The following is a 72,089-nucleotide window of genomic DNA, read 5'->3' on the forward strand; positions in this document are numbered from 1 at the left end:
TCTCCTGTCCTGCGTCCTGAACTACGTGGCGCGGGTGCGGCCTGTGAAGAAAAGTTGTAAACTTCATGAAGGGCGCCAACGCGCCTTCTCTTTTCTCGCGAACTTGAAACGGAATCATCCTGAAGTGTGATCATGTGGATGGTTCTGTCATACTCGCGACCTCTTGATGGCTGACGGCGATCTTGACGGGAGCGGTCTCTGGAACGTCCTCTGCTGTGAGGACGACTTTGGGACCGCGGATCGCTACGTCTGGGTGGGGATCTGCTTCGTATTCTGCGGGCCATGAGCTTGTGGCACAGGTCGCCGTCGGGTATATTGGTGTATTGCTTGATGTGTCCGCCGGCGAGGTCCCGCAGAATAATGCTTGAGCCCCCAAAGACACGCCGGTCTCATGAGCACCTAAGCGCGATGAAACGCCGCAGTTAGGGCTGGTCGTATGACCGTCTGGTCGCCTTATCTCCGGTCGGTAGAAGGCAGCTCGCTTGATCTTCTCTAGTATGTAACTAGGAGATCTGGTGAGTACGGCGAATTCTCGGTCATTGCTTGGTTTGGGTTTGGAGGGTTGCCCTTGTTGTTGAGGTCACTTTTTAGAGGATGATGTTACCTCGTAAACCTCTCCTTTTTCCGTTTCTTTTTCTTCTTGGTTCTGAATTTTCAAACCTTCTTGCAACTTGATGTACCTATCAACTCGGCGTCATTTCGACCGGCCGCTTCGGGCCGTTCTTTCAGAGCGATCCGTAAGTGCAAGATTGTGTGGTGCGGAAGGCGTTTGTGAAAGCCACCGCAAAGCAAATGATTCTTTGAGGCGGCTTTCCATGTCTAAAAGTTCGTTTTGAACCGGCTTTAAGAAGGCCAGAGGTTTCCTCCTTACCAAGAGCGAGCCTGAAAGAGTGAATTGAGATCGCCCTTCTTACGCGTCTATTATGGACGTATTGGCCGCCGAACAGTCGGTGAGCCGTTCAAGCTTTTATTGAGTCCGCCTTCTAGGGAAGAAGAACCGCCGAGTGGGCCATCTTTTAGACTAGAAACTTGACCGCAATGAAGGTGGTCGAACTCTGGTGCACTGTAGAGTGCTAAGCTTTGAACATATCGGGCTATATGCTGGCCTGGGCATGTGCGGCCGTCGTACATTGGGAACCGTGGTTGGACAAAGTCTGGAGGAGAGACTTTGTGAAGTAGTTCAGCAGCAAATGGAGATGCGCGGTAGGTTTTCAGCATCTTTTGCACTATCTGGGTGGAATCTTTCTTTACCGCATTTTTGTCGAGCCTTTGGCTCAAATTCGTTGATCTCGTTGGACCGACGTTGATGACGCCGTCCTCTGTGATGACACCTAGTGGGTTACGTGTATCCACTTGCGTAACGTAGTGTGACGTTTTTTTGCCCGAGCTCGGCTATTTGCTCGTTCACTGTCCCTAGTTGTCATGCTAAAATGTGGAGTTGAGCTTCGAGGCTTGCCATGCTTCGTGGGCTTGAGAGTTTTGGCTACGGATTTGTTTGGAAATGGTTTGGTTTCTCAAGTAATCGAGACCACAGACGGCACCAATGTAAATGTGTGATTTGGTTTTCCCTTACAAACAGTCACTGGGGGACTGGAATAGGTTATTGGATGAGACCGAGTTCAACTTGAGAGCGAACTGCCTATGTATCTTACTCTGGGTTGTATGGGGGAGAGTAGAATCAGGTCTGACATAGTTCATAGGAGAGGTATTTATAGAGATTGAGAGTGTATCCTTGCTCACCACGTGTAAAGGATGTCCCAAATGAGGGGTGGAGATTAGGATAGCACGTGAGAACTGTCCTCATAGGTCTGCTGTAATGATGTGGAGTGGCAGTCTGTACAAGTAGCTTGCGGCCGTGACCAGTGGCTGACGGCCAAGATATGTGCAAGTACACCTTTAGTCATGATTGCTTATGGATAGGGGATCTGGTCACTTCCTAGCGAAGTTAAGCGCGGATATGCGATCACCGCCCCCAGTAGGCGTTCTACTAGCTCATGGATGCGACCTGTATCCATAGGTCGATGTGTCATTCCCGCCATGCTAGGCGCGTGCTGGATAGAGAATATCACTCCCCTACACTGTACAATGCTGGCTTCAATGAACTCTTTAAGAACTGCTGAGGAGACGTTAATGAGAACGCAGCCTAGGGTATTTACAGCAGAATAGTGGGATTCTAATGGGCTCACAATTTTTCTGTTAGGCGGGAAATAGCTCAAGAACTTCTCACGACACTTCTGATAAATGTGAAAGGTGAAAGTAAGATACTCCTATTTGAAATACTTTTCATTAGGTCTGATCGGATCCCGTATTGATTACTCACCTGTCATACTAAGTTACTAACAAATGTGGTTTCTAGAGTCGATGTTGGGATGGTAAAACATTAACTTGCTAAAATTGTCTGTATATGTGTCTGTTGTTAGTATTGAAGGAACAAAAAAAAAGAAAAAGACAAATAGACTCTGGTCTTCGACATAATTCCATAACGCTAGCAGCCAAAAACCTTGGCTGTTGACATGGTTCATGTGAAAAATAATTGATCCGATCCAGTTTTGCTTGATGGGGGGAACACTTTTAAGTAAGATACGAAAGACTAAAAGTGGTTCCTCTCCTATATATCTATCTCTCCCTAGGTTTCCCAAAGATCTTTGGAATAAGTAGGACATAGTTCAGATTTATTGTCGTCACATATTCTTAGTTCTTAAAATGTGAAAAGTTTCACTGGGTGTTTAAGCGAAGAAGGTTTAAATGAAATTGATCTTGTCTCCTGAGTTACAGAAGGAACAATCGCCGTTACGCTATATGATTTATCGCTTTCTTCTGCTTTATATTGGACTAGCGTGGGATATAAGTATTTTTTACAGGTTTGCGCTGGTCAGTCTCTGGCTCTTGGACTGTTGTCTGCCTTCTCAACTGTGGTCCTCAGTCTTTTGTCATTTACTTCTCTCAAGCGTAAGTAAGCTATGAGGTTTAGGACCTGATGTTTTGGGTCATTTTGCAGAAATGGAGCAAAGGAGGAAGTGAATAAATAACTTTAAAACCAGTTCAGGACAAAAGTCCCCAATTATGAATAGTTCAGGACAATAGCTGTTTGGTAACACATTCTCCTCAGTACATATTTGGTGCTAATATATTTGTTAGTGTGTTTTCTATAATGGATCCATAAGCTCAAAATGGTTAGAGCACTCTTTGTTGAGAGGTTGATGGTTCAAATCCATTTGGATCCAAAGAAATCTGATGAGCTATTCACAAATATAATAGATTCTGTTGAACACCATAGACTGTAGTTGTTTCTGCGGTTATAATATGGATAGCTTACAGCTAAAAACTGCTTATGTTTGTGCTACACAGACGTCTTTTACTGCCGAACAATAACAAGCACATGCTTGAGCATTATTGTTGCAACCCATTTCACAATTTTTTTTATTTTTATAATTCTCGACTACTTGGTTAGATGCTGAAGGCGAACAATACACCTAATCTGACTTCATCAGCTAGACCCATTTGGGTTGCCTACATCCTTATCGAGGGATCAAGCTGCACCATAGTTCTCTCCTCTCTCCACTCTTTTCTATCTCACTCTTGGATTTTCCTCCTCTCTAGATGTCATCTCCTCTAGTTGTCTCCCTATTCTCCTCTCGTTGTCTCCTCATTCTGGCTCCTCTTATCTAGGTTTCTCCTCCTCTTTCTCCTCCTCCCTGGATGTTGTCACCCTACTCTTCTTCTCAAGATCTCTCCTCCTATTCCTCCTCCTCTCTGGCTGTCGTCTCCTTTAGCCGGCATCTCCTCTAACCGTCGTCTCCTTTGGCCGCCGTTCCTATGGTCGTCGTCTCCTCCCTTCTCTGCTCTAGATATCTCCTCCTCTCTTCCTCCTCATCTCGGGACATCATCTCCCTACTCTCCTCTACGGCTCGCTGTCTTCTCTTCTTCTCTGCTATAGATATCTCCTCCTCTCTTCCTCCTCATCTCGGGACATCATCTCACTACCCTCCTCCTCCACTTTTGTCTTATCCTCGCCCGTCGTCTCCTCGACCTTCGTCTTTTTCCTTCTACACGCTATAGATATCTCCCTCCTCCTTTTCTTTTTTTCATCTCGGGACATCATCTCCTACTCCTCCTCCCGCTGTCGCGTCTCCCCTTCTCCTCTTCTCTAGATCTCCCCTCCTATTCCTCATCCTCTCTGGCTGTCGTCTCATCTAGCTGTCGTCTCTCCTTTGGCCGGCGTCTCCTCTGACCGTCGTCTCCTTTGGCCGCCATTCCTATGGCCGTCGTCTCCTCCCTTCTCTGCTCTAGATACCTCCTCCTCTCTTCCTCCTTATCTCGAGACATCATCTCCCTACTCCTCCTCTATGGCCGTCGTCTTCTCCCTTCTCTGCTATAGATATCTCCTCCTCTCTTCCTCCTTATCTCGAGACATCATCTCCCTACTCCTCCCTCTGGCTGTCGTATCCTCGGGCCGTCGTCCTCGGCGTCGTCTTTCTCACTTTCTGCTATAGATATCTCCTCCCTCTCTTCCTCCTTATCTCGAGACATCATCTCCCTACTCCTCCTCTCGCGGCGTGGTATCCTCGGGCCGTCGTCTCTCCTTTTGGCCGTCGTCTCCTCGGCCGTCGTCTTCTCCCTTCTCTCGCTATAGATATCTCTTCCTCTCTTCCTCCTTATCTCGGACATCATCTCCTCCTCCTCTCTCTCGTGGTATCTCGGACGTCGTCTCCTTTGGCCGTCTCCCTCGGCGGCGTCTTTCCCCTTCTCTGCTAGAGATATCTCCTCCTCTCTTCCTCCTTATCTCGAGGACATCATCTCCCTACTCTCTCTCTCGGCCGCCAGATCTCATCCTCGGTGCCGTCCTCTCTGCTATCGTCTCCTCGGCCTGCGTCTTCTCCCTTCTCCGCTATAGATATCTCTTCCTCTCTTCCTCTCTTCCTCCTTATCTCGAGACATCATCTCCTATTCCTCCTCCTGCGGCGTTATATCCTCTGATGTCTCCCTTTGGCCGTCTCCTCTCGCCCGTCGTCTTCTCCTTCTCTACTATATAGATATCTCCTCCTCTCTTCTTCCTCATCTCGGGACATCATCTCTCTCCTCCTCCTCCTCCGACATCATCTCCCCCTCTCCTCTTCTCTAGATCTTCCTCCTCTTCCTCCTCCTCTCTCGGCGGCTCATCTCCATGTCTCCCACTTCTCTAGATCTTCCCTCATCTTCCTCCCTCGACCGGCGTCTCTCTTCTCCTCTTCTCTAGATCTCCCCTCCTCCTTCCTCCTCCCGATTTGGCGTCTCCATGCTCCCCTTCTCAGAATTTCCTCCCCTTCCTCCTCCTCCTCTCGGCCCGGCGTCTCCATACTCCCCCTTCTCTAGATTTCCCCTCCCTTCCTCCTCCTCTCGGCCGATGTCTCCATACTCCTCTTCTCTAGATTTCCCTCCTCTTCCGCCTCCTCTCCGGCCCGGCGATCTCCTCGGCCGTCGTCTCCACCCTACTCTAGTTGTCTCTCCTCCTCCTCCTCCCTCAACCTTTCTCTTTTCTCTCTCGGTGCCTCTTTCCTCCATTTCTTCTTTTCTCCTTCCCTTCACTTTTTTTCTCCTCTTCTCAAGTCCTCCCTCTCCTCCTTTTTATATCTCCTCTTTAGGTTTACTCTCATGGGTCTTGGGCCTATTCTCTGGAGCCCAATACCTACAAAAGCCCATCTTATGAAAATGGCTATTACATTTTGCCCCTACCGGGTTGGTGATGGCGTGGGGACGAAAGTCTCGAACTTCATTGTCTCTCCCTACGAACTCTAGATATCCATGATTATCTTGAGGCTATCTGCCGATCTTCTTCTCCCTCGGGATGTTCATATCCATGGCCGCGCTCTTGGATCCATGTACGTAAGGTACTTAGTCCCTGCCTACGCTATTAGATCTTCTTATAGAATTCACTACCATTCCTCGAAGTGTCTCTTTCCCATGGCACTCTCTTCACCATCAATTATCATGTCCGTGAAGTGTCTCGATCCATCGGTTAGTTCATATACCTCATTGCGTATCCGCGAAGGGTCTCATCCTTAGCTCTCACTCTTCAACTCGATACAATGCCCATGATGTGTCTTAACCCTTTAACCACCTTCGGCACTTTTCCACATAGAACTCCCCATGTGGGTGGGGCGCCTCACCCGACCACCGCTCTCTCCTTACCGGGAACTCACTACCATGCCGAGGTGTCACCCACATCAGCCACCATCTCTCCTTTAGATGCTTCCACCACTATGTCCACGGGTGTCATTGACCACAAGCTCTCATTCAGCGTCTACATTCTATGTCCGAAGTATTCACCTTAACCGCCCATCTCTCTTTTATAAAACTCACCCCTTATGTCCGGCGGGTGTTTTATTGACCATAAGCTTTCCTTCACATAACTCACTACTATGTCCGCGGAGTGTCTCGCCTCAGCCACCATGCATCTCTCCCTCGGGCTTCGCCACTTATGTCAGCGGGTGTCTCGGCCCGCCGTAAACTCTCCTTCGGGGCTTCATGCGGCGGGTGTGGCAGAAATTCGGCCGACCACCATGCATCTCTCTCCGGGCTTCGCCACTATGTCCATGAGTGTCTCACCCTTCATAGAACTCAACATTGTATCCGCCAAGGGTCTCTTTCCCTTTGCACTTACTTTGGAGACACGATATCTCTTCCCAAGGGCCTCATCCCTATTTCTCTTTCCGAACTTCGATAGTATTATTCCTTCTAGATATGTTGCTTGCTCCCAATTGCAATTTGGAACTCCGGCTCGCGGAGGGCTTATCCCCCTGCTGTCTCTGCTCTAGAATGGAGTCTGATGAGGGGCAACTCAGCTTGCCCCCATGTTTGATTCGGATCTCATCTCTGCGGAGGGCTCATCCCCCCCGTCTATCGCTCACAGGTGGAGTCGATGAGGGCCTTCAGCTTGCCCCCCATGTTTGATCCGGATCTCTCATCTGGAAGGCTCATTCCCCCCCGTCCTACGCTTTCCGGGTGAGATCGATGAGAACAACTTCGGCTTGCCCCATGTTTGGTCGGATCTCATCTCCGTGGAGGCTCATCCCCATTTGTCTCGCTTTGGGGAGTGGAGTCGATGAGGGGGCAACTCCGCTTGCCCCGAGCTTGACTTCGGATCTCATGTCCATATATCCCTATCACGCTTTCGAGGGCGGACCGCGAGGAATTAAGGGGACTGCCGCTTACCCACTGTATTTGTTTGGACACGGGGGTCGCCGGATCCTATCGGGCTCGAGACACGCCCGATGCGGGGCGGCTTCGGCTTCCTTCCCATTTGTTTGGACCACGAGGGTCCACGGATCCTATCTCGCATTTCGAGGCCCGGACCGGACAGGGGGCGCCTGCCGCCTCCCACCCGCCATTTGTTTGGACATGAGGTCCGGATCCTATCCATTTCGAAACCCGAACATGATGGGGCGGCTCGATTTGCACTGCCCGGCATTTTGGACACGAGGGTCCACGGAGGGCTCATCCACCCCACATTTCACTTTCGGGTAGTCGCGAACTATATCGGGGATAGCTCGTCTTGTCCCCACGCATTTATTTGTTGCGACCCATTTCACAATTTTTTTTATTTTTATAATTTCGACTACTTGGTTGATGAGGCCCGAACAATACACCTAATCGACTTCATCCATTTGAACCCATTGGGTTGGAGTTATGTACCCCTTATCAAGGGATCCAAGGCGCACCGTGGTTCTCTCCTCTCTCCACTCTTTCTATCTCACTCTTGGATTCTCCTCCTCTCTAGATGTCATCTCCTCTAGTTGTCTCCCTATTCTCCTCTCGTTGTCTCCTCATTCTGCCTCCTCTTATCTAGGTTTCTCCTCCTCCACGGATGTCGTCACCACCTACTCTTCTTCTCAAGATCTCTCCTCCTATTCCTCTCCTTCCTCGGGTGTCTCCTTTTGGCGTGGCTCTCTCTAACAACGTCGTCTCCTTTGGGCGCCGTTCCTATGGCCGTCGTCTCCTCCCCTTTTTGCTCTAAATATCTCCTCCTCTCTTCCTCCTCATCTCGGGACATCATCTCCCACCTCTCCTCCTCTCGTCGTGATCCTCCGGCCGCCGTCTTCTCCACTTCCTCTTATAGATATCTCCTCCTCTCTTCCTCCTCATCTCGGGACATCATCTCACTCCTCCTCCACAGCTCTGCCGTTTTATCCTCCGGCCGTCGTCTCCTCGACTTTCGTCTTTTTCCTTCTCTCATATAGATATCTCCTCCTCTCTTCTTTCTCATCTCGGGACATCATCTCCTACTCCTCCTCCCTCTCCGGCTGTTTGCCTCCCCTTCTTCTCTTCTCTAGATCTCCTCCTATTCCTCATCCTCTCCGACTGTCGTCTCATCTCTTGTCTCTTTTTGGTTTTGCTCCTCCTCGTGGTCGTCTCTTTTGGCCGCCATTCCTATGGCCGTCATCCTCCTTCTCTGCTCTAGATACCTCCTCCTTCTTCCTCCTTATCTCGAGACATCATCTCCACTCCTCTCCTCTATGGCCGTCGTCTTCTCCCTTCTCTGCTATAGATATCTCCTCCTCTCTTCTTCCTTATCTCGAGACATCATCTCCCTACTCCTCTTCCGGCGTCTATCCTTCGGGCCGTCGTCTCCTTTGGCCATCGTCTCCTGCGGCGTCGTCTTCTCCCCTTCTCTTATAGATATCTCCTCCTCTCTTCCTCCCTTATCTCGGGACATCATCTCCCTACTCCTCCTCCTCGTCGTGAGATCCTCGGGCCGTCGTCTTTTTTCGTCATCATCTCCTGCGGTCGCTGTTTCTCCCTACTCCGCTGGAGATATCTCCTCCTCTCTTCCTCCTTATCTCGAGACATCATCTCCCTACTCCTTCTCTCGGCGCGGATCCAGATATCCTCGGGCCGCGTCTCCTTTTGGTCGTCTGCCTCCTCCGGGCCGTCGTCTTCCCCTTCTCTCTGCTATAGATATCTCCTCCTCTCTTCCTCCTTATCTCAAGACATCATCTCCCTACTCCTCCTCCTCTCCGTTGTATCCTCGGGCCGTCTCGTGCCTCCTTTGGCCGTCGTCTTCTCCCTTCTCTACTATTGATATCTCGTATCTCTTCTTCTTTCATCATAGGGACATCATCTCACTACTCCTCCTCCTCTATGGGCCGCTGTCTCCCCGCTTCTTCTTTTCTAGATCTTTCCTCCTCTTCCTCCTCCTCTCTCGGCGCCGACGCCTCCATACTCCCCTTCTCTAGATCTCCCTCATCTTCCTCCTCCTCTCGATGGCGACGCCTCTTCTTTTCTCTAGATCTCCCCTCCTCTTTCTCCTCCTCTCTGGCTGACGTCTCCATACTCCCTTTCTCTAGATTTCCCCTCCTCTTCCTCCTCCTCTCTGGCCGACGTCTCCATACTCCCCTTCTCTAGATTTCCCCTCCTCTTCCTTCTCCCTCTCCGGCCGTCTCCATACCCCCCTTCTCTAGATTTCCTCCGGCTTCCTCTCGGCGTCGTCTCCACCTACCGGTTGTTGTCTCCTCCCTCCTCCCTCTTCCTCCCCTCAACCTTTCTCTTTTTCTCTATCTGGTGCCTCTTTCCTCCATTTCTTCTTTTCTCCTTCCCTTCACTTTTTCTCCTCTTCTCAAGTCCTCCTCTCCTCACTTTTATATCTCCTCTTTAAGTTTACCTCATGGGGCCTAGTAGGGTCTTGAGCCTATTCTCTGGGCCCAATACCTACAAAGGCCCATCTTATGAAAATGGTTATTACAATTATCAAGAAAGAAACCATTCTCTGGCATTGAGTTATAGGTATCCTACTCTTCCTCCTTTTGTCTCATACATATGCCAGTAGAAGATTTCTATACGACTTTTACATTTATCTAGTTTCTGGTCACAGATGTTTATCTAGACGTTCAAGCCATATGGCAGCTGCTATTTATTCATCGCCCACGTAAATACTGACTTCCACATGTAATTTGCTGCTTGTGACTTTATAGTGGACGACCTTTTAAATTAAAACCAAGAGTTGCTGGAAATTATTGAAATATATTATCATGACTGGTCTTTCTTCTTCAAGATAATTGGATCTGCAAGGAGGCTTTAAGATTATTAATGTGGAATGGTTTGGCCCGGTTTTAAGTTCTAACTTTGTAGTAGTTATTATTGTGATTATTGGTTTATTACTGAATTAGTATTATTTTTATTTTGAGTTTTCATAAGGAATTCAATGTTCATAGAATTCAGGTTGCCTTGATGGTAACAGAACAGAAATAGCTCTATTTTAGAGAGAGAAAAAGGGGTGGGAGTGTGAGTCTGGGTGATCACACATCCATTGCTAGTTTCTGGGTGATGGAATTGCAAAATCAACCTCCTATGGCTTTCTGTCGAAGACAACGGCATCCTCTTAGCAGAGTCGTTCAGCCATTTTTAATACTATGTTACTTGAGCATTTTAAGCAGGTGTTGAGATTATTTGACTGGGGTAAAGTACTCTTAAATGGAGTAGTGCAAAACGATTCACTCAGAATACTTCTAGAGATGGTGAGTCGTCAAGATGAAATCCTGATGAAAACTTAAAAAGATGCCTGATGCTATTTAAAGGCCTTGCTTGACATGATTGCTAGCTGACATGCTGCAAAACAGGTAATTGCTTTGACCAAAATCCGGATGTGAAAAAGATCAAAGCCATCATTACATAAATGATGTTGTTGAGTTTGCTATGTATTGCAACCTAATAATTATATATTTTAAATAAATCGAGTCTATGTCCTAACTCTAGGTTACAAACCTTGGTGTTTAAGATGTTAGGAGTGGGAAATTCTGGACAGGGAAAAGGCTTGTGGCAAAGGGGTCAGAAAGTTGAGCTGATGCAGGTAGGTAGCGAAGAATAGTAAATTGCTATGTTGTTAAAGTGGTGTCTGTAAGGCAATGTCTTGAAGATTAAGTGGCATGCAGGTTCGGGTTTTATATTTAGTTATTTTTTGTATTTATTTGTTGAATGAACAGACAGATTGGACGCACAGGTAATGGTACTTGGATAAGGCATACTCACAAGACGTGCCTTACTGTCTATATTTTCTTTCAATTACTCTACAAGACAACCGAAAATAATTGATATTCGTTTTCTCTGTAATATCCAGGAAAGATATTCCTAATTTGTCAAGTAGGATTGATGATGCTCTCATCTATTTCAGAGGGCAGAAGTGTAAGCAACTAGAGTTTCATGTCGCCAGTCCTTGGACCGAGCAGATAGTTTGAGAAATCAACCTCCAATGTCTTTCTGTCAAAAGTTAACGTCAGTTCTTCAATCCCATCTAGTAGTTATGCAATCTCAAAGAATGCCAAAGAGGTGGCAAAGTCATTGATGGATGTTCAAGGGGCGATAAGCTAGGTATCAAGTTGGTGAAGGTACTCGTTTGACGGGTAATGTTCTCTCAAAAGGAGAAGTTCCAAACATTCACGTAGCCAGAGAGAGCTGATTATGCAGCTAAACAGAAGAATTTAGAGGATATGTCCATTAATTTACAAGCCAAGCAAGATGGCATAATTGAGGCTAAATCTATACTGGAAGCTGAAGAAGAAGCTCTTCGTATGTTAAGGTAAGCCCCTGTGTCTGTGTGTGGTAATAATAAACTCTCTAATGTGTCTGTATGTGTGGGTGTCAGAAAGTTTTTAACCCCATCAATAGCAACCAATTGTGTTTTGGGATTTTCAGCTCCAAACGTATTTTGTTTGTCTTGTCTGGTGACTTCTGCTCTACGCAGGTCATGGATTGAGGACGAGTCAAGGCGAAGCCAAGCACGTGCACAGGTTCTTGAGAAGGTAGGACGGAGGTGGAGATGGATTGAGGAAGCATAGTTGTGACTTCATTTGAGATTGGGCAGTTGGGCACATATATCTTGCGACGTACACGGTTTTAAACATGATTGGAACTTCTTGTGGTTAATCACTCTGATGAGGTTAGGGTTGTGGAAAAGAGCATGGTTATGACTTCTGAACTGTATTTCATTTCTATTTATGAAACAGGCGTGGAATTGTAAATTTAAAGAATTACTACTTTTCTATGTATCATAATAGACAGCGTGTTTTACTCTAGTTTTATTCATTGTAGTCAACAGTAGAACTGCTATGCTATCTCCCCTCAGGGATGCGAGAATTTTCTTGGTTCAAGATTTCGTTTTGATAGGATGCTCTTTGGTTCTTGGATGTGAATTTCCAGACGCAATCTCATCTTCATCCTCAATCTCAATTTTATGAAAATAAATAATTAGATCATAACTAAAAGGATGTTCCAAAAGACCAAAACCCTCCAGGGTCGGGGCTTCTCAATTCCAGTGCAGAAAATAAATAGATCGCAGCTAAAAGGGTGCAGAAAAATGTACTGTTTGAGCGACTAAATTAGGTCTGGCCCGGACTAAATTTGGCCCGGCCCGAAACCATTAACAACACAGCTACAAAGTAGTCAAGGCGCGCGTCTAGGCGCGCTTAAAGCGAGGCGCACTTTTAGTGCCTCGCCTTGACCAAGGCGCGAGAGGTAACATAAGGCGTGCGCTTTTTGCTTTTGTCGAAAGCATGGTAGCGCTTTTATCAACTTTTACAATTTTTTCGTTTTTTTTTACAATTTTTGCTATACGTGACATATTTACACTCGATCCAATTGTTGTATGATATAAGAAAATGTACAAATTTAGTAAGTTTCATTGTAGAGTACACTTTAAATTTAATTTTGACTAGTTTTTGTTAAGTTGTATGGATTGAGAGAAGACATAAAGATGGATTAAATTTTAAATGAAGTTTTACGGGATTCTAAAATTGAATCACGTGTTCTATTTTATGAAGAACTCATTTGACTCAATTCTATCAGTTCATTATTTTAGTTTATTGAAGTTGAGCTAGATTGTATTGAGAGATACGAGTTTTATTTTGCTCTTTACTTATTGCTTAAGATTTTTCTTTTAAATGACTACAATGGTTTTATGTTTACAATCACATAAAATTAATTTTAAAGTTTGGCTAAGCAAATCAGTGATAATTCATGTCATATTTAATATTTATTTTATTTTTTATTTGATATATCTATTTTTTTATTACTACGCGCCTCACTTTAATCAGGCGCGCGCCACGCCTCGCGCCTTGCGCCTAAGGCACAAGAGGGTGTTACGCCTTAGATGCGCTTTAACGCCTTTGCTACACTGGCTACAACAAGTTCTCAAAATCCATATACCAAACAAAAAGTTCTCAGTAAACAACCAGAAATCAACATAACATCAAAAAACATACAGCCACAACAATTTCTCAGAATACAAACCAGGCAGCCCTACTGAATGTTAAAAAACCAAGGTTGAGCCAACTCCAACCAGATTTTGAAGCAGGATCACCGCCAGGACCCAGGGACGGAGCCAGGATTTTAAACCAGGGGGTGCGAGATTATGTGCAGGTATCCAAAAAAAAAAAAAAAAAAAGTATGCAAATAAAGGAATAGGCAAGAGAGAGAGAGTTTAGTTTCACAGTAGGCCTGTTGTTATGAAGTAGGAAATACCTGAAGCAGTAATCCCTAGCTCCAAGTGCAAGTACTGGGGCCGGAGGGATGGATTCTTACCTAGCAACCTATTCTGCTAGCAACACCTGTTCTGAAAGTGCGAACCCTAACTGACTCTCTTGAACCTAACATTCCCATTCCAAGAAAGGAAGAAGAGATCAGGCCAGAAAGTATTTTAATTCAGAAAATTAAAGTGCGTTGACTACTAAGAATTTAATATTGACTGACAAAATTAACTATTTAAGCACTTAAGCCATTAATTGATACTACTATGTCTATAAATATGTACATAATCTAGTCCACGAGTCTACAACAATTCAACAAATTGTTAACTTCCTATAATACTATAAGTCTATATAATCATACTATTATGTGGATAAAACTATAAAAAATTAACATTGAAAGTAAAAAATTACTTTGTTTTGTTTTGTTATATATTTGTTTTTTGTTTTTTTAAGTGTAAATTTTATTGATAATAATAACGAGTTTTACAAATAATTATGACAAACGTTATGTCTATATATATCTACATAATCTAGTTCACAAGTCTACAACAATTCAACAAATTGTTAACTTCCTATAATACTATAAGTCTATATAACCCTACTATCATGTGGAAAAAACTATAAAAGATTAACATTGAAAGTAAAAAATTACCTTATTTTGTTTTGTTTTTTGTTTTTTTGTTTTTTTAAGTGAAAATTTTATTGATAATGATAACGAGTTTTACAAATAATTAGGACGAGCGTGCAACAAGTTGCGTCACAAGTCCTTTATGAATTTGTTTTTTGTTTTTTGTTTGGGTTGAGGTTTGACGCTTGTTTAAGAATTGAGAGTGAAAGAAATGAGGGAGAACTTATGGGTTTGTTATGGGTGATTAGAATTATACAAACTGACCAGTTGGGCTTTGGACCTTTGGCTATTTGTTTTAGTTTTATTAACCCATCAAACCTTCAAATACACATTTGTCTCTCTTTAATGGTTTTGGACTCAAAATAAATGAAAAATGATAATTTTGTAAGGGCAAAAAGAGAAGTAAAAAAAAACTATATTCTCACTATAGGTAGTGGAAGTTTGCTAAAAAATTGGGGAGTGCGAGTCCTTATAGTTTGAAGATTTTTCTAGGCAATTAGTTATGTGGTAGTAGAACTTTTCTAATCTCAGGGGGTGTGACTGCCTCCACACGCACCCCCCTATATCCATCTATGGGAGCACCAGCAGGATCATCGCCATTAAGAGCAGCAAGATCATCGCCATTAAGAGCAACAACATGATCATTGCCATTAAGAGCAGCAGGATCATCGTCATTAGGAGCACCAGCAAGATCATTGCCATTAGGAGCAGGGAGCGGGATCATCGCCACTAGGATTGAGATCATTGCCATTAGTAGCGGGATCAATGCCATTAGAAGCGAGATCATTGTAGGAGCATTGCCATTAGGAGCGGGAGCAAGAGCAACGCCATTAGGTGCGAGAGGATTGCCATTAAGATCATCGCCATTAGGAGCACCAGGATCATTGCCATTAGGAGCACCAACAGGATCATATATTTTAGTAAGTTGTTTATTGATCTCATTAGTGTATTTGATCTTAGCTTAAATGAGCTAGTTTATTCCATAAGTCATGAATGTAGTAAATTTTTTGGTTAATTTTGATAACTTTGCTTTGATTAATAATATGATTGTTAATATCTATCACGGTCCTTTTAGATTTCTTTTCTACATGAATTATGGGTTCGGTTCCTGACGCCAGTCCAATAGAGTGTACTTTCTCCTAATTTGTCCTTGCATTTTAAGATTTTTTTTGTTCTTTCAGTCAGTTCATGTTTTCTTAATTTAATGTATTGCAGTTTAAATGGGTTTGTGTCGAGAATTATCACTACATATGGTATGCTGACATTAGAACCCGTTCAGTTACATTTCGAAAATATAGTCGTAGATAAGTTCAGTGTTCCTATTTTTTTTTATGTGTTTGTCTTATACTTTTGGGGATTTAATGTATTCTGTTTACAATATATTCTTCCTGGTGTGGCTCCAGAGAGAATGCTCGAGACGTTGTCGCGGTCCTTGTCTGAGTTGCCCAATGTAACTGGAAATCCTAGACCTGTGATACCCTATCACAATGGCAATGGTCGCGATCTTAATGCTCCCGCTCCTAATAGCGTTGCATGAGTTATGAACAATTATTATTCATACATCAATATATTGTATGAGGTACGTTTACCTATTTGGGTATGAACAATTATTGTTCACACATCAACATAAGGTATGAACACTTATTGTTTATAGTAAAACGATAGAAAAAATAAAATCGAAAATATTTCAAATCCGGGCCATTTGTTGTTAAGGATTATTTTCACTCAAAAATCAGTCGACAATGGGCCTTGGACCAATTTCTTGTAAGAGCATTTGCAATGCGCGGTGATAGTTCCCCTTATTCACCACCACCTCATCACTTATTCACCTGCTTTTCACCAACCCGGTGAAAAACAAGGTGAAGCTGTGCAATGCAAAGGTGATAAAAAATATCTCGGACGGGATGTTAGATTCCGTCTGGAAGTTTTTGATACGAGACGGAATGTAACATCCCGTCTGGTATTTTATAAAACATCTCGTCTGATGGCTCAATATGAACAGACGCGAACATGCTCCATTTTCACTTTCTTTCCAGCCAAAATTGCGATTTTCTAGCCTCCATTAACAACCTTTTGACACAAAGTTCCATTCATAATGACTTCTCCACCCCCAATGCATCCCCACCAACCTCACCACATGAAGAGCATTCCCGATGGTTTGGAAATGTTAAAATTTCCAAAAAAAATGGGCAAAAAGGATCATCGTTGAGAACGCGTAATGTGGGCGAGGAGGACGAAATTGAACTTGGGTTCAATTTTCTACCGCGTTGTGAAATCGAGGAACACCCACCATTAGCGTCAACATCGGTCCGACACGTAGCAAATCGAGTGGCGGAGTCTCAAGTAAGTTTTTGATTTTTTTTTATGTTAATTATTATTATTTATGTTAGTTTATATCAAGTTTGTTGTTGTGTAATTAGTTTGAATTTGTTGCATTGTTTTAAAAAAAAATTAGTTGTAATTATATCGTATTGCGTGTTGGTTGAATGTAGGAAATACACCTATGGAAAGTGCGTTGTGCACTTTCAAATGTTATGTCGTGGTGGCGTTGTATGAAATAAAAACGGATCCTAATTTTGTCACGGTTCTGGACATTATATATCCGCCATACCATTTGGGAACTTTTGAATTCTAATTTGGGACAAAATGATCGCGTTGTTGTTTGGGATAGTTGGCGGTGGTAGCAAACTACCCACACATTCCATTTCCCATGGGGTGAGCTTGGGATTACCCTCTTGATTTCACAATGCTCACGGGTATCCCAATTGGTTATGGAGATGTCGTTTCCTTTTGATGAAACTTTAGAAGCGGTTTTACTACGCGATGAGTTTCTTTAAAGGTTTTGATTTGGTTGAAGATGATGAGCAAGGCGGTTTTTGAGATTATCAATTTGGCGGTTTTAAGGGAGGAGCTATAAATATGAGTTGGTTTACTTGAGATATTTGAATAGACTCAAGTAGAAGCCGAAAGATTATCATATTGGTGAGGAGTCGATCTACGAGTATGAACGTGCCTTCCTCTTCTACTTTGTTGGTCGCGGTATTATTTGGATATCTTGATAGTTATTTACTTATCGGGTGGATGGCATTTGTGCCGGGGCGATAGAGAGGATGTGGGATTATGACCGGGTCAATCCATCTTGGCATACCTTTACCGGATGGCTAGACCTCGCAGTTGAGACGAAAGCCACTAAAGGCAATTTGTGCGGCTTTGTTTGGATTATACCGGTAAGTCTTATTTATTAAGTTATTGTTTCATTTCATTTATTTATCTAATTATTAATGTTGACATGTTTATATATATTGATATTGTATTTTATCTATTGATGGCAGTATTGGTGGTACGAACATTTTCGTGTGATGCATCCTGTGTTGAAGAGGTTAGAAGAGGATGAGACTCATGACCTGATTCCACATATTCAAGCATGGGGGATTCATCGTAGGCAGAGGGGGTATGGGGACCTATCGCATAATATTCATAACACTCGTCAGCAGATTGAGCTTTTAGGAGCTACCCGAATTGAGTAGCAACCCTGGGCCGAGTCCTTCATCTTTCAGACCCCTTATGCGGATATTCCAGATGTTCCAGAGAACACTGAGTACCGTAGACTATCATATATGTGTCATAGAGCAAGATTTCTTTTCGCGCGAATGATACTTATAGGGTCGGCCAACGTGCATGGTACCTTGGGGAGGGGATGTTGGCGGCAAGTATCCGGAGAGATTGTTATACCTTACCCACCACCTATAGATATGATGACCTCGATATTCTTCCTGCTGTTCTTTCACACTATAGAGCAAACCCAAATGAGTGGCCAAACGCATCAGCTTTCATTTTTACGGGCGACTATGACTTATATTGGAAGAGGGTTGGTCGAGGTCTCTTGCTAGGTGCGTTATACCGGGGCACCAATTTTGAAAGGGTTACTTCTGGAGCATTGAGGCCTGACATTCATTTCCCAGGAGGAATGGAGTTGCCACAGTCACAGCCCAGGGTGTTTCATGATATTCAGATGCCACAAAGAACTCCTCATATATTTGATGATTATGACATTTGGCACTGGAGCATGATTACTTCTCAGGGGCAAGATATGAGAATACCTATTCCACCAGTAGATGCCGCAGTGGTAGCAGATTTGTCAGTACAATTTGAGCAGTTAGCCGAGGTTAGTATGATTTGAATTTATTCATGATTTGTTATTATTATTATTCACTATAACCCCTAACGTGCATTTGTTTTGTTAAGCAGGATGAAGTAAGGTCGGAGCTCCTTAACTACAACTCTCTCAGTTATGCCATGCGTGAGTCCTTCATGAAGTCCTCTCGTCGCAGTTTTGAGTACTTACAAGAAAGCTTAAATCGAACTTTGCGGCTTCAAAGGCGTGTGCAAGAGTTGGAGAATCTTGGAAGTGGAGTACCTCAAGCTCAACCTCAACCGAGGAGGACAACGGCGGCGGGGGAGAGCTCTTTGATCGAGCCTTCTCGTAGGGGAGGAGGTCTCGATAGATATTTTTTGTAGTTTGTAATAACCGTATGCCATTACTTGTCTTATGGCGTTTGGGATTATTGTTTGTAATGAATTTTTTATTAGCAGGTTTTTCTTTGATGAGTTTTGGATATGAATATGTCATTAAACAAAGGAGGTTATGTCCAATTTTTTCCAATTTTTTTTAGAAATTATAAGTTAGTTTTTTTACCGAGTTTCTGTGTTAGACTTAGGTGTTGTTCATGATTGTTGTTTGTCTTATTTATTATTTTCAAAGTATATTAGCAGGTTTTGGATATGAATATGTCAATAAAACAAATGAGGTTCTGAAAAAAAAAAATTAAAATTTATAAGTTAAGTATGTTTCCAAAAATTTCACATTCGTTTCACTCATTTCTGTCTTTATTGAAACGAGAAAATTTTGATGGAATATCACTCATTTTTTTGAGGTGGTTTGGTTCGGACGGTTAAGTTCGGGGAATAGTGTATGGGGACACCGAGACGGAATGTAACATCCCGTCTGGTTTTTTTAGACCGAGACGGAATGTAAGATCCCGTCTGGTTTTTAAGTCCTTCTCATCGCAGATCTTTACTATTCCAAACATTGGAATTATGGATGGGGATGGTGGCCCATTGGAATTATTGAGGGTACATTTGGATAGACATTTGGATACAATGTGTTGTCACTTGGAGAGTGAACAAAAATCTGATAAAATGTGTTGTCAATTGGTAAGTGGACCAAAATCGAAGTATCACATGTGACCTTACCTTTCATATTTCGTTTTACTCTTCTTTCTTTTAGATCAAACAAATAGACAACCATCTTCTTCCCCACAACCAAGCTAAAAATAGGAAAAATGTCTAGAGAAGAAAGAATTGCATATAACCAAAGGTTATGGGGAGGATCTAGTAGTAATAGTTAGATCTTACGGTTTCACCGGGATTAGATCTTACGGTACTTTCTAAGAAGATGACTACATGGAAAGAGTAAGAAATGAGCATAATGATATGATGAGGTGAAAGAGGAGGAGGAGGTTGCAGTTATTATCCTTCTTTGGGGCATTAATGACTCAAGCAGCCATTGAATTGAAGATGTGGATCTGGACAAACGCGGTGGATCTGTGAAGGGCAGAGAGTACACGTTTAGAGATGGTGGTGATTTTAGTAAACAAAAGATAATGAGGGATTACTTCACAACACCTTGTAGGTGGCCTCCTCATAAGTTTAGACAAAGGTACAGGATGACAAGAGAGCTTTTTATGTATATGTTGCATACTGTTGCATCATTCGACGATTACTTTATAGACAAGGTGGATGGATTGGGTTGGCAAGCAATTTCTGGGTTACATAAGGGACTAGCTGTAGTTGCACAATTAGCAACTGGTTGTTCTTCTGATTTAACGGATGAGTATTTACAAATTGGAGATTCCACAGCAAATGTATCTATGGCGTTGGTGCAAGGCAATTATCCGCGGCGTTTGAGGAAGAGTACTTGAGAGCGACTAATTAACCGAGCGGCATTAATCGCTAGGATATTAGCTGAAAATGTGGCAAGGGTTTTCCGGAATGCTTAGATCAATGTTGTATGTCTTGGGTGTGGAAGAATTGTCAAGTGGATAGGTTTGGAACACATGTAGGGTACAAGAAGGAACCAACTTTGATACTTGAAGCCGTTTGGAGACAAACATTGTTGGATCCGGCATTGCTTCTTCGCCTACCAGGGTTAGATAATGACATTAACGTGTTTCATCGTTCTCATGTTTTTGAATCATTAGAGCAAGGTGTGGCTCCTGCTCATTTAATGTGAATGGTAATGACTATAATATGTGATATTATCTTGCTGATGGTATTTACCCAAAATGGGGCACATTTGTTTAAGTCATTCGTTATCCAAGAAATAAGCATGAAAAGATCTTTACTCAACGTCAAGAAGCTGCAAGAAAGGATGTTGAAAGGACGTTTGGAGTTTTGCAGGCACGATGGCATATTGTTAAGGCTTCTGCGCGTTGTCATAGTGTTGTTGTTCTTGGAGACATAATGAAGGCATGCATTATAATGCATAATATGATTGTTGAGAATGAACGTGAAAGTGGAGTTTGCAATTGGAAAGGTCATAGGAAAGAAACAATACCTACGCTATTTCAGGAAGATGATGGTTTTCATTTTGTCTATCAGGTGATTGAAGCAAGAAATAAGATCAGAAATGAAGTTACACATACTAATCTTCAAAAGGACTTAGTTGAACATGTTTTTAATTGGACTGGCATTGAAGAAACAGCAGATTCGGTACCAATTTATGATCCAAATTGGTCGGATCCAGATGAGGGAGAAGGAGGCGAAAATTAAAATGGAAATGAAAGTGTATTTCCTATGTATTTCCTATGTAATTCCTATAAGTTCGATCTTATGTGTTTAATAAGTTGTGTTTTAATGAACCATATTACAATGTATTTTAATTTTATTGGTAATTGTATTTCTATGAAAATAATTATATTGGACAGAACATACATAGTGCATTAATTAAAAAAAAACAGTTAGATAAAAATACATAGTTCATTAATTAAAAATACAATGAAATTAAAATACATAGTGCATTAATTAAAAAGACAGCGAAATTAAAATACATAGTGCATTAATTAAAATACATAGTGCTTTAATTAAAATAAAATACAAGATATTACATAAGCTTAGTTAGAACTAGAACCACCTCTAGCCCTTGCCCATTCAGCACGTATTTCAGCTTGTTGTTGCTCGATTATAAAAGCGGTATCGGGATGGAAGACACTTGTATCGGTCGCTAAAACCTTAGCTTCATATTGCATCTTTTGAAGCCGATTTTTTTCCAATTGAACCTGATTTTTTTATGCTTGAATCCGATTTTTTTCTTCTCTTGCCATCACAGTTCTTTGACCATATGCAAGTTCCATTTCCCTAAGTTCTAAGCATTTTTGTGTTTCATTTGCATCCTGTGGAAATGTATCCTCTAAACGTGTAAAGTAACCCTCCAACATACCAACTGATTTTTCTTGGTTCCTTTTGGACTTGGCTTTCTTCGATCCAAGAGGACGCTCCATTTCTTTTGGACGCTCTATTTCTTGAGAACCCTCCAATTCAACTCCACCATCACTTGGTGAATTAGAAGTTGAATCTTCACCATCATTTTTGCGACCTTTTCCATTTTGTGGGGCGGCTTGACCTTGCCTCAAAAACGTTACTCCACTTTGAATTATCCTTGAGTATAACGTAACAATGATCAAGTGAAAAAGCCGATTTTTCTTGTAGTTGGTACGTCATCCTTGCCTCGGACAGCTAAAAAATAAAATGGTGTTAATTAGACTAAAATAATCACTGGGACTAAGATAATTAAACTAAAATAATAATTAGACTAAGATAATAATTAGACTAAGACAAAAATGGAAATAATAAATACACTAAGATAATTAGACTAAAACGGAAATAATTAGACTAAGACTAAGATAATCAATAAATTCACAATTGGAACAAACTTGTTCATCATTTTTGAAATATATTTCCACCTACCGCTAATTGAATCGGGAGACCTATCCGACCCACGTGCTTGATTGAACTCGTTTGTTACACGATTCCAAAATGCTTTTGCATTTTGGAAAGCACCAACAATGGAGTCTTCACTAATTTTTATCCAAGCAAGACATAGAGCTTGATCATCGGACATGCTAAAGTGAGTTCTCGCTTTGCTTGAGTGCTACCACTTGCTTGAGATGCTTGAGTTGATGCCATTTGATATTTGTTTTTTTTAAGAACTGATTTTAAAGAATAAGAAATATGATATATGATTGTTAGAAGTGTGAGTTGAAATGAAACAAATGTTGTATATATACTAAAGTTTTTTATTTTGACCGTTTTTCATCGTTCTGACTTTTTGACCGTTGGTAAACTAGCCATTAGGACTCCGGACGGGATGTTGGATTCCGTCTGGTGAGTTTTGTAATCCAGACGGAATCCAACATCTGGTCCGAAGTTAACAAGTCAGTGAAAAACTCGGTGGAAGGTTTCACCTTGTTTTGAACTGGGGAAAATAGTCACCGAGTTTATCACCCTGCATTGCACAACGCTTTTGGACCCAACTAGGTGAAAGTTTTCACAAACCCCCTTATTTCCCTACATTGCAAATGCTCTAACGGAAACGAAAGAAGTAACCGTATCAGAGCACGAAGCGCGAAATCAGGAAAACGAATAGATGCCTACACAAAAATCGATATTTACGATATATCAGCAAAATATGTCGGAATTTAGACAGTTTTATATGGATAAATATTGATTTTTGGGCCTTTGCCTTGAAATGCTGACTGATCTACCTATCTCAACGGTTATAGCTGACAAGAAGAAGAAGAAGAAGAAGAAAAAAACCAATGGCAACTTACAAGTCACTTGATCAAGTAACAATAACCGACATAACAGAACTGGGCATACCACCTCAACTCTCACAAAACCTTCACAAACAACTAACTCAAATTCTTCAAACTCATAAAACCAGCGCACCCGAAACATGGAAAAACATCTCCAAACACATTTTAAGCCCAAACCTCCCATTCTCTTTCCATCAAATCATGTACTACGGTTGTTACAAAGATTATCCATTTGATCCTCCTGCTTGGTTTCCTGACCAGTAAGTACTATCATTGTCCCCATATATTTTCTCTTATTCATTATAATAATATTGTTCTAATTATATGCTACACGTACTGAAAACCACAGTGAGGAAGCTGTTTTAACAAATGTTGGGCAGATATTAAACAAGCATGGAAAAAATTTCCTTGGCTCTACATACACTGATCCTATCTCTAGCTTTTCTGATTTCCACAAGTTTTCTGTCTCTAACCCAGAGGTATTGTTATTATTATTATTATTATTATTAAGTCTTTTCTAGATATGAGTTGTGAATATGTCATTGCACAAGTTTATGTTCTCCTTGTTTTCTTTATTAGGAATTTTGGAAAACAGTGCTGGATGAAATGAACATATCGTTTTCAGTACCTCCTTCGTGTATATTCCGTGAACGTTCGTCTGAGGAAGGCCATTTGTCTTGCCCCGGAGGGCAATGGTTGCCAGGAGCAGTACTGAACTCTGCTGGAAATTGTTTGAGTTTGAATTCTAAGAGGAGCTTGGATGATATAGTTATTAAGTGGCGTGATGAAGGGGTTGCTGATTTGCCTGTGAACAATGTGACGCTTAAGGAATTGCGCGAGGAGGTTTGGTATGTCATGTAACATTTCATTTTTATTTCAATTATCAATATATTAGAGCTTGAGTACAATGCAGTGGCAAACTGCTTAGATTAAAGGATTGTGCGTTTAATTGTTTCTCAATGAAATATATTTTAGGAATACGTTATTGTGTATGCTCTTTGAGACACTTCATTATGCTTTGGTATACTGAATAGTGAATATGATTTTGTGCATTATTGGAACCATAATACACTTGCATGCATATCCGGATTGTCTGTCCTTGAACTATTGATTTCAAATTTTTACTTATATAATACACTTTTCGATTGTTTCAATAAGTTTGCGTTTTTATTGATCAGCTAATGTTCTCTTATAACATGCATTCTTGTGGTCTTTGACTGGTTATTCTACTTTGAATTTTATTGGCATTACATGTGCAGGTTAGTTTCATATGCACTTCAAACATTGGGCCTGGATAAAGGATCTTCAATTGCAATAGATATGCCAATGAATGTCACTGCTGTCATTATCTATCTTGCAATTATTTTGGCGGGTTATGTTGTTGTATCCATTGCTGATAGTTTTGTCTCTAGTGAAATATCAATGAGGCTTAGGATATCAAAAGCAAAAGCAATATTCACCCAGGTAGGCTTTGTTTGTTACATTTTCACTAGAACATGATAATTTTAATTTCTCAATGGCTAGTATGCAATAAGTTAGAAGTATTTGGTGGGTTTCTGTGTGTTTGCTTTCGCATATTAACGGGCATCATGCAGTTGATAGGTTAGACTTTACCTAGAAGCTTCTAGCCTTCTAATTAAAAGGCTTTGTTTTCTACCTGCTGAGATTATGAATCAATGAGGATATGTTGATGTCCATATACATGGTTCATGACATTTGTCAAAGGTTTTTTATCTACCCCACTTGGTATCCATGGTTCATGGCATGCAAACAAATATTATCTCCAAATTCGATGCAATATGCTTTCTTTATCATGACTGGGTGCAATATGATTTATTCTTATTCTTTCATGCTTTTGTTTTTCGTGGCAACAAAAGGCTACTATTATTCAATGCAATAGCTTTCTTTATCTTATGGAAATATGAATTTATTAGCAGATTTATGTGTCGTAAGAATCTTTCATTTAGTTACCTTTTCCTTTCAGGATTTTGTTCTTCGTGGCAACAAAAGACTGCCCTTATATAGGTGATGTATCGCCTTCAAATATTCTAATTTGACACCTTGTACATGTGGACAAAGTTCTCATAAAATTTCCTTACGTTTTCAGTAGAGTAGTTGATGCTGGATCTCCCTTAGCAATTGTTGTTCCTGCTGGAAGTTCTAGCTTCTCTACGAAACTGCGGGACTGTGATATATCGTGGCCCACTTTCCTTGAAAGAGTCGAGCATCGCAAGTATGCTCTCTGTTGTGTATACTAACTTTCCTTGTTTCCTAGCTATAGCTCGTTCCATTTTCACTTGTTTTCAGTTAGTTATTAGAAATGAGTCAAATGACACTTAACATTATGCCATACTTTCAAGTTTTCACTATTTATCCCAGCAATAAGCTAGTACCGCACTACCGCTTCATAAACTTGGAGTGGATTTAATTGTTCTTTTTCGTGTTGATATTGCAGAAGTGATTTTTTTACTGCAGTGGAACAGCCTGTAGATGAATTTACCAATATCCTTTTTTCATCTGGAACTACAGGTTAGTTATGCAAGCATTCACCTTTGATCTCTCCAACAGTAGGTGGTATCTCAGTGCACGATATATGAGCATCCGTTCTGTTCTCAAGTATATTAGCATAGTACTTAGTAAATAAGTAGTGTCACTCCATAGTCTAAAGCAGATTGTGATAAAATAGGCATATATTGATTATGGAAGAGCCCAAGAGGTAAAGTAAGTTCAAGCTGGACAGAGACCAAGTGGTTCTGAAATGTGAATACCATGGTGCTTTAGAAACATTTAAGATTGAAAAAACACAAACTTAAACAAACCGAAGAGGCAGCAGTACACGTTGCATGCATGATGTATATGCAGAATTGATATTCTCACTACTCATAAAGCATGGATGAGAAGCATGTGGCCAAAATTTTGAAAGAGTTGGTACTTAGTCAATGCAAGATGGATACTTACCAACTTTGATTTGTTGAATGAATGATACACAACTGTGATTGTTGTGAAGTATTTTTTTATTTTATTTTTTTGGTGTAGATAAGTGTCTTTTAATCATATATTTAAGTTTCCGTCATTCGACATGCTTGTCAAAAACTTTGACAACGCCCCTCTTTGGTTCTCCGATAAATTTCTGAAGATACTTTTATTTCTTCATTCACTAAAACATTAAAAAACTAATAAAAAAAATCGGCAACAGAAGTAGTATAGAACCGAAATGATAAATAGAGCAGTGGAATTCTCAAATAGGTTCAGATATTGTTATGTTTTTTCTTCATGGTGCTGTTTTTTGTTGTGGGCCATTGCTAAGATAGAAAAGACCTCTTAAAACAGGGATACACATTAGACTTTAATTTTTTTTACCTGCAAATTTTTCCGATGAGCCAAGTAGAGTCTGTATGATGGATTTAGTAGCATCAGGTAGATAACGATTTTCTGCAGCAAACACAATAACTAGTATGTTATTGTTCTTGGTGTCTAGGGGAACCAAAAGCAATTCCTTGGACGCATGCCACTCCTCTTAGAGCTGCTGCTGATGCATGGTGCCACATGGATATTCGTAAAGGTGACGTTGTTGCTTGGCCTACTAATCTTGGCTGGATGATGGGCCCTTGGCTAGTTTATGCATCTCTGTTAAATGGGGCTTCCATGGCGTTGTATAATGGATCCCCCCTTGATTCTGGATTTGCGAAGTTTGTACGGGTATGGAATTTTATGATTGCTTTCTATTTTAAACATAGATGTAGAAGTTTGTAACTTTGTATGTCTCAACGACCTTGTAACTGGATGTTGTAATGTCTACTGTGAGGCCTAAGTCTGATGATGCTAGACTGGCTTCTCTCATTATCCTTTAATAGTACTTTTCTCATTATAGTTCTTTATATAATAATATAATTGATTATAGTTCTTTATATAATAATATAATTGATTATTATTTACCCACATTTATTATCAATCACATGCACTTCTTGTCATTGTCATGTTCATCACTCTTCAAACCTGAGCTAGCATGTCTCATTCACATTTTCATTTTACTGGCTAATAATTTAAATTCTAACATTGATCATTGCACAATGTCTTTTGTTGTGGCTGTTTTATCTCTTGCATGGTCTCATTCTTTCAACGTTTCCTGCAACTTCCACAGGATGCTAAAGTGACGATGCTTGGTGTGGTTCCAAGCATTGTTCGGGCATGGAAAAGTACAAATAGCACATGTGGCTACAATTGGTCTGCAATCCGGTTAGTCAAGTTCTATGTAAAGGTTTCTATTTTTTTACCTGGTACACGTGAGTTAATGTACTTATAGGCATGCATGTATCATGAATAGTAATTCCTTAATAGGATCCTGTCTTCTAACTCTACGATGGGCATGTATATTCACAAATACTCGTAATTGTAAACGAATATATGATTAGTGCCCTTGTGACTTTGTGAGTATGTTTTGAGCAGAATATATGACAGAATAAAAACGTCTCTAGAAACTGATGTTAATCAAGCTTTTTCCACTTGATTGTAATTTCCTAGATGCTTTGCCTCCTCTGGGGAGGCATCTAATGTTGATGAATACCTATGGCTAATGGGGAGAGCTCGCTACAATCCAATCATTGAGTATTGTGGTGGTACTGAGATTGGTGGTGGATTTGTTTCTGGGTCGTTCTTGCAAGCTCAATCATTATCTGCATTCAGTACACCTACCATGGGCTGTACCTTGTTCATCCTTGACAGTGATGGAAATCCTATTGTAAGTAACTAAGCATACTTCAGATGTTCTTAGCTTATTGTCCAGAGTGTGTCTGTACTGCTACTTCCCTACACGCCTACTATGTGTTGGGTTGATCTTACTGAGTTTTTATTTGATTAGACCTTTTGAACTTACAGTTAAATAATCAAGTACTGTTCCTGGACAATATGCATACCAAATAGTTCTACAAATTATTATACCATATGCACTTTTCCTATAGTCATTAATATCTTTGTACTTGAAAAAATTGCTTTTCTGACCCTTGATGTATGTAAGTGTTTTTATGTTTTGGCTTTCAGTCGTTATTCTCCTGCTTATCCTTTTGTGTCTGTTGTATTGAACTGGTTTAGTTTGCAATGACGATATTTATGGTTTTTCGTTGGAACCTAGCCTCTTAGTTGAGTTTTTTGGTGTATAACAGAAAGCATTATTTCTTAAACCTGAAATGTTGGCTCTATCTCCTTGACACATCTGGGTGGAAACTTTTTATGGTATTTGGAAAAAATTATTTGGAATAATACATTGATTTGGTTCTTTTTTCTTTGCGTCAAAAGAATAAACTGTTATGGAAGTATGTTACTATAATTCCAGTTTACTACAAAAACTATATTGGGTCAACAGTCTATTGTAGATAAGAATAAGTGGTTTTCAGTAACCTTTCAATGTAATTATGGCTTGTTTATCATCCACAGCCGCAGAATACACCGGGAATCGGTGAACTAGCCCTAGGTCCGACGATGTTTGGAGCTTCAAATACATTACTGAATGCTGATCACTATGATGTCTACTTCAGAGGAATGCCGATATGGGAAAGGAAGGTAACTGGATTTTCTCTTTTCATTTATAGATTATAATTTTACTTGGGAGTTCTTTTGTATGCCTAAAGTGCATCTATAAGCTTTAGAGTTGGATTTATTTTCTCTAATGTAGGTTCTCCGAAGACATGGAGATGAATTTGAGCGTACTTCTGGCGGTTACTATCGTGCACATGGCCGCGCAGATGATACAATGAATCTTGGGGGTATCAAGGTTGTGATTTTTTGTTGGAGACTTTTGTGCTAGAACATCTCGGATAATATCGTTGAAACTAATCTGAACTTCTCATGCAGATAAGTTCCATTGAGATTGAGCGGGTTTGCAACGGGGCCGAAAACACTATCCTTGAAACAGCTGCAATTGGTGTACCACCTTTGGGTGGAGGACCTGAACAACTGGTTATTGTTGTGGTTTTTAAGGATTCGAAAAACCTAGTACCGGACTTGGATAAGTTGAAGGGGAGCTTCAATTCCTTGCTTCAGAAAAAGTTGAATCCTTTGTTCAAGGTATATTTCTTTTCCCCTCTAGGAGGAACCTCGTCAGCACATAAAGTTTTTGACACCTAACTATACTTACACTAGCAGTCCTGGTTCTGTTTTTATGCAGGTTTCTAATGTTTTACCCGTTTCTTCTCTCCCAAGAACAGCCTCAAATAAGGTCATGAGAAGGGTTTTGCGACAACAATTGACCCAAGTTAACCAAGATGCTAAATTATGATACAAGTTTCAACATTACGATCATACTCGTTGTGAGTAAGAAATCCCCATATCTTGTACACTTCATCATCAAAACATAATGCATCATCCTCTACCCTTTCTTATTTTCTTTCTTTTAACTTAGTTGGAATTAAGGCAGACCCCTAGGTGTAGACCATTAAAACCACACACGAAGCTTACAGTCCTCCCTAAGAGTATTATCATTAGATGGAGGAAAAAAGGTTGCAGAGAAAACTAAAAACCCTTCCCTACAGAAGGAACTAATGTATCATTCTGTACTTATCACTTGAAGGAACTATGATTCCATACTTTATCTGCTATGGAATATATGTTGGTCCTTTTTCACGGATTAATGCTTTGCTGAAATATGGGGAACTTTAACCCTGCTGCAAGGGGTGCCTAAAGGTACACCTCAAATGAGGTACCTTCATAGTCCGCCAGAGGTAACCCTTATCTTGTTGGCCATACCAAATCTGCTATGTGGTTTTGGCCATATTTGCCTCTATTTGTATTTGTCTTGGCCATACCAAATTTGCTATGTGGTAACAGGCGGATTTTACTTCCTATCTATATTTTACTCTATATATAGAGAGTAATATTGAGGAATAGAGAGTGCGTTCTGCCGCAAGTTGAATTGGCGCAAAATGAACAAAACCAATTTGTTTAAACTTTAAAGTGTTTGACTTGTCCAAGTGTTTAAAGTGTCTGTTCCAAACCATTGGATCCAATTTCGTACTCCTTATCCTTAAAACACTGTTTTTTTTTTTTCAGTTTTGCAGATACAGAGTCCAAGACCATGGACTCAGCCTTAATTGCTTTATTCCTGTAAATGTGCTCGCAAGGAAATCACCAACCTTCATTTTTCTGTCTGTATGTGTTGGAAACATTTTTGGTAAAAAGCTCAAAGCTGATCCTTTGCTGGAGCTTGTGACTGACATGAAAGCTTTTGATAGCATCTTTAAGTTCAGCCTTTAAATTTTCATTTAATGGTTTTAGCTAAATTTGAAAGCTCTTGATAGAGATTGTCAAGTTGCCGACAATTTGGATGAGAATAAGTAGGGTTCACAAATTCGCTCCACAAATGATATCTACATTATGTAATTTTTATTTTCATATTGTTTGTCTACAAAGATAAATTGACCAAACTCCTAATAAAAATTATAGAAAACTAATTAAACTGCAAAGAAATATTAATATGCAAAACCGTTACTTGAATTTCATCTTTCTGTCACTTAAATGGAGCCTCCAGTCAAATGATCCCATTTTTTCCATCGTTAACATCTCAAGCAAGAAATCATTCCATGTATCAATTGGTCCTGGCAAGCACCAATGCACACAGTCATTATACAAGGTCGCATTCTCTTCTGGCCAGTGCCCATATTTGCTTGGATGCCCATCTGGTCTCATTAACGTAGCTTCAGTTGTATCAAGCAATCTAAACTGTTTTCCTGTTTGTACTCCTTCCCGCTCTGCACCTTTAAATTCCTCCAGTTGGGTCATGTACAGCTCTAGGTCTTGACCATCTAAATGAGTTTCAGTGCTCAGGAATGGTCTCCTCCTAACGCAGTTCCCTCCCTCGTTCCATAATCCATTTTCAAAGTGTGAAGGCGCAAATGTTCTTAGAAAAGTTATACCTTTGAAGTTCTTTAAACTATTAATGGCTCTGAAAGCTGTTCGAAAGGCTTTTCTGTAACTATAGTACACGCCGAGGTCTGTGACGTTTTTGTCGAGACAATAGTGACATCCGACAAGTTGATTATTTTCGAAAAACATAGATGGGCGAAAAACCAATGCCCACCATTTATGATCACATAGTCGAATTCATCGATCTTGGTTGTCCAGGCCTCGTCGAATTCATCTAAGTAGAGATTGAATAAACCTGTTCCTGCTGGACCATTTGGATCAGCTTCCCTCGCTTTTACTAGGTATGGTGACCAAATGTTTTCAATGGTGAAGTTGTAATTGATGTATTCCCATCGTCTGGATAGCTCATCTGTTGAGGTTGAAACATCTACTGGATACTCCACCTGAAAAAATGAAAAAACGAGGTTGCTTATGATGTATTACTAATATACAAATTCGGCTTCTTAAGTTCGTTTTGGAGATGGAGATCACGTAGTTTCAAATAATGAAATAAGTAAATAGCATAACTTCAACCACTTAATGTCATTCCTGCCTGAGACTAATTTCATATCAAGTAACCCAAGGTCACCAGACTTCACTTAAAAATCCCACTTACCTAGATATCTTAAAGTACATTATCGACAGCGGGTAACATACTCCATGCACTCAGTAATTTTCGTTTAGGTACGTAACAATTAGATTTAATGGTTGAGTTTAGCACTTTAGTCAACTGCTCCAATTATTATTAGATTTAATGGTTGGTTGATTTCTTCGCTGTAGGTACTAGGTACCCAATACGCTTGTGTCGTCTATGTTATTCGCGCGACCAAAATACCATTTAGATTAAGAATATAAGCTGCCAGTACGTCAGTAGTTATCCTGTTTAGTGATTGCAATTGGACAAAAACTACGCTGGCACAATATAATGAATATATGATCGAGAAAAGCTTCGGTCCTCTCCGTGCTTAGGACTGAAGTCCGTCCACCAGCAACTTTAAAAAAAAAGTCCTCATCAAATTTTAAAAAAATAAATTAAAAAAACCAAATGTGTGATCTGAAGTCGTTTAGGACGGATTTTGGTCCTAAGCGCCGAGGACCGAAATCTTTTCCACATTTAATCAGTCAACTTCTTGTTCTAATCTAGTCATTTTCTCGCACTATCATATGCAATATAGTAAAGAACCCAGAAACGATGGTAGAAGTGAATTCTTACCATGGCGAATATCAGGGTTATTTTTCAATAATGCCTTCTTTCGATCATTTGATGTCGCCGACTTTCTTACTGATGGAGACTGAGTACCAACTATCAAGTATATTTTGCCTTGCGACTGCCACTAACTGATTGACACGTGGTATAATGATCTCACTGTTGCATGCCCGTGAAATATTGGTCATATCAATAATTATTATTATTATTATTTGATAGACAAATATGCAAACTGTGTTAGGCATTGAGATTTTTTTTTCCTGAAGTCTTAAAACTCGTCATTCGAGATCGATAATTAAAATGGTTTTTTTGGATTCTAATTGTAATTACATAGGGAGGCACATCTAATTTAATATAAGAGATAATTATGTTATTTAAGTGACATTAGAGAGTTTTTTTTATAAATTGTTAATAAAAGAAGACTTGTTCTAAATTCAGAGAGAAAAATGGAAAATAATTATATAATTTAAGTTCCATTAGAGGGATTCTTCTAAATTATTAATAAAGAAAAGGGGTTTCTAATTTTTGTGAGGAAAGTAATTATAAATTGAACAAATAGAGAGATTTCAATTTGCCTACTCGATAGGAGAGAGTGGGTTCCTCATTAGTGTAGAAATAAGCGAGGTTGATAGAGAGGGAAGACTACCACACATGGCCGGGTAACAAAATTCTTTACCAAGTCAATTCTTATTGGATGCTGGGATCCAACGTGAAAAAAAAGATAGAAAACTAAATCAAACAAAGAAAAATCAAAATTAAATGGGAATAAAATAAAAATGTCTATCTCTGTCCTTCTCTCTCCTCCTCTCTTCCACTTTTCAAGTAAAAACCACCATCCCTTTCCTATTCAACAAAAGCTTTAAGTCCATCGACTAATATTGAAGTTGGGAAGATAAACCAAATTTATAAAGTTTGGTGTCTCAAGTAACCATGCATGGAGTTGTACAAATGGGGAATTTTGTGCAAAATTTAACAACCCCACACTTATTCTTTTTGGCTAAATCTACTGTGCACGAGATGTAGGCTACGCCCTCACATCTCGGCCACTCATCACAAAGGGGGTGCGTGTGTATTGTATCAAGAAGTAGTGATCCACGGCCCTCAGTTCTTGCGCACGATACATCTCGCGCACCGAAGTAGTGCTCATTCTTTTTATCTTTTCTTATTATGGACAAAAAGAGGTACATGGAAAATTTTAATCTAAACTAAGATCAGACATGTAAAATTTCAATGTTGAGTATATATCCACAATGCAATAAGATTTGAGTCATTTGTGAGGCTTCATACAACACCACCGCGAGCATAATTACAGCAAAAGAGAAAAGGAGGAGTGGTCACAAAAGATAGGGACTAGAGGTTGTCTTCTTGATATAGAGGTCCCCTACCCTTTTCATTAATAAATTATCAAAGGTTGCGAGGACAATATATAACTAAGACACTTGAGAATTCTCATATAATTAAATTCTCAATGATAATGTGAGAAATAGGGTTGTTTGGTTGTCCATAAAAAAATTCTTAGACCATTCAAAAACATGTACATGTGTCATTCAATTAAATAAGAGTTCTTTAAAATTCTTCCATATTTTAGGACCACTATATTACAAACCCCTTTTTCTAAAGATGCACTTCTTTGTTAACTATATTTAATAAATTAACTAGAATCCCAATTAACATGGTTTTAGAGTGAGAATTAAATTCCCACCAAAGTTAGAATCCAAGTTATTTGCAAACAAACACACATGAGAATAAGAAAACCCACCAATTTCAGTTAAAATGGGAATTCTCTAGGTTGTCAAACGTACTCTAAGATGTCATGCAACTGGACGTTGTTTTAAGTTCTGTGGTAGACTGGTAGCTACTAGCTAGGCTTGTAGGTTACTTCCGTAGTTATTTGTCTAATTAAATGCCTAGTCTTTGTAACGAGGTAATAGCTATTGGCAACCAACTTTGAATTGCCACCTTTTCATGCTATCTTTTAAAAAAAAATCAATTGTCAACCATAATGAATAATCAAGCGATCAAATCGCAATACTTCAGTTTTATACTTTTATAACTCTGAAGTCTGAACATGATAGACACCGAAAATTTACATAATGAAAGCATGAACATATATATAGTATATTAGGGATAGGGATGAAATTAAAGCTTACTCTGGACAGTAGGCATATCAAGGACTGCATCTGGTTTCTTCCGACCGAGTCTCCTACAAAAGCTAAGGACTTTCCTCGAACTAGTTCCAAGAATTGAGATGGATTGAAGATGGGTAACTCACAATCATCTGGCTTCCATCTCCATTTCATGAAATCAGTGTCTGGTCGTCCATATTTCATGCAGTTTTGGTGATTATGGATAGCCCAACAAGTATTATTTGTGTAATATGGTGCACTTGGATTTGGCACCCATTCTCCTGTAAATATATCACACTTTTTAGTTGTTATATGATTTTTAGAATCTTCCACAACATTCGAAGAAGAAGAAGATAACGATGATGGCGATGATGATCGAGAAAGATTACTTAACAGAAATAATGGATAACTTATTAAAGGATAGTAAAGAGGAACAGCGGTGAGAAAAAGAAAAAGCTACTCCCACAGCAAAAAGTTATCTTGGAGGTGCCCTGTAGATTTTGTTTCTTCCCTAGTGGAAGATCAATGGGATGAAGTTTCATGTAGAGTGATTTGAAGAGGAAGAATGGAGGGAAAAGAAGAAAAAGAACTAGCTAGCATAAATGAAAGAACTAGCTAGTTAGTTCATGCAAAAGGTGCGCAGGGATATCATGCAAGAAGGTGGAGATAGAATTTTATAAGGTTTTGCTCTGAATAGGACACGATGTCAATAATATCCTACTTTTTTAAACAACGCCAAACAGAACCATGGTATTCCAAATCTAATTATTGTAGATTTAAAAAAAATGCACACCGCCTATTGAAGGCTTGAAGCCACTAAGCCAGGTCAAGGTGGGAGATTTTGCTTAAATGTTTCTCTTGTACTCCTGGATGGTTCAGTGTTTCACTGCTGTGTCTGACTGATGAGGCATCATACATTCTTACCCACTGGCCGCTGCTCAAGTTTGTTTAAATTTTTTTATAAATTAAGTTCACAAAAATTATTTAAGTCCACGCCGTATGATCTTCATATGATAACATTTCGATAATGAAAATTATGGTATTAGTCATACTTCCTAAAGTCACTAAGAATAAAGATATAGTATCAGCATGCATCTGATATTCTGATGGAATAAAAACATAACTAATTTGGGGATATGGATCATAAACTCACCCATATATATTTGGGTTTGGGTACACACAAAAAAAATATGGTCAACCCAGTTTGACTTTTTTTTTTTGTGTATCTAGGGAGAGACCCTAATTTCCCATTTAGAAAGAGAGAAATCCTAATTGCCTCGATCATCTAGGGGGGCTAATATTGGTTAACTCTTTACCCTATATATTTTAGAACTAGCTAGCACCATTCCATGCTTTACTTAGTTTACTGTCCAATTAATCAATTGATTTCAAAATGTATATCTGTTTTGCATACTAATTATGGGAAAATTGACTCCATTGATTAGTACAGTGTTGTTAAATGCAATAGAGTATGGAATGTTATTGCATGAAATAATTTAATTCTATACTCACTTCTTAAATCAAACTAGTCTGGTTTTGACTAGAGGTCTTTATTTAGTTGGCCTAACCATTGGTCTTGATTTTAATTAATTTTGTTTGCCATTCACGTCTTCTCCATCAGTTCTCACAGCTGGGTGGAGTAAATAGAGTTTTACAAGTATTGGGTAACTTGTACGTGAAAACAAAAATAGATTTTCAAGAATAATGCATGGTTCGATAAAAATAATAATAATAAATAAATCCGAGTTGGCCTAGACCATGTATAATGCATGTCGATGTCATTCTTTAATTTCTTTTTCTTTCATGAAATGCACGCCTATGTCATTAGGTTGGTATAACATGCAATCTCATATTCTCTTTCTGGGACGTATATGTCATCAGCTGGTAGTTATACTGTATTAATCAACATTATTATGTTGAAATCAATCAATAATATCAGAATGAAATTGGAATCTCATTCAATTTCCCCATAAAATCTGAATAATTTTTAGATTATGCAGCTAATGATCATGATTTTTCAACGACCAGTCGACGATAATGCATGGTTCTCCTTTATCTTCTTATCATAAATTCATAATCTATCTATATTCCCTACGACATGAAAATTGCATCTCAAGGTGGTTTCTACATGAACCCAGCAACCCCACACGCCACACCTAACCACGTTTGAAGCCCAACCAAATACGGGCCTGATTAAGCATAAGCTCACCCCATCGATGGTATGTAAGTAATGTAACCACGTTTCTTTTACGAATTGCCGTCTGTGCCCGTAGTCCCAAAGCCCATGAAAATTGCAACCCAGCCGAAAAACGTCACTTTCAAGAACGTACTTAAGTTTTCTTAAAGGGCATTCTGGTCCAGTCTCTCACATTCAGTACATCTCTTTCCAAGCAAGAAGCCCTTCCTCTCTCGTGTTTTAGACATCATTTTCTTTTGTCTTGAACTCTTGTAAGTCGCTATTGGTTCTGAAATTTGTTCAACTGTTGGTTATGAACTTATGAATAATGTTGAAATTCTGATTTTATGCGCTAGAAAAGTGAATATGATCTAAGAAATGATTCATATTTTGGAAATTGTATATTGCATGTTATGATGTTAATGTGAAGAAAAACTAAAAAGATTGCTGAACACTTAAGAGTTTTGTTAACTTCCACACTTCTAAATAAACTTAACTATGCCAACTATATAGGCATCAGATACTAACGACTTCACCACAAACTAGGGCAACTAACCCATTTTATTGACCACTAATCTAGGCAACTAAGCCAACTAACTTAGACTTATTCTTCTGAAGACTTGTTAACTTTAACACTCTCCCTTAAACTGAAAGTTGCTAACTTCAGTTTATGAAGTCCCTGCACTGTTGTCGGATCACGCAGCTCTTTCCCTCAAACGAACAAACACCAAGCAATGCACGAAGTTTCTCAAATGCTTCAAACTTGAGAGGTTTCGTAAAGATGTCAGTCACTTGATCTTCGCTTTTGCAGTGTAGAAGATCAATTATACCGTCCTTGACAAGGTCTCTTAAGAAATGATATCGCACATCAATGTGTTTGCTTCGCCCATGATAAACTGGATTTTTGGATAGCTTGATTGTTGAACTGTTGTCACAAAATATACGAGTGCTTGTTCCTTGATAAAAAAACACTTCACCAAGCAAATTTCGTAACCAAATTGCTTGACAGGCGCAAGCCGCTGCAGCAATATATTCTGCCTCCGTGGTTGACAGGGTGACAATCGGTTGCTTTTTTGATGACCAAGAGATGGCAGCCGATCCAAACATAAATGCATAACCCGAAGTACTCTTCCTGTCATCTGAGTCTCCTGCATAGTCACTGTCCGTGAAACCAACTAAATCTGAATGCTCCCCTTTCCTGTATAAAATTCCAAACTCAAGTGTACCTTTTAAGTATCGCAGTATCCTTTTTGCAGCATTAAGATGTATCGCCTTCGGGTGCTCCATGTAACGACTAATGAGACTAACACCATGCACAATATCTGGCCTTGTAGCAGTCAAGTACATGAGACTTCCGACAATTTGCTTGTATATCAAACCATCAACTTTCTCCCCTGTAGGTTCTTTGGTGAGCTTTAACCCGACTTCAATTGGCGTCTGTACTGGATTACAGTCCTTCATCTTGAATCGTTCCAAGATTTCTTTGACATATTTCTTTTGGGATATGAAGATACCCGCTTCAGATTGTACTACTTCAATGCCGAGGAAGTAGTGCATTTTTCCTAGATCGGACATCTCAAATTCTGCCATCATTGACTGCTTGAAATCATTGATCATCATCTTGTCATTTCCTGTGTAAATAAGATCATCCACATATAAACACACGATAAGTATCTTATCGCCAGACCCATATTTCAGAAAGAGTGTCGCTTCATACGGACACTTTGCAAACCCTTCCTTCAAGAAGTACGCCTCAATACGACTGTACCAGGCTCTGGGAGCCTGTTTTAATCCGTATAGAGCTTTTCTCAGCCGATACACCTTGTTCTCATTACCCTCTTTCATATAGCCAGGTGGCTGAGCAATGTACACCGTCTCTTGCAGATCACCGTTTAGAAACGCTGATTTTACGTCGAGCTGAAAAACATGCCATGAGTTTTGTGCAGACAGTGCTAGTATCATTCTGATGGTATCATGACGAGCAACAGGAGCAAATACTTCTTCATAGTCAACGCCTTGTCTTTGACTATAACCCTTTGCCACTAGTCTAGCCTTATATTTCTCAACTTTCCCTTCCGAATTCAGTTTCGTTTTGTAGACCCATTTAACACCAATTTGTGTTTGCCCGCTTGGAAGATCTGTTAGCTCCCATGTATTATTCTTTTCAATAGCTTTAATCTCCTCGTTCATGGCCTCCTTCCATTTTGGTTCTTGTGAAGCAGTTTCAAAAGTAACTGGATCACAATCAGCATACAAAGCAAAATATATCACTGGATCATCTGATCGAACAACTCCCCTGACCTCATAATCTTCAAGATACAATGGTTGTCTAGTATTTCTTCGAGGTCTTGCAATGGATGGTTCGGACCTTGATCGTACCAAGACAGAAGGATTGTTTGAGGACATGAGTTGTGGACTGGACATGCTTTGTGGAAGGCTATTTTGAGGGTTGATTTGAGGACTGTTTTGAGAGCTAGATGTACTTGATGGAAGGCTGCTTTGAGGACTGATTTGAGGGTTTAGTGGTGGCACCTCACTTACTGAACTTGAATCAATATTGTCTAACATCATTGGAATAGATGATCCACGATCATTGTCATTCCAAACCCATGCATTTGCTTCATCAAAGTGTACATCACGACTAATAATGATCTTCTTAGTTATAGGATTATATAATTTGTAAGCTTTTGAATAATCACTATAACCAAGAAAAATACACTTCTCACCTTTGTCGTCAAGCTTTTTCCTTCTTTCATCAGGAATGTGAGCATATGCGATGCATCCATAAATTCTCAAGTGCTCGACATTGGGTTTCCTGCCGCTCCAAGCCTCCTCCGGTGTCATATTCATGACAGCCTGTGTAGGGCATCGATTAAGGATATAGATGCTCCACAAAACTGTTTCAGGCCAAAAACTTTTGGGAATATTCTTTGTTTTCAGCATGCTACGTACCATATCCATGATTGTGCGATTCTTCCTCTCTGCTACACCGTTTTGCTGGGGGGTGTAGGATGTTGTCAATTGCTTCTTGATTCCATAATTCTCACAAAACAAGGTGAATTCCGTGGAATTGTATTCTCCACCTCGATCTGATCGGATAACCTTTATAGGATTTCCCACTTCTTTTTCAACGAGAGCCTTGAAACTTTTGAACACCGAAAAAACTTGAGATTTCTCTTGCAAAAAATACACCCATGTTTTGCGGCTGTAATCATCTATAAATGTTACAAAGTACCTTTTATTTCCATTAGATTTCGGATCGATTGGGCCACATAAATCGGTATGAATCAGCTGTAGCGCCTGCTTAGCTCTCCATGCTACTCCTTTTGGAAACGGAACACGGTGTTGCTTACTTACAACACAATCTTCACACACATGAGGATGGTGATTTATTTCTGGAAGTCCTGAGACCATACCCTTTGTTCGAAGAAGCTTCAGACCTTTGAAGTTGAGGTGTCCATAGCGGAGATGCCAGATCCAAGATGCGTCATTCACTATACTTGAGAAACAGGGAAGAACTTCCGATTTGATATACAAGGGAAACATTCTGTTTGAAGTCATGTTTACCTGGACAAGCAAACCTTTTGTCGGATCTTCGATTCGACATACGCCATTTTTGATGATGATCTCATAACCTTTTTCCTGAAGTTGACCCACACTAAGCAAGTTACTCTTCAAGCCAGGAACATAAAAGACATTGGAAATAACCTGCTGAGAATTATCTTGTGTTTCGAGCTTGATATCACCCTTCCCCATTACAGAAATTTTAGAATCATCTCCGAATTTAACTGATTTTCGAAAAGAATCATCTAACTGTGAAAAAACAGACTTGTCTCCACACATATGATTACTGGCACCCGTGTCCAAGTACCACATATTTTGCTGTGTTTTTTCGTCGGTATTACAAACCAAAAGAAGAGATATTTCTTCTTCATTCTCCGCAAAATTCAACTCTTCATTTACTTCTGGATAAGGATTTGTTCGGCAGTCCGAACGGTAATGCCCAAACTTGTGACATCCAAAGCATTGGATGTTGGATTTATCCCATGGCCTTGGATCTTGATTACCTCTTTGGTTGTTAAACCGTCCTCTACCTCTTCCCCGAAAGTTACCTCGTCCCCGTCCTCGACCAGCTTCTCTTGGTTGATCGTTGATTGAGACTTGCAATGCTTGATCCATTGCAACATGTTGTTGGATTCTTTGTTCGTGAACCAACAACGAACTCATCAATTCATCGATTGAGAGTGCATCAAGGTCTTTCGATTCCTCAATCGAACAAACCACATAATCGAACTTCGATATCATTGATCGAAGAACCTTCTCAATAATGGTAATATCATTCATCTTCTCACCATGGATTCGCATCTTGTTTGCAATCGTCATAGTTCTCGAAAAATAATCAGAGACAGACTCTACTTCTTGCATTCTTAGAGTTTCGAATTCTCCGCGAAGTGCTTGAAGTTGTGCACGCTTCACCTTTGCGGTTCCATGATACTTTCTTTTCATTGCATCCCAAATGTCTTTGGATGTATCCTTGCATAGGATCGTCTCCAAAATTGCTCGATCAATCGCCTGGAAAAGATAGTTCTTTGTCTTCAAGTCCTTCAACCTCCTTTCCTCTAGCTTAGTTTTACGGCGTTAAGTTAATCTTGTTTCAATATTTGGTTCTTCAATCCCTGTTTCAATAAGACTCCAAAACTCCTTGGATCTTAGGAAATTTTCCATGAGCATACTCCAATGGTCATAGTGACCATCGAAACGAGGAATTGATGGTTGCATAAATTTTGACTCTTCCATTGGAAGGAATAACAATGCTCCGATACCAAATGTGAAGAAAAACTAAAAAGATTGCTGAACACTTAAGAGTTTTGTTAACTTCCACACTTCTAAATAAACTTAACTATGCCAACTATATAGGCATCAGATACTAACGACTTCACTACAAACTAGGGCAACTAACCCATTTTATTGACCACTAATCTAGGCAACTAAGCCAACTAACTTAGACTTATTCTTCTGAAGACTTGTTAACTTTAACAGTTAAGGCGAGAGTCCATATGTGCAAGAATTATATTTGTTCTTAATTCATGATAACCAAAGTTTTTTTCTTGGTTAGGAGGTTAGAGGATTTTTTTTTCCCGGTTTAGTTAGCTCTAGTGAAGTAATCTCTTCAAGTGAAGTGATATAAAGAATTTTTGACTTAGTAGTAATTTGTTTCCCAGTTTATATTGGTTAAACTTATCTTAAACCAATTTATTTTCTTCATGCCATCACTGCTCGAGAAAATATCAGCGAAAATGTTCTGAACTCTTATCGATGATTTAACATAAACAAGTGTAAAAACAATAATACTAATTGGTATAGACTACAGACTAGAAAATAGGAAGTGTTTTTCCGAACTTATGATAGTGTTTTTGATTTCCAGCAATCGACACAAACAATAATTGATCATTTCAATGGTGGGCAAGACCATTTCAATATAGCTGTGGATTCGTCCATCGTTGTCTTTGATGATCAATACGCATATGATGACAGAACCACCATTTAGACCCCAGGAGAAACTTCTCGAGAAGCAAAAATACTTCCAAAACATTCACAAACCCGTTTATCTTAAAGGGCCACTTGATATGATCATTTTTTTCAAATGTTCCGTAAAATCTGTTCTATTCCCACCTTCCTAACACCAAACTGTTGTGGTGTCGGGCAAAAGGATTAGGGAGCATAGATCATCTGGATGTTAAGACTCATGACCTTCCTCACACCAAACCATTGAAACCAATCTGTTATAGCATGGCGCATGGCATTAGAAAAGGAATGAGAGAGGAAGTGTGTATCCTCCATTCCTCCTTATCCAGTTCTATAGTAACGTAGTATTAGGGAGCATAGATCATCTGGATGTTAAGACTCATATGAACCTTTTGTCTGGGAAGTTGTAACTGTTGATTAGCAGTTACTGTTGTTTGTGTAGTGTATAATATATAACAGGGCGGCATATAATATCGTGGTGAAAATAAAATAAATGTATATATAAATCTACTATTTCTTATCTAGCAGCTATTAAGCAAGAATTATTAATAGTATAATCTACCCTTCACTAAATTGTTTCATCCAGTATATGCTGGTTGCTGGTAATTCACTTTAAAATGTTTTATACTCTAGAGTCTAAAGCTGATGTGGGAGCGTGGGACTTCTGCCCCTACTTCTACTCTCACGGTTTCACTCTGATAAATTTAGTAATCGTCGCTTTTCGAGTTCACAATGACAATTTACCCCTGAATCTTAAAATGGTGTTGTGCTTTCATTTCATTACAGGTTGGAATCACATAAACTAATTAATATTATTAATCATTCTTGTTGTAAGGCGATAGATTGATGAATTCAAACAACTAATACCTTGAGTAACTTTCTGAGGCCCGATGGCTGATAGTGGTTGTACTTGTCATGATGAAAGCGAAGTAGCACTTGAGAAAATGAACACGGGCATAACTAAGAAAAATCAGTGCCTATTCTATCTCTTTTTTTTTTTTTCTTTTTTTCCCGTGTTAGCTCAAAACAGGCCATACGGAACAACCCTTTCTGATTAAGTATCTGCAGAATGTCAAATCGAAAATTATGTTAAAGAAAACTGCAGTTAACAACTATCAATTGCAAACGTAACAAGTTCGAAAAGCCACCTGCTCGGTAGCAAAACTGTAAATAATGTACAGGGTTCGTTACATTGAATAAAGCCATGAAGCTGCTTAAATTCTTTTTTCTTTTTGTGTACTCTATTTATATAGTGCACTGAGGAACATCCTGTACGTGTCTCCCCACAGAATCGAAAGTGGGCACTTACACTGTCATCTAATCAGCATAGTATAGGGGCTATCGAGACCGAATATTCCCCACGCCACTGGAGCGCAATTAGACCACTTATATACCCAGAAGTTAATTAGGTTTCTGCTTCTTTGGTGGACCCATGCTGCCCGGCTCAGCTTTTCGCTTGATCCCTAAGAAATGCTCAACCTGGAAGATGGAATTATTGAAAGACATAAGTGAGGAAGTTGTAAACGTCAATTACGAAAAAATGAGAAGAAAAATTAGATAAATGTCTCAGCTATTTGGTCATCTAATTAAGTAAGAGCGAAACTCAAGAACAAGTTAACGGATAGAATTATGCCTGGATATATGTTGGGCAAGTAAGCTTGATATCTTGCAATATTTGCATAGGGATTACATGTGACAATGTAATGCATGTAGAGATGTAGGGAGTAGAAGAAAAAATGAAAAACAAGAAGAAAATTAAGTTGACTTACCTTCCTATCACCAAGCATCGGCGTTAACCCCCCTGGAAGATCTTCAACAGTCGCATATCCACTTCTAGGATCACTGTTTTGCCTGAAATTATGAGGGAGTAAGTTCAGTGACTGCTCTGCATAATACAGTGTGAGAAAGCAGGGAGGGGAGTGAGATCAAATGGAGAAGGGGTGGGGTTTACTACTGAGGGAAGTCCAAATAATATATCTATGATGCATTAGCAGTTTGCAATGCTCAAAATGTCATAATGTAAGGGGTTGATCTGAAGGCTCATCAAAATTGCCTAAATGAAACATGACAGCATGACAAAGACCTCCAACAGTTGCAAGCTATGCTACATGGACACGCCATATTTTGAAAATAATACGAGTCGGATACGTATCCAAATGTCCATGCCGGTAACATATTGTACGTGATATACCTCAATTTTTAATATTTTGTCATGTCAGACACACCTACCGTGTCAATGTAACTTAAGGTTGCAAGAGATCATTTACCATTATCATTCACATATTCAGTCTGACCCTTTATAGATTATCTATTGGAGCCGTCAAATGAGATTCAAGTAGCATTTCGTTCTCTTAGCTTCTTTTCAGTTTATACGAGAAATTTGTGTTTCTTTTTCATAAAGGAATGTTATATTTGTCTCTCCTCCCCTTTGGTTTCCTTTTTGGATAATTCAAGCAATTCTCAAAATATAGAAGTTATATAATGTCTACTGAAGCAGAAAATACCCTTGCGTGTCTTTCCCACTGAGCAGAATATATGGTGTCTGCATCCGAGCTTGGGCTTCCCTCATCCTCTCCACCGAAAGTGATGGTGTGTCAGAATTCTTCATCTGCTTCAATTTCTTTTCTTCTTCGTATTGCTTCATACGCTTTTCAAGCTTCGTTTTGCCTGGACCCTTCCCATGAAATTTATGAGAAATCAACCGAAAAGCCTCTTTCGGAGTCATCTATAAAGAATCAAACAAAGGAACAGTATCAACAACAATATGGAAAGGCAAACAACTACATGATGATTACAAAATCTTATGAAAAATGATAATATGGGATGCTCCCATATACATGATAATATGGGATGCTCCCATATACAGCAGTTAAGAGTTCTATAAATGGCATGCATGCATGCATAGTGCAGAGTGAGATCTAATAGTCTCGATTTCCAACAGCTAGGTCCAAATCTATGTTGCATGGACACGGACACAGACGCGGCGACTCGGTTATCAAAAAGGTAGGACGCGGACGCGGCAAAGGACGCGGAAATTAATTAATATTTATAATTTTATTTTATATAATTTGAACATAAAAAACTAAATTAAATGTATCAACATTCATAAATTCAAAACTATTAAAGATAAATAGCCACAAAATTAAGTTTAATATTTCCTAATCAAACTTTAAAAACATGTCATAAGTCTTAACAAAACAAAAAATGAAAAAAATGAGTTTTTTAATATTATTTTGATTTATTTTTTATTTTTTTGGGTCAAAATCTGCATCCTGACTATGTTGACGGCGTCTTGACCAAGATCCGTGTCCAAGATCCGACGCAGACACAGCCCATTGGTAGGTGCATCTGTGCTTTAGAGGTCCAAATTATACCCAATGTAGAAGAGAAATTAGGTGTTTCAAGGACACTATTTAGTTTATCCTGACCGACGGCAACCAAAATAAAACTAAAAGGTATTTCTACCATATTTTCAAATAGGCACAGAGTTTCCGAGACTTTGTCCATTGAGTGTTCCAATAATGAGTTTTACTTGGACTACAATCACTCGTGTCCGAGGTCAACCTAAATATTATAATGGTATGCACATGCAGAGTTAAAGCAACATGAAACATTGGGAACAGAAAACTTACAACTCGGCCAAACTCATCCAATCTCTCAATATTTATCTCCTTCGGCCCATCACTTTCATGTATACCAACAAGCTTGCTCTTTTTCTTATCCATGTTTCTGCCACCCCACTCCACAGTCTCCTTGAGTGTTCCCCGCTCTTGAAGCAGCTTAAGTGCACCTGACAGTCCTTTCCCAACCGCAACTTCATGGAGATTCTCATCTGGAACAAATTCCACTTCTTCAAGTACAGGAAGTTCGCCTTTACTAGTATCATTTAACTCTGTCGAACTACCAGATTCATCTTTTACTTCCTGATCCGAGGGCTTTAACATTTCATCTTCATCCATATCTTCACCCTCAGGCTTATGCGTTTCTGGTTGAGAAAGCCAATTGTATAGATGTGAGTATACTAGTATAGGCCTTGAAAACACAAGTTAAGTGACTAAAACATTGAATTTAAATCATCTTACATTTCTTATTAGCAGAAGCCATTCTAAACTGATCCCTAAACTCTTAAATTCCCCTCTCAAGGTGAAGGTGGGAAGTGATCCCAAGACCTTAAGTGTCCAACCGCCAAACGCTTAACCAGAAGGTCACTAAAGAATTTAAATTGGTATAAGCCTTGGAATTATGAAATTTAGAGTAACATCTTTCCCCAACAACCCCAAGTATAATAGTTAGAAATATAATAAATTAGATGCGATAGTTTGATAACTTTATCCCTTCTTACTCACTAATAAATGGCTGGTAATCTGTGATATACTTAGGAGATAGTGTGCCACTAACATTATAAGCTTATTTCTGAAGGGAAGGTAGGCAGGGAGTAACACCTACAGTTTAAATTCTGAATGTGCTAATACATAAGGATATAACAGACTAATCTGATTAATTACGATAAACCATGCATCAACTTGAAGCACTAAACGTAATGTAAAATGGACTGTTACTTTAGTTCTAGCTCAGATTTTGTGAGTCAGCCAACCATAGAGCGGGAAGACTAGATTAAGAACAAGTACAGCTAGATGCTGGCTCGCTGGCTGGCCTTGTGCTATAGCTGCTATATCACAGTAGGCTCAACCAATGGAGCACTGCCCTTGATTTGATCTCGCTTGCTAATGGCTGATGGATGATGATCTTGTTAGTGTCAATAAAAGTGTTGCCAATTGAGATTCCTCAAAAACTCATCTCATGTGTAAATAGTGAACCACAGCATAATTACAGTCTGTAAATTAGAAGAGTAGATATGATGCATAATAATGACAAAACAGATAATTACCTTCATTAAGTTGAAGACCCCCAACAAATTCCTCCATTTCTGTGAAGACAAGTGTGTTCTCTTGTGTCTCCCTGGATAAGGGTGTGTGGGTGTCTGCTGATTGAATTTTAATGCTAAGAGCCAAGGAGGCAACTGCCTGGGGACCAGATGTCACTCCATCATCGCGCTTCTTTAAAGCTATCCTCCTAGCTTTCTCTAATGACTTGTACAAATCCTCATCTTCATCTCCAAAAACAGGACTTTCATCTCCCTCCACTTGAGTGGTTGACCGTAAATCTTGTTTAAGTGCTTTAGACGCCTCTTCAGCTTTAGCATAAGCTGATTGGTAAGCATTACTTCTCATCTGTACCTCGGATCTCTGTAGTTCCTCTTTGGCCGTTTGCCTCTTCCCATCTTTCCTGGAACCAAGATCCCCAACACCCAGTCCAGCTGAAACGGCTTCTGCTTCAAGGGCGTCTAAATCTAGCTTGTCTCTCTTCCTTAAAGATTTCTTTTTCTTGGGCTTTTTAAATTGAAGCATCTCCTCATGGGTGTAGAAATCTGATGATATCTTTGTAGATGAAGTAAGATCATCAAACCCACGTTTTGTGGAAACTCCCTGTATCCTTTTGCGAAGCTGAAAACAAAAAGTACTTCTTTTCAGGAAAACATAACTAGGTGACAAGTCGTGTGTATAAAAGATGAGAAAAAGGCTGAGAGTTACCTCCTCCAGTTTCTTCTCTGCCTCACCAGTAAAGAGTCCACTTTCATCTAGAGTTACACCCTTCAATATGTAACGATTTTTAATTTAATTTATTTTTTTAGAAAAATAAAATAAACTCAGAAATTAGACACATCCAACTACAATGAGGACTTACCTCATTTTCAACAGGATCGTCATACTGTGGGAGCATCTTCTTCTCAGCTTCAGCTTCCTCACTAAACCTAATAGACAAAGGTAAAAGTTAATTTAAAGTTTTATTATATCCAATGAGTATCATATATAGTATCACTCTTACTTGTCATCATAAATCCCAGTCTTTTTCTTTGCAGCCTTGTAGGCCTCATCGCGCTGCTTCTGCTGTCCAATCTCAACATTTTCAAGCATATCAACCTCTGAAACAAAACACGTCTATTCAGTTTCCGGAAATATAAGACATGTCGACAAACAGAACATTATGAAAATGTAAATCAATTTAAGGATGCAATTCAAAAAAGAACATTACCATCATTAATATCACCGTCAGCTAGTATACTCTGATCTTTAAGAGTTAAAACAACTGCTCCCCCTTCAATCACTTTATCAAGACCATGAAGAACTTTAACTCCAGCAAGATCCTCTGCCAGAGATACAGAAAATGTCAAAATATGATAAGTTCAAGCCATACCGAAGAAGTAATGCAAGCCCCAGTTACAAACTCATATACTATCTTAGAACCTGCAATCTGAAAGTAGATTTTGGAAAGGGTTAGTTAGTGTTAGATGAGCCAATTAGGATTCTCCCCAAATACACACAAAAAAAACACGGTCAACCCAAGTTGACTTTTTTTTTTGTGTACTTGGGGGGCAGACCCTAATTTCCCCATCTAGTAGGGGGGTAATACTAGTTAACCCTTATGGAAATTGATAAGACAATATATATTTTGTACTTGGCCCAATTTTGTGTCAAAACCTGTTTAGATTCTCTCTAGGAGTATCAGAATCTTCTGATTACCAACAAAAGTCCGAAAGATACAACTAGGTTTGGTCAGGAACAAAGCTTTACATTAGCCACTCTGGAACAAACTAACACGAGTTAAAGCCCTGGATTAATATAAAAAGTGAGAGAAATCGTTTGATACATATTCTGAAATGAGCCTTTTGTCATTTTAGTTTACATGGACAAACCATGTTTTAAAAATGATGCATGTCGATCATTATGCGTGTCCGTGTCGGACACACCAAGGACACATTTTTTTTGGTCGGCACCACCAAGGACAGATTGTATGTGACATACCTCAATTTTTAATATTTTGCCGCGTTAGACACTTCGTATTCATGTCGGATATGGACACACATATCCGTGTCAATGTAACTTAGTGTAGATATCAAAATGTGGAAAAGAAAGAAACTAGATTCCCAACACCCAAAAGAAAAGGTCTAACTAAAGTTGGAATGGTCCTGACTTATAAAGACTGGCCTCAATCTTAATTTTTCCTATCAAAAAAATTGGACAATCCAATATTAGGCTGGGGAGGTCGTGATGTTTTTTGGTCACTTCAAGGTAAACTAGACCAGTCCAAAACCAAATCAACTGCAAGAAAAACTTTTAATACCCAATTCTGAATTTTAAGAAGGGTTTTTGTGATTATCTTTTTATGATTTTTTTAAAAAAAACAAATATAGACGTTTAACTCAATCTTACTATACAAGGCCCTGGTGTAAGAAACTTAATCTTTCAATCAGGAACTGTTTTTTGGTAAGTTTTCTTCTTCATTGAGAGGGAATCTAAGCTTTAAAATGTGTCTCCATTTCAGTGTGATCTGAAGCTTAGGAGTAGAGAAGGAGATTCATCAGAGGCGGATTGACAGAGTTGCAACAAAAGCATCAACTGCTCATACGACGATCATGGATTGGTCACTCTGTAAGTTCTCCTTGTAAACAGCCAATACGTGCAGTCTCCTAAGATTCGTAGTCTAGATTCTCTATCTCCTGTTAAGTGGTGCCATCTAAATAATCCCAAAAAAAAAAAACACAGTCCACCTATATGAGATCTACAAAGGCTACACTTCCAAATAGTGACATACTAATTGAACAGACCAATTGATTCTTAAAAAATATATAAATAGAAAGATCCTGATCAGATGGGTGGTACTAGAAAGATTCTTAGTCGGCAGAGGACCTTCATATATTTTTCTATTATTGGTATGAGGTTTGGTCGCATCCAAATTCTCTGAATTGAAGGTCCACAAACTCACATGAGAAGTATCAATAATAATAATAATAATAATAATAATAATAATAATAATATAGTAATAATAAAAGGATAAATACATACTGATAGTATGCATAGCTGGCTCCTCGTCTTCACTTTCTCCAAGAACAATATTATCCTGTAAAGAGTTGAATCAATGTCAATTAAAACGACATTCTGCAAAATAAACATTAAGAAATAAAGAAAAAGTAACCTCACAGAATACAGATGACACAAACTAACCTGCTCTTCAAAAACCTTAGAGCGTCGCAAAGCTTTCTCCTTTTCAGTATTTACTTTCTCTTCAAGCTTGCGGCTCTTATTAACCCATGAAAGAACCTCAGAAACACCTTCAGACTTTTGTTTCAATCTTTCTTCTTTCATTCTGCAAAAAGAACTCATAAGAATTCTATTCATAAACTAAGTATTTATTTGCCTTAAGAACAAGTTATTAAAGAAGGAAAATAACAAACGGTAGGCTGAGGATGACAAAACAGAAAGATAAAATGTAAAGAAAAGTTCCAATATCTCTTAAATCAATAAAACTATATTTGATTCCAGTTTGCAAAACATTACGCAACAATCATACGAGAAGCAATTGGTGCAATTAGTGATAAAATTTCAGACATGAATATACAGGATACCTGCAAGTAAAAATGGAAATGGTGGTCGTAGAATAGTGATGCATTCAAACCAAAGTGTTTGATGCTCGAAACAACAATTCAACGATAACCAATTAGTCATGGAAAAGTTTACACCTCTGAAACTTCAAAAGAAAATAAAAGGACTAGAGAACACACTGAATGGACCCCATAACAGATGCCTTAAGGGTTGACAACTTTATTAGGATGATCTCCACACAATAAAATTCAAGAAATCAGCTTGTGCTAACACCTCCGACCTTATGAAATGGTGCTTTTCAAGTCTAAGTAACCAGGGCATAGAGAGGTTGTGGAGGTAAGAACGAAGCAAGAGCACTAGAGCATCTTACTTGAGAAGTTCCCAGCATTCAGAGCGCCACCAAAGCGCCTACACAGAAAGCTTAGGGCCTCAGGAGAGACCAGCTTCTTGGACAGCGAAATTGATAAATTTCTACATGATTTTATAAATAAATACACGTATTTATAGAGATCATGAAATAGTAACAAACAAAAACAACATTACCTAGTTATAATCCTATATTTATCGTATATTTTACCAAAGATTCTAGTTGTCAGTTAAGAATATTGAATATTGCTTACCTAGATATTCTTATTGCAATAATTGGGAAGTCAAACATTTTAGGGGTTGATAACTTTTAAATTCTTACGCATAGAGTTTGAAGTCGGAAACCATTGAGTACTTGTTGATAGGATAGGACAACCAAATCAAAACATTACAAGAGGCTTTTGATGGTACATGCTTCATACCACTACAAAGGTAGAGTATCGTACCATACTACCATGCAAGAAAGGTCTTAGTAAAATCAAAGTTCTGTTATTCCTAAATTGGAGAGTGCACTTTACAAAGTGAGAATATTCCGTTTTCAAGCGCTTTTGCAATAAAAGCGTCAGGTCGCACTTTCGGAGCACATAAGGTACTTCTCATAAAAGTATTGGCTAGTGGTTACTAAGGCTCCGGTTTACGAGAACAGTCCTTAATTTTCAAGATCTCAAATCCTTCTTCGAAATGATCAGATATGTTAAAATGAGCTGTTTTACATGATACTGATCTTCACAGTGGGGATATCACCTACATATGGGAACCAATTCAATAGATCTATAGTTCTAGTTCTAAATAATCTGGCAATTTACCTCTGTATAAAACATGATAATGATATGGTTCAGCTACAAGATTAATCTCTCTATCAAGACATACATGTAAAAATGAAGGAAAGTGTATGCATAAACAGTTTTTTTCTAAAGGGTCGCGTGTACAAGATACCCTGAAACGAGTTCACGTGAGCTTATAAATTTTCATGGCACACTCAAAATGTATGTTTCCTAGGGTAGAGCTTAAGATTTATATAAGTTGCTGAAAGAATATTCTTACTTAACAGTAAAGCACAAAGGAATAACTAATGGGACTTACTTTCGGATCCGTTGCTCAATCTCTGAAGTTGATGCTTGTGGCACACCTGAAGTGACCTCATTCTTCTGTTTATGCTCATTCTTAATAATGTCATGCCCATGATCATCCATACCCTTGTCATCCTCTTCATCATATTGGACTAGTTCATGACCTCGATCACGGTTTTTCCCACTTGATTTGTCTCTCTCTTTATTAGATCTCTCGTCCTCTTCATCCGTCTCCCTATCCTTTCCCTTACTCTTCTCTCTCTCTCGATCTTTATGCTTCTCTCTGTCTCTATCCTTCAACCTATCACGTTCCTTATCCTTTTCCTTTCTGTCTCGCCCTCTGTCCTTGTCTAAATCTCTATCTCTATCACGGTCCTTGTCCCTTCCTCTATCTTTATGATCTCTCTCCCTTTCACGGTATCTATCTCTATGTCTTTCCTTCTCACGTTCCTCCGAATCTTCCCTCTTATCCCTACTAGAAACTCTTCGTTCCTTGTCTAAATCTTTATACGAATCCTTCTCCCTTTCTTTCAATGCATCACTAGACTTTCCACGATCACGTTCCTTGTCTTCTCTTCTACTCTTCTTGTGTTCCTTTCCCATATTATATAAGTGTCCGAATAACTGTAAATGTAACAAATAAATAAATTACTTTGCAGCTAAAAACATACAATTTTTAATCTTTATAAATTATGTTAAGCTAATAACAATGTTAATTAGAACTCGTAAAACTAATTCAATCGTAAATATAATACAAATACAAATAACTCACGTGGATTCAAAGTCGTACTATTCTCGACTTGAATCGTACGACTCAAATCGAGTCGTAATCAAAAAGATCAAAATCGTACCAACAAATCGTTAATAACAGAAATCGTTACAAAATCGGGATTCACATCGCAAAATCGTAGGAATCGGAAATAATAACGATTCCAACGATTCAAAAAGACAGCACACAAATCAAATCAAGAACAGAAGAAAAAAGATAAAGAAATCAAAGAACTTACAGGTAAGTCTTCTACTTCTTCTTCTATTACTTCTTCTTCTAATTCTACTTCTACATCAAGTTTTTCTTTTTTTTCGGCAACTCTCCTCCTTCTCAATCTTTTTTTTTTGTTTTAACAAAGCCACCGAAGGGTCAGGTCTAATTTTATAAGACCTGGGTCATGGGTCAGGTCTAATTTTATAATTTTAGCCCATATTTTATTCCGAAAATTAGACCAATTTCAACAAAATTTCAGCTTTTTTTCAGAAATTTCAACCATTATGTCTCCATGTTTTCAGAAATTTCGAAAATTAGAGTATTATTAGTGTGGAATGGAGATTTGGGGATTTCTCTTAGGGTGATTAGTAATTTTCTTATGGTATATTTATATATATAAAAAATTTACAACCCCTATATATAATATGGCTTGAATCTTACGATTTACGATTCGATACGATTTACGATTCGGTAAAAATGGAAAACGATTCCCGTTTCGATTCAAGAGTTGACAACATTGGCACTAAATATAATACAAACACAAATAACTCACATGGAAATGTCACGTTGCTGCTGGTGGATGTTGTGTATATCGACGGAGCAAAATTGATTCAACGTTGCGCAAGAAAGCCCTAAAAAATTGTGTTTTTATGGGTCGGTTTTATCGATCCTCTCGGACTTGGGTTTTGTTTTCCTTGGGCCTGGCCCAACTGGACCCAACCCGGAATCTTTGTGTTTAAAACAGGTTGTTCAAAGTTTCGGGTACATCTTGATCCGCAATTAATTAACAACTAGGTTTCTCGAAAGTAGCCGATGCACACAGATTGATTTTTTATTGATCTAATGAGCATGGGCCAGGCCTTGAGTGTTTCAGCATGGTTATCCAAACGACGGACCTAAATGAACATGTATTTAGAAAGTTGTTGCCATTTCAAGTTTTCAACCAATTACTCCCACAATGTGAGATTCTGAATGTTCAATTTTAAATTTTGATGATATTTATATTCATTTAAACTGGTTTATTTATAACTTTATATACATAAAATCAGTCAAATAGGATATTGTAAGCTGTCTAACGAAGGTTTAAGTATTGGTAAAGGTTGTACAAGCTGGATACCACTAGATTTTTGTTCAACGAACAGGGACTTTTTTTATATAATTTTTTTCCATTTTATTATTATGTATAAAAAATCTTACTTCCAAACTATATTGAAATTCAGACAGTAAATTAAGTGATCAAAGTTCCCATCGCAAATAATTTGTTAGACTAAAAGAATGTTTTTTTGTATCAATGGGCAGTGTAAATCAGTTATGTAACTAAATATACACTTTACTAAACATTTAACGGATGCCATTTTACTTAATTTATGTAAGAGAAGAAAAAATTAGTAAATACTTTGTTTTGTATAAAATGTGAAGCTAAAATATGAAGTGAACATGTTCCACTATAAAATCATTCCAATAGTTAAATTTTGAATTCAATGACTTTTCCAATTTGAGCGTGAGAGAAAGCATTCTTTTTTTTATTCAATGGGCATTATAGTGTATTAAGATGTCCAAAATTTGTGGTGTCTTTAATTTTTTTGTTTTTTAATTGTCAACCCATTAGTATATATATTTAACACATTTTGTCACTTTAACCACTTGCAACTCTAATTTTCATACGTGTATTCTCGATAGCAAATTGGTTAACTTATTATATGGCTTTAACCACTTGCATCTCTAATTCCCATACGTGTATTCTCGATAGCAAATTGGTTAACCTATTATATGGGTTTATCTTAAGGGGAATTTTGACTTAATCCCCCAAAGTTTGGTAGCGTTTTGACTAAACCCCCCATTTTTAAAATCATTTGAGTTTGCCCCCCCCCCCCCTCCGTCATTTTGTGTGTAACAGACGTTGGTATTTTAGCTATTGACCATTTTACCCTTATGAAATAGACGTTGCATTGCCCCCCCCCCCCCCCACATTAACATTGCCCTAATCTCTCTCTCTCTCTCTCTCTCTCTCTCTCTCTCTCTCTCTCTCTCTCTCTCTCTCTCTCTCTCTCTCTCTCTCTCTCTCTCTCTCTCTCTCTCTCTCTCTCTCTCTCTCTCTCTCTCTCTATGGAGTACTTTAATTTAGTAATTTAATTTAGTAATTGTTGGTAAGTCTCGTTTATCTACATTTAATTTAGTTTTGTTTAAAAATATTATATTTTTGTTTCATTTTTTGCTCTCTCTCTCTCTCTGTTGTGTGTTTCTACCCTTTTATGTTTTTGGTTGGGTTGATTACTTGTAAGGGGAATTCTCATTTTGTTGTATGTTGTAGTTTTAGAGAAAATGGTTGCTTTAAGGTATCGAGTTCTTAGATTGCATACTAATGGTAAATGGAGAGAAGCTACTAGGGATGGTGTTAGACGTAATGTATATATGGGTGGGCATGAACTACATACCAAGTTAGTTGATGGCGAGAAGGCAAACATGACAGAATTAGTTGAGTGGATCACAAAACATGTTGACTACAACTGTAACCCTATATTGGAGATTACTTGGAATGAAAGAGGAAATTTAAGGCAGCTAGTTTCTGATGATGATTTAAAGTATATGTGGGTTCATACAAAAGCCGATAGAAGTAGATATACTAATTTGTATGTGAAAATTACTGAAGTTGAGGAATTGTAGAGTAGTAGTGATGATGAGGAAGAAGTAAGTGACGATGAGGAAGAAGTAAGTGATAATAATGTTGTAATTGTAGGAGGGAAACCATGCAAGAAGGGGATTGAATTTGATCTCGATGAGTGGCCAACTGTGGAAGAAGTTAATAGGATTGTGGACTTTACAAGTGGTTCATGTAAGGGTAGAAAACTTTTAGAATACAATATTGATGGTAGTGGGTCTTAGCCCCAGACTTTAAGTGATGAATCACTTGGAGAGGACCATTTGGGTGGGGTGGAAACCCAACCTAGTTAGTCTACTAAAGGAAGACTAGAAAGCTCTAAGTCCCAAAGCAGCTCTAAACAGAGTCAAAATAAAAGTAAGGCAAACTATACTTCCCAAGCCTCTTCTTCTCAAGTTGCAGGTACGTTTTCATTTATTGAGCTTACTTCCAAGCTTATTTTTCATTTCTTCTTCTTACATATTTCATTACCCCTTATTCATTAGATGAAGTTGTTGATAACTACTTCAACTTGGATTTTCTCAACTTTGGAGTGGATGACCATGTTGTTGATACTGCTAATGTGACCACTGATAATGGTATATTAATAGATTGGTTTTAATTTCATATGTGACATTTTTCTATTACAGTGTCTAATTACATTGGTTTTTATTTCATAATTTCATATGTAGATGAAACACAAACTGGTGGAGCACATACAGAAGGGGGTAGATTAAATGTGGATCAAATTGATGCAGAAGAGGCTTACCATAGTGAGTTCTCATCAGATGAAGAATACATACCTGATGCAATAGAGAGTGATAGTGAAGAAGAACAGTTGGTTGAAGAAAACTTGAAAGGAAATGATAATGTTGTAGATGAAAAGGGATGTTGGTAGAATAAATGAGGTCTTGGAGAGAACATACAACATACTAACTGATGAAGGAGTGGTTGGGGTTCCACAATATTTGAAGTTGGAGGTTGGGTAGTGCTGGAAGGATAGGTATGAGTATAGAGATTATGTCAGACTTTATGCTATTAGTAATAAGTTTGTTGCTGAATACACAAGAAATTATAGTAATAAGATTGAATGTAAATGCAAGGCAGATGGCTGTCCCTAGATGATTTATGTGAGGGTGTTACCAAATAAACATACAATAAAGTGTATGAAGTTGGTGAACACACATACATGTGAGTCTGATAGGGAAGACAAAAATCCAATGGCAAATGCAGGCTGGATAGCAACCAGATTTGAGAAAGAAATGAGGCTTCATCATAGGGTATACACACCTAATGATGTTATGGTGGAAATGATGGATAAGTATCAGGTTAGGATTAAGTATTGGCAAGCTTGGCATGCAAATAACATGGCAATGGAGAAGATTCATAGTTGTTATGATACTTCTTATGCAAAATTACTCGAAGTCAGGTGTGGTGACTTTTTGCAAGCTAACCTAGGAAGTGTTGCAAAGCACTCTAGACATGAAAATTTCCATAGTTTTACGGTGTGTATTGTATTCAAGGCTAGTCTAGATGGTTTTGTACAAGGCTGTAGGCTATGATAAGACTTGATGGTTGTTTCTTGAAGGGAAGCATAGAGGTGTTCCCTTTATCTATTATTACCTTTGGATGGTAACAATGGATTGTTCCCCTGTTGCTTTTTATTTGTGTATTGCTGAAAATATAGAGACACCCTCGAAGTTGACTATTATCTCGGCGGGCATAAAGGATTGTGGTTCTCGCAGCTAAGCAACCGCTTGTCCCGATTGTAAATTGTCCAGAGGTATTGTTTTAGACACATGGTCAAGAACATGAAAACTAAGTACAGAGGAGTTGAGCTTGAAGCCTGGAGTGTTGCCAAAACATATTCAGAGTCGAGTTTGCAAAACTGATGGATGAGTGGAAAAGCTTTGATGGAGCAAAAGACTATCTGATGGGTGAAGACCCAAGGTTGTGGGCAAGATCATACTTTGATGAAGTGTGTAAGTCTGATCATTTGTCTAACAACTTTTCAGAAGCATGGAATAGTCGTATATTGATGGCTAGGGACAAACCCATTGTCAAAATGATTTTACAAGTGATGATCTTGCAAATGAAGTTATTATATATGACAGGAAAGAGAAATGTGAGCCATGGAATGATAATGATTTAGTGTCAAGGGTTAAGAATATTATTATTGACCTTCGCAACAAAATTGGAAATTTGAATGTGAGTGGTTCAACAATTGAAGGCACATTTTTAGTGACTAATGTCTTTACTGGAAAATGGTGGAATGTGGACTTAAAGAGACACACGTGTGATTGTCATGAATGGCAAGTCACTGGCATTCCTTGCCTTCATGTTGTAGCTGTCATTAAACCAAGGAGGCAACCATGGATTAAGTAAGATAATTGAATTCCTCTTTCTGTGAATCATTTATGTGAATCATTTATGTCTGTCTTTCTGTTAATCATTTATGTCCTGTCTTTTTGTGAATCATTTTTGTCTTTATGTTAATCATTTATGTCCTGTTTTATGTGAATTATTTCTGTCTGTCTGTGAATCATTTATGTCTGTCTTCTGTGAAGGGGTCATTTATATCTTCTTCTTTCTGTGAGTCATTTATATGAATCATTTTTGTCTTTATGTGAATCATTATACCTCCATTTTTGTGAATCATTTGTGAATCCAAACCTAACAGATTGCTCTCTTCTTGAACATTAGCTGTGTCTATAAAAAAAATGGCATTCCCAATTGACAAACATGAAAGAATCAATCAAATAAGAATAAGTAATTAAAGAAGCAGTCTTCTTACCTCTTATTAATTGCTTTATTCTTCTTCTTATTCTTAGTGATTCAAAAAGGAGAAATTGGTAGGATGAAAAAAAGACGGTAAGCAATTGCTTGGGGGGTTTATTTTTTCTGTTGAGAAGACAAAAACTACTGATTGAATTGATTTGATTTGATAAGAACAAATTTGTTTGACAGAGAGAACGTGGGTAACGAAGATCTTCTCTCTGACTCTTGTTTTGATTGAGAAAAGAGAGTATTGAAAGAGGTTTTTATCTATTTTGGATTAGGAACAATTGAGTTTGGCAAAAAAGGGCGTAGAATTCCTTTTTTTCTGCCGAATTATCGCAAAATCTGATGTGTCAGTCTCAGAGGAAAAATGGGGTGACGTGGGTGCCTGGGAGCATTCTTAACTACTCAATATTAATGGTCTTTGACTAGCCATTTGGCCCGACCTATGACCGAACTTGCTACATAGATAGCTAATGACTCAAACGCTTAAAGTCCACTTGAATAAATAATATTGTATATTGATAGCTAATAATTCACTACATACTTTGTTTGAAGGGTTTATGTTTTTCTATTTTTTTTAGGAGATTGCAATCAAAATACTATACACACACAATACTTGTATAGATGAAAAAATTCTAATTAAGTTAACATTTTCGTGAAAATTGGAGGTTCTTTAAATATGTATGATGAACACGAATAATTGCTAAAATGAACCAAAATTATACATAACCACTCTTAGGTTGTTTAAAATGACCATGAATTGACCCTTCCTCAACGATAAGCACTACTGCATGTCTTTTTATCGTGGTCAAGCATTTTACATCCTCTCCCTCTATGATTTCCGTCTTAATCAAGCAATTAATCACGGATGGTAAAACTATAAAATATATGACTATCATTTTAATAAAAGTGTGATCAGATCCTGTACATTTTAGTAGCAAAAAAAGTACCTCCTTTGTCCTTAATAGAGGAGACTTCAAATGACGAGGAATAGCAACTGAAGTCCTTACGTACATATAACCAAATCCCGGTAAGATTACAATAAAAATTAGGTGTCAAAATAGAAATGTCCAAATTGCATCAACAGGTACCTACTAACCAAATTACATCTCTGTGATTACATCAATAAGTTCTCACTTAACCAAATAAATATTGTTAGTGATAGAAATAACTTAAGCTTAAATGATTTCATAAAACACCAATCACCATATAAGATGAAACATCTAAAATGGTCTGCCCTATTAGGTGGTAAATGCTAGGATGCATTTATCTTCTAATCGCTTATTCGAGCACACCATTTTTACCCCCCACACCAAAAAATACAAAAAACTAAGTCATTTTTAATGGTTGTGCAATTAATCACAGGGCTTAAAGTAAGAGCGGCAAAGCGGCAAAAAGCAGATCCACTAGCATTAGTACCCGGTGCATCTCATCATATTGGGCCTCCAAGAACGACGGCGCACGCTGCCATTGCCACAAACCGAGGATCATGCAAAACCAACAGGGAGTTCCGGATATCAGCCGCCACCCTCCATTTGAAATAAACAAAAAAAGGGGAATGTGAACGGTCTTTGCTTGGATCTTCATTCAACATGTTAAATACTAAATAAGTGTCTTTCAATCTTCAAAGAATAAAATTAAATATAATAAAAAATCATAGATAAAACTTGCCCGATATCAATGGTGGTATCATCGTATGGGTTGAGATGGAACAGTATGAGATATCCATGCTAGTAAGTCCGAACTTAAGAAAAATATGAGTCAAAGAATCGGTCCAAACTCCATCATATTGCAGCATAAAACAAATATGGGCAAGTTTGGTTGATTGATATACATATCAAATTCGAAGCTCAATAAACATAAAAAGCAATGAGATGGGAGCATATGGATGTAGATAGGGTTGTAGGGAAAAAAATAAAGAAACACACACACACACACACACACACACACACACATAAAAGAAAAGAAGAAGGCCTGAAGAATAATAGCCCTGAGCAAAATGAATCATATTCCTAAAAATCTTTTTGTTAGAAACAGAACAGAGCCACCAACCCAGTTGTGCAAAGAGCTAATGACCTTTATTTACAGATAGTTGCATCTGGTAATCTTTGGGAATCATGTAGTCATGAGTTGCGACCCAAAAGTTTTGGAATGACCATCATCATGATAAGGTCCTCAAAAAGATAGAATGGTAATATTTCCTCCATCTTGAATTAGGAAAAATGCGAAATAGTGCTGCGACAGGCTATTGAGGTCTAGCCAGATTTCCTAATTATGTGTAGCTATTTCATTTCATAGTGAATTATTGGGTAATTGGCAGCAACATATATCACATTGAACCAACATAGGACTCCACCATAATTGTAACTATATTGTAAAGGATTGTCTTAACTTTCAATACCATAGAAGCATCTTGACTTGGTTACATGTATAGGGAGATAGAGAGAGTACAATGCAGCAAAAAAACAACAATCAGTTCGCTTATGTGGGTTTACACTGGTGCAATGCACTGGGGTACACATGTAGTATTTTTTCCTCAAACTTCTAGGTTCAATAATAAGATGTTAAAACTATAGCAACACTCTAAGTTTAACTTATTCCAATATTCCATTGGGGCCACGATTCATGAAAACTGAATGAGATTTGAAGGTATATGGACATACCTGGTGGTAGATTTCACAAGTGATGCCCTTCTTTTCGTCACACCATCGTACACCAGCCTCGTGGAGTATCTTGAATAAAACAATATTAGAATCCACATAATTCAACTGCATGAAGATACTTACATGACCCTTTTCTAGATTAACATTATTATTTGTAAGCTGCCTGCAGTCTTCTTCATCCTGTTGTTGTTCAAAGCATGGTTCACCTATTTCTGAATTCAGTGCTCACCATAGAATTTAATCATGATAAATATGGTACAGAATATGGTACACGACTCAACATGTGAAATACATAGCAAAATCTGAAGACATGGTGCACATTTTTTAATATGCAAGTGTAGCAATAAGAGTTGTCACAGACCCACAGTCCTAGTTCTAAAATTGGGAAGAGTAACGGGAAGAAACACAAAAAGAACAAAACTATTTAGCTAATCACTCATAATAAGAATTCCACCAAAACATGCCAACATAATACACATCATACATGGCTGAATCGTTCCTTGACAACCAAATCCACAAAATGTAATCTTCAGTTTCAAGCCGCTCACATCAAGGAGTTGCGAGGGGATAAAGTAGCAGATGGGATGCGTAATGTAGAACCGGAATGTCAAAGATAACCCACAACCCTAACCAAACTTTCCTCGTCCTCAGCCTCAGCCACCCATACATGAGTTGCCATGTGTGACAACATTTGAGCCATGACTGCCTCCAATGAACTTGTGACCTTGCATGTCAAGGGTGCATTGCGTCCCCTATACATGCTCCTTCCCATGCCGATAGTCGGGCTTGTGAGGCTACTAAAGAATCCAATACTCCTACTGCCACCAAATCCCTAAATTACAATAGCTCGCTCATTTCAGAAATCACACACACACACACGCACAAACCAAAAATAAATAAATAAAATAAAATAAACAAATAAAAAATCAGCCCCCTAAACAATGGAGTAGCACATGCCCAAGCAAAGAAAAACTCTTTGAACCTACCAAATTTTGCAAATCCTTATGTTGGGTTTTGTATTGGGAGCGAGAAGCAAGTCTAAAGCTATTTGGTGGAAAGTGGCCGAGAAGGTTAGTTGTAGGTTTGTAGCATGCGGTGTGGAAGTCCAAACGAAAAAAATTCTTAGCGTAGAATCGGTAGTATGAAAATTGAGAAAAGCAAAAACATCTAAAACAGATATATATGGGGGCACACACACACAATTTAGCTGTTCCAAGTAAATGAGAATGGAGAAACAATTTACCTCCGGTTGTGACATAAGCAGCGATGCCGAGTAATAAAGAACTCCAAATCCATCATTTCCAAACTCTCGATTCCATAACCACGGGATATACACTTGGTCCATCCGAACTAACCAACTGCATAACCATCCCGCCCAACCCCAAAGAAAAATTACATGACCACCCGAGGCGAATTAAAAAAGAGGTGTTGGTTACCTCGATGGAAGTGGGATAAGGAGGTAAAGCGGTCGAGCATGGATATCTTGAGCAAGAATTTTCCCAAACGAAGTCTTGAAGTGGCACTATCACGACTTCTAATTAGAAACGACGCTTTTAATACTATCTCAAGCTTCTTGCATTGAAATCATCGGACTATTATCGTCACACCCCAAATTTCGGAAAAATTAAAACCGATATTCAATCATCCGAAACCCAGGGGTGAAACAAAACCCACTAACATATTATCAACCACAATATTTAAAATCTAAGATCAAATTAAAACTGAAATAACAACGCTTCATTTACAAATAAATTTTTACTAACCAACTCTATTACCTTTGTTTCAATTCAAAACTATACACTGAAAAAAAACTTAAACCAGAAAACTCCAAGAGCAAATCCAAGTCACGTGTCTTCATCCATCGTGACTCCACCATCTATGTTCCTAAGAACACACCCACGTTGCAAAACAAGGCAAACATGGGTGACAAATTGAATTTTTGGTATGAGTAGACTAACAACAAAATATATATAATAATCTTTCAAATGAATAATATAACATTACAAACAATTTCCAACTGGAAGACAATATAGTTCCGTTTTTCAAAAGCGGCGTGTAGTTTCTTCCCAAGTAATATTTCACCCCAACATACAAATTCCAAGAATCTCATATAATAGTAATTTCGTCATTCCCACTTTCCAAAATAACTCACAATACAATACCACTTACATTTCATTTATTAACCGCACATATGATAACCTAATTAAATATGAGTTTGGTATACCTTACCTTTAAGCCAACACGCCGTCTTAGGGTATGATATTTCGTCCCCTCAAGAGAAAAGATTAATAGATCCTACCCTCCCCAAAAAAAAGAGTTAGACATCACAATAAATTGATTTATCTCAGCCAGTCAAAATTTCATTCATGACCAAACCTCCTTTAAGACATTTAAGTCTAATTGATATAACCTAGTTCGTCCCGCATATTCGGGGAATACCACTTATCATAATACCTATATTAAGGGTAGTCATTCATATGTCATCATTACGTTATAAAGTTTCTGCGTGCATAATCATAGATCTCAGACTATCACAAGTCATTAATAGTTTCGTAATAACATATCAAGTTATAGTCAATTCACAATTACGTAGAACTCACAATCATTTACTATTATTATTCACCGTCACACTTCATATCCATAACATTACACAATTCATATACTTTTACTTTAGTATCACTCGTCTACTTATGAGAACGAGGAAAAGTCACAACCAAGGAGTACATTCATCCCTTGTGAGTATCAACTTATACAAACCATGTATATATTTCTCATAAGAAATCATATACATCACATACAATAACTCCATCACACGTAAAATCAATATTTTTACTTTGCTTATTAATTATCTTGTTGACTCATTTATTCAAAGACACGCATCAACCTTTTAGTTCTTACTCCACGATTTTGCACTACACACATTTGCCAAATCACACATATCCGTCGCCTCACTCACACCGAAAGTACCACTACAAGACATACGTCCCAAGCGGGATATCGCCTCCGTGAAATATACTTTCATCTTGTAAACTCGTAACTTGTGAGTCATGACCATCTCTACGGGCTTTCCATACACATAATCACAAAGCCTCCTTTGGGCATAACAAAATATCAGGTCATTCATGGCACATTCAATGAATACCTTGGGTCATTCCCGCCACATTCAAGGAATACCCATCATAACACTAACGGGTCATTCATGGCACATTAATGAATACCCCGAGTCATTCCCGCCACATTCAAGGAATACCCAAACCTACATTCCCGCATATTCAAGGAATACGAACCAACCCATAAGGCGAATACCTTAGTTCCTCTATAGGGGCGATCAAAACGATTGGGTCATTCATGGCACATTCAATGAATACCCGGGTCATTCATGGCACATTCAATGAATACCCATCTATCACATGACATCACAAGTCATAAACATTTCTTTTCATTACCAAATCCTGAGGCGTGGAGAGTTCTAAAGATGTGGGCGACACATTAAAACATTATTATCATTATAATTATACTAGCATTACTCATGTCAAAATAGACCACACATGCAAAGAGTCACTTTCGTGCGTCAAGGCAAATCAAGCACTTAAATATCATTAAATGTAAACAGACTTATAATCAAACAAATACAATTTATATAACCATACTCATATATACAATATCGTAAACAAATAGTTCATTAGCCCAAATTCAAGTCCACACACACTAATGTCTAAAACATATCCACATATACTAAAGTCTATATTCATATACAACTTCTATCTCCCACATATATATTTATGTAGTCTCAAAACAATGTAATTTCTAACATAATCACATAGTTATCACACAAACTAATATATATATTATAGATATAGTGTAGTGGTCGTGACTTTTGCTCAAAGTCTGCTTTCTACGATCCAAATCTTTCAAGATTGGAATCAAGCCTTCGTAGTTCTTATTAGCCACATAATCAATGCTAAGGTTTTTTTCCTACATTCATCCAAATGACATGTAACTTAATTATTTAGAAACTAAGGTATTTAGATATACTTTTTTTCATGTAGAACTCGAAGTCCCAACCTTAGCCCATCTAAAAGAAAATTTAGGTTGAAAACGGTCAAAATCCTAATTTCAGCAAATTGGATTTCTGACGGGATATCTTCGAATGGAACAACTCTTTCCATGTGTATCCAAACGCGATCGAAGCTTTTGTGTTGCATTGTAAAGCTAACGAATTTACTTTCTCTTGTTTAACAAAATACCCAATCATCAAGGTCAAATATTTCTTAGATAAATGACAACCAAAGTTATACAAGCTTCCACGGCATTTTATTACTATATGTGTCCATATAATATACACATAAACGTAGTACAATTAAACAATCCATCCACAATCAAAGCCCAATATGCTTTTTACACACTACTCACGTCAAAATCTAAATTAGATAATTTACCAACCAAGTTATACAATATCCCAAGATTTTTTTATTACTATATATATATCCATATAAACAAACATATGAAAACTGGAAAAGTCAACATTCACAGTCAACGGTCAAAGTCAACGGTCAACCGTCAAAGTCAACAGTCAAAGGTCAACACCTCATGGTCAATGTCAAACTCAACATGTCATGGTCAAGGTCAAACTCAACATGTCATGGTCAAAGTCAAACTGTCCTAGTCAAAGTCAAACTGACAAAGTCAAAGTCAAAGGTGAAAGTCAACCGTCCATGGTCAAAGGTCAAAGTCGGCGGCCGATAGTCAAAGTCAACCTGTTCTAGTCAAAGTCAAACCGCGTTTCCGTGTTTGTTTTGAGGTTAGTCATAGCTACATGGTTCATGACTAAGGTCAGTCGTAGTTCGGGCTGCGTTGACTAAGGTAATGGTTCGGACCAATTGCCAAGCCCAAACCTTAGAACCGGGAAGTCTAAAAAGTCCACTTATTTATTCTACGACCCAATTGGATCTATATTAAATTATATGGGTGGCGCCCAACAATATTAGAAGCGGGCCCAAAAGCGGTTAAGTGGTTCGGTCCAAAAATACAAATGAAACGGGCCCATAGACTAATATTAGAAGCGGTCCCAAAACTTACTTAAACCGGGCCCAAACTAAACTTAATTACACTGGTCCAAAGATTACAAAACAAATAGAAAAGGGCCCAACCACTTTAAGTTAGATTTCGCCCACATAAAACTAAATCTGAAATTTCGCAACCACCCTGAAATTTCGGCCAAGCCACTAAAAAGAATTTGGCCCAAACCAAACACTTAAACATTTTCGCCAACAATCTAAACCGCCCAATAGAAACAACCAAGGCCCAGGCCCAAATCGAAATGGTCATCTTCTCACCCATTTCTCCTCCTCCAAAGAAACTAAAACCGCCACCACCAAAACCGATCGTCCTCCCCTTTCAACACATCGGGTTTAACTCAATTTGAACAACCCAACACCTTTAACAAAACAAAAACCGAAAATCATAAAACCACAAACTATTCCTAAATCTAGATTCGAATTTCGGCCACCATTAGAGCTTGTTCCAAGCTCAAACCGACAAAACCCCACCACTCTACAACACTCAATCAAACAACAACCAACCCAACATTTCTCAAACCAACAAAACCAAACCAACAAAATTACAAAGTTTGCAACCACAAGATGACAAGATGTAATGCTTCAAGTAGCCATTAAAGCCTCCCTCAAAGCTTCATCGCCCCCAATCGACTAACCACCCCCATCCAAGTCACAATACACAATAATTTAACTAACAAGAAAAATTATCAATACGATTTCTCTGTTTGGCTTTTAGCCGCCATGAGCGATGTATAATCTTCCACTATCATCGACCCAATACGACCACACTATTCCCATACAACCACATGATCGCAAACATTTCAATACGGAGAAAGATTTATTGCTTTGAGGCTTTAGCAGCCATTAACAAAACCGATCAAAGTAGGGAGTTTCGACGGTTTAATAGTTAAATTCAAAATGAATTCCAATACGGATAATGAAAAATTATAAAACGAAACAAGATAATACTGATGTAGGTAACAACAAATCCGGTGAAATAGCCAAATAGCTACTCACTGTATGAGCAATTTCGACGAATCCTCCTCCTCCGAAATTCGGGATGGCTCCAATGCTCCAAACAAACAACTTCTCTTGCCTCCATTTTTTTAATATATTATATTATCTTCGAACCCTATTTTCTAGAAAAAGTGTTTATATACTTGGGTCCTAAACCCAAGCTCAACACGAACTTCGGCCCAAAACCGGCCCCACGTATCCCGAAGTCCAATCCTAATTTAATTTTTAAAATAAACAATTAAATTAATTAATTAAATAGAAAAATACGTATAAAAAAACACGGGGTGTTATAATTACTTCCGCCGCAAGAATCCATTATTCCTCAGTTGTTCTTTTAAGTTAAGATAAACAGAATAAATTCTTTAGCTACCCATCGATTACAATATACCAACCAAGGATTAAATACCAATTAATTCTTATAAGAACCATATTACCAAATTAAATAATACTACTGTGATCATAAAATCAATGTTATCAACACCTGATCTGATGTACATGATCTGTTGGTACAACAATGTTTATGCATGAACGTTGTTTTGTATCTAAAGTTACTTCACAGATCAATTACACAATGCACTGTACAGACATCAATCAGCGTTTGTTTCAATCTGAAAAATCAACACTTTAATACAGAAAAGAGGGATTGACTTCACCACACCTGAGTATAGCCTCAGTCATTGGATTCTACACCCTCCAAAATCTTGCCCACGACGGACATTGCCATACGCAGAGTTCCAGAAGATCCATGTCACGTCCTACAATGTTCTTAAAACAAAAATAAATCTAAGTTGGAAATAAACGAATCGAGCATTCTTTATCTATATTGGTTTGTTTTTCAGTATCATTCTATCATCCTGAACAATTTATTAGTTTAATTTTGGAAGAAGAAAAGAATAATAGAGAGGGTTTGAAGAGATAATTTTTTTTTCCAGAGTTGGGAGCGTTTTGTAGAATTGAAAAAACAATATAGAAAGAGATTTTGATCTATTTTGGATTATCCCCGAACAATTGAAATCGACAAAAAAGAGCGTAATTTTTATTTTTTTTTATGAAAAATCCAGAATAAGAGAAAAAAGAAGGGCTGACACGTGGGTCGCTGGGAGCATTTTCCACTAGTCAGTATTAATGGTCTTTGATAAGTAAGGACCGTATTGGGCCGAGGGGCCAACTAACACGTGTTTATCCAAGTCTCCATCCTCCTCGTGCACAATACAATCTGGACCCACATTCAAGTGAGCCCCCACATAGACAACGAACGAAAGTAAACGCCTACCAAAATCAGTAGCCACCTACTTTCTTCGTTCTTCTCTGCCTTTCTTGTCTCTTCAAAACAACACATTCTTTGTTCTCTCCGCCCTTTTGACGGACTTCTCAACACCACACCACTCCACTCTTCTCTCTATTTATTTCCTCATACTCATTTCTCCAAACACCAAAAAAAAAAAAAAAAAAAAAAAAAAAAAAATTGCTCCTTTCACTTCACCATCTCTCACTACCACAACCAACCTCTCTTCCAAAATCCCATCACTACCCTTCTCTTCATCTTCTATCACCCCTTCATTCATATCACGTCCCTCAACTGTTAAATGTTCAGTTGCAGTTGCCCCTTCTTCTGGTATTAAAGTTTCGAAAGAATATAGTTTGAAGGCAATGAAAGCTAGACAGATAGTTGATAGTAGAGGTAATCCAACTGTGGAAGTTGATATTGTTACTGATGGGTTGTATCGATCTGCTGTACCCAGTGGTGCTTCAACTGGGATCTACGAAGCTTTGGAGTTGAGAGATGGTGATAAAACTGTTTATGGTGGTAAAGGCGTTCTTACTGCTGTTAAGAATATTAATGAGATCTTAGCTCCTAAGTTGCTTGGTGTAGATGTTAGGTAATTTTTTTTTTTTCCATTTATTTATCATAGCAAGCCAATAATAGAGTAGATTGTACACTTGACTTTTTACTGCTTTGAAATATATGTGTTGGTAAGTCTTAGGGCGATGTAAAATGTAGGTATGCATTGTAGTGAAGGAGGTTTGGGATGTCAAACATTAGTATATGCAAGGTATTATTATGGAATGATAATTTTCGATAATGTCATGCATTTAGGATGTTTAGTGAATCTGTCAAACATAAAGGAAAACACATTTAGTAGCATTTTTAAAATTCTAGAGACGTGCAAAGGGTGATACAATGTCTCCAAAGGTTCTTTTCATGAGAAGGTCTGGGTGTCGTGATTAGGGAAATAGGGACAATATTACGAGAGGTACTCTTTTAAAGGTTGCATTCGTGTTACAATCTATTGTTCAGATGCAATTGAAATTTTAAAAGAGGAGACTCTCTGCATCCTTACTTGTAAATTTGTTGAACAAATACGCAATACATTTGTATCTTGAATGAATAACTATTGATATTACAAGAGGCATATAACGGTTTTTCTGTCAATGAGTAGGGCATAGTTAAGAAAAATTGTGATTTGTGAAGGCACCGAGGCAAACCTTTTGCTTCCTAGCTTATGAAAAACTTATACCACAAATTAAGATATGCTCGTGAAAATTCGACCATGCAATTAAACATACCCTACATATTCAGGCTCCATGGTAGGTTGGTATTGGTTTCTGTAATATATAGGATTCATCCGATTTGTCTAATATAGTTTTCTGACGTATCTTCTTTCTCTTTTCTTCCCTCAGAAATCAATCGGACATCGATGCCATCATGCTCGAGTTTGATGGGACTCCTAATAAGTCCAAATTTGGGGCTAATGCCCTTCTTGGAGTGTCTCTGAGTGTATGTAGAGCCGGTGCAGGAGCAAAGGAAATACCCCTGTACAAGCACATCCAAGAATTGTCAGGGACAAAGGAGCTTGTGATGCCAGTTCCAGCTTTCAATGTAATTAATGGTGGAAGCCATGCTGGTAATAACTTAGCCATGCAAGAGTTCATGATACTCCCAGTTGGTGCAACTTCATTTGCAGAGGCAATGCGCATGGGTAGCTTAAGGTTAGCAACATAACATACTTATTTCTCCAGTTTTATCTACTTTACTGTCATAGTGATATTTGTTTGCAAAGTGCATTCTTTTGTATTGGATGTAGGTGCATGACATTTAACTAAACATTATTGTCAAATGCTGCTTCTGTGAACAGTGTATCACATTTTGAAGGGCATTATCATGGCAAAATATGGTCAAGATGCATGCAATGTTGGAGACGAGGGTGGATTTGCTCCCAATGTTCAGGACAACAGGGAGGGGTTGGTTTTGCTTATAGATGCGATTGAAAAGGCTGGTTACACTGGCAAGGTAAGACTATATATTATCTCTTCCCTTATCTTTTATTTCTTATTATTCTTATGACTAACCATAAAGTAATTGATGCAGATTAAAATTGGAATGGATGTTGCAGCATCAGAATTCCTTACAAAGGATGGCAGATACGACCTTAACTTTAAAAAGCAGCCAAATGATGGGGCTCATGTGCTCACAGCCCAGGAACTACGTGACTTGTACAAAGATTTTGTCAGAGACTTCCCAATTGTATCTATTGAAGATCCTTTTGACCAAGATGACTGGAGTGCATGGGCTTCACTACAGTCTTCAGTTGATATCCAACTTGTTGGAGATGACTTGTTGGTTACAAATCCCAAGAAAATTGCCGAGGCTATCCAGAAAAAGGCTTGCAACGCGTTGTTGTTAAAGGCAAGTGTCAATAACTTGTCCCCTGTTGTTACTCTGCTTTGCATTTGAACAGAGTTCTTAACTTCTTTTCAATAATCTAGAACCTTATAGACTGCTCAGATTGGTATGCTTTACTTTGACATATTTTTCTGTTGTCTCTCATTCAAAATTGAAATGGCACTATGTTTCCTATTAAATAGTCATCTGCGTAGAAATCACATTGTCTAAGATGTAGAACTTTCATTGTTCATTAACTAAATGTTACCATTTTTTGGAAGTTAGGGTCATCAGTTTGGTGGTTTAGTGGTAGTTCTTGGCTTCACTGTCGTTGTAGGTGGCAAAATAGGTTAAGTTGTTCAGGTTGACGATAACCTTGTTCATCGTTCATTAACCGAATGTTACCAGTTTTTGGAAGTTAGGGTCATCAATTTGGTGTACTTCTTTGCTTCACTGTCGTTGTAGGTGGCAAAATAGGTTAAGCTGTTAGGGTTGGTGATAACCTTGTCAATGAATTGTAAGGATGACTGGAGTATTTGCAACATGTAAAACTGGAATTTGCTCTGTGTGACGTGATTTGTTTAGTTAGTAGACTAATGCCTCTCGAATGAGTGCTCAGTTAATTTGTGAATGTGGCTTAATTAATTGCGGCATGAATTGTGGTGTAGGACACAGTTATAATTTATGAGCAGGTATTTTCTTCATAAATAATAGGAACTGCCTATTCTCATGTTTTTTAATGTCAAAAAATAATAAGTCAGATTGCGAGAAGAATACACAGTTATGTTGTGATAATTAAATTATTTGAAAGTTTTTGTCGGACACGTTAGTTGAATAGAAAGACCATAATAGCATCTCTTGGTGGACAAAACTACAAAGTGAATGGTACAACTAAATTTGGGTATCTGCTACACGTTTCACAATCTTTTCTGCAAAGAGATATTTGGAAGGTGGAGCTTTATTTAGTTATTTATTTATTTTATTTGGTTAAGTTGGGTTTTCTGGACAAACATTCTCCATCAGTTCAAGTGCTAATAGACAAAATTTGAAACAGTAAAGTGATTGGAAAGACAGAGACCATTAACACCATTAAGCATACTTTCATAACTATATTCTCAAGGATCTGTTTCATTCTATGAATTAAGTTGCTCGTGTGTTTCTTGCTTCCCTATGTGACGAGTACCTATTTTGAGTTTATTCCAATTCAAAGGTATCTTCTCCTGCAGGTTAATCAGATTGGCACGGTTACAGAATCCATTCAAGCAGCACTAGACTCAAAAGCTGCAGGATGGGGTGTGATGGTTAGCCATCGAAGTGGTGAGACAGAGGATAATTTTATTGCAGATCTCTCTGTTGGCTTGGCAAGCGGACAGGTTTGAATATGGTTCTCCTTAGCCTGGTAGAAATGTTTTGTAATTTTCTTCAGAATGTTGAGTTGATTTTTTTTCTTATTTTTCTCTTACAGATTAAAACAGGTGCTCCCTGCCG

General features: G+C 38.4%; 4 protein-coding genes and 1 long non-coding RNA gene across 10 annotated transcripts in view; 3 read left to right on the forward strand and 2 right to left on the reverse strand.

Annotated features, from left to right (window-relative positions):
• Positions 1-9,736: 9,736 nt before the first annotated feature.
• LOC147521629 (uncharacterized) lies at positions 9,737-12,023 on the forward strand. 4 transcript variants are annotated; one of them, XR_015194308.1, is made up of 4 exons: positions 9,780-10,592; positions 10,751-10,822; positions 11,090-11,548; positions 11,714-12,023. It is a non-coding gene; the product is annotated as an uncharacterized LOC147521629 (long non-coding RNA). The 4 variants fall into 4 exon arrangements; XR_015194300.1 differs by having other exon boundaries at positions 9,771-10,592; positions 10,751-11,548; XR_015194306.1 differs by having other exon boundaries at positions 9,783-10,822.
• A 10,896-nt stretch (positions 12,024-22,919) lies between these two features.
• On the forward strand, positions 22,920-30,346 carry LOC147521630 (hexanoyl-CoA synthase-like). Of its 2 annotated transcripts, none has more exons than XM_086577751.1 (15): positions 22,920-23,254; positions 23,344-23,473; positions 23,574-23,842; positions 24,254-24,458; positions 24,979-25,019; positions 25,102-25,227; positions 25,450-25,523; positions 26,473-26,693; positions 27,136-27,230; positions 27,516-27,732; positions 28,425-28,550; positions 28,663-28,761; positions 28,842-29,054; positions 29,155-29,300; positions 30,036-30,346. In XM_086577751.1, the coding sequence occupies exons 1-14, from the start codon at positions 22,998-23,000 to the stop codon at positions 29,263-29,265; spliced, it is 2,184 nt and encodes a 727-aa protein (XP_086433877.1). In that variant the 5' UTR covers positions 22,920-22,997; the 3' UTR covers positions 29,266-29,300; positions 30,036-30,346. The 2 variants fall into 2 exon arrangements, with proteins under 2 accessions (XP_086433877.1, XP_086433828.1); XM_086577702.1 differs by having other exon boundaries at positions 22,925-23,254; positions 29,155-29,296.
• Positions 30,339-34,574, reverse strand: LOC147521631 (protein trichome birefringence-like 19). The gene is given in 3 exon segments (XM_086577828.1): positions 30,339-31,048; positions 31,051-31,291; positions 34,245-34,574. Coding segments are annotated over 3 exon segments (999 nt in total). The 5' UTR covers positions 34,425-34,574; the 3' UTR covers positions 30,339-30,470.
• An 8,141-nt stretch (positions 34,575-42,715) lies between these two features.
• Positions 42,716-52,930, reverse strand: LOC147521632 (SART-1 family protein DOT2-like). Of its 2 annotated transcripts, XR_015205019.1 has the most exons (14): positions 52,807-52,930; positions 51,813-52,423; positions 49,986-50,127; positions 49,827-49,881; positions 48,016-48,129; positions 47,809-47,905; positions 47,668-47,734; positions 47,514-47,573; positions 46,811-47,426; positions 45,555-45,907; positions 44,427-44,647; positions 43,692-43,773; positions 43,232-43,401; positions 42,716-42,984 (listed from the first exon to the last, which is right to left on the reverse strand). XR_015205019.1 is itself a non-coding variant. In XM_086577996.1 (13 exons), the coding sequence occupies exons 2-13, from the start codon at positions 52,400-52,402 to the stop codon at positions 43,324-43,326; spliced, it is 2,475 nt and encodes an 824-aa protein (XP_086434122.1). In that variant the 5' UTR covers positions 52,403-52,423; positions 52,807-52,930; the 3' UTR covers positions 43,056-43,323. The 2 variants fall into 2 exon arrangements, 1 of the variants encoding a protein (XP_086434122.1); XM_086577996.1 differs by lacking the exon at positions 42,716-42,984 and having other exon boundaries at positions 43,056-43,401.
• Positions 52,931-68,187: 15,257 nt separating this feature from the next.
• The window catches only part of LOC147521633 (enolase 1, chloroplastic), a 4,575-nt gene continuing 673 nt past the window's right edge, over positions 68,188-72,089 (forward strand). Inside the window, exons 1-6 of the mRNA XM_086578085.1 lie at positions 68,188-68,817; positions 69,620-69,924; positions 70,072-70,229; positions 70,308-70,625; positions 71,828-71,974; positions 72,067-72,089. The exon at positions 72,067-72,089 is cut by the window's right edge and continues 28 nt beyond it. Of these exons, the coding sequence (XP_086434211.1) occupies positions 68,588-68,817; positions 69,620-69,924; positions 70,072-70,229; positions 70,308-70,625; positions 71,828-71,974; positions 72,067-72,089 (1,181 nt within the window). The 5' untranslated portion in view covers positions 68,188-68,587. The remainder of the gene's footprint in view (positions 68,818-69,619; positions 69,925-70,071; positions 70,230-70,307; positions 70,626-71,827; positions 71,975-72,066) is intronic.

This window comes from Coptis chinensis, chromosome 1 (assembly GCF_015680905.1).
Source record: "Coptis chinensis isolate HL-2020 chromosome 1, ASM1568090v1, whole genome shotgun sequence".
NCBI lineage: Eukaryota > Viridiplantae > Streptophyta > Magnoliopsida > Ranunculales > Ranunculaceae > Coptis > Coptis chinensis.

Coding starts and splice junctions, on each gene's coding strand:
- LOC147521630 (XM_086577751.1), top strand. CDS start 22,998: ATGGCAACTTACAAGTCACTTGATCAAGTAACAATAACCGACATAACA. Junction 26,694..27,135: donor GATTTGCGAAGTTTGTACGG/GTATGGAATTTT, acceptor CAACTTCCACAG/GATGCTAAAGTGACGATGCT. Junction 28,551..28,662: donor TGCCGATATGGGAAAGGAAG/GTAACTGGATTT, acceptor TCTCTAATGTAG/GTTCTCCGAAGACATGGAGA.
- LOC147521632 (XM_086577996.1), bottom strand. CDS start 52,402: ATGGGAAAGGAACACAAGAAGAGTAGAAGAGAAGACAAGGAACGTGAT. Junction 44,648..45,554: donor TGGATGAGTTTGGCCGAGTT/GTAAGTTTTCTG, acceptor GATTCTTTATAG/ATGACTCCGAAAGAGGCTTT. Junction 43,402..43,691: donor CGATGCTTGGTGATAGGAAG/GTAAGTCAACTT, acceptor TCCATCTTCCAG/GTTGAGCATTTCTTAGGGAT.